This window comes from Symphalangus syndactylus, chromosome X (assembly GCF_028878055.3).
Source record: "Symphalangus syndactylus isolate Jambi chromosome X, NHGRI_mSymSyn1-v2.1_pri, whole genome shotgun sequence".
Taxonomy (NCBI): domain Eukaryota; kingdom Metazoa; phylum Chordata; class Mammalia; order Primates; family Hylobatidae; genus Symphalangus; species Symphalangus syndactylus.
Window position 1 is genome coordinate 155,591,395 of NC_072447.2, and position 72,089 is coordinate 155,663,483.

The window sequence follows — 72,089 nt, forward strand, 5'->3', positions numbered from 1 at the left end:
TCCAGGGTGATGGCCATTTCTCCCAAAGGGGAAGGGTGGCTGGAAGGAGTCCAGGTACAAGGTCCTAGGCCACAGCCACATGGCCTCCACCTCTCAAGGCAGGATCAGTAGCTGCTCCCCACTCTGCTCCCAGGTCCTTCTGTCCTTCCCCAGGATGAGGAGCTGGAGGACCGTAGGGGTGGAAGTCCAGTCCACAGCAGCCATGGGCCATCCCTCAGGGGAAGGCATGCCCAGTGGGGGCGTGGCTCCACATAGCCCCACCTCCCACATGCACTGAGCCAGCCAATCAGCAAAGGGCACCCACAGTCAGGCCAGCTGCTCTGGCGAGGACCAAGGACCCAGGCCCTCAGAGGAGCATCAAGGTGCCAGGTGCTGGAGGTCCTGTGAGGAGGAGAGGTCGAGGGTACCTCAGGAGAGGCCCTGGCTGGAGGGGAGACTGGGACCGTGTAGTCCGAGGTCTTCAGTGGACGAGAGTGTGGATCTTGGGGCAGCTCAGGCTGACCTGTGAGGAAATCACCCCAGCGTCACCTGGGGCCTGGGTCAGGGAGAGTCCCCTAGGGGCAGGCTGGCATGGGCCAGGGAAGGGAGATCGAGGGGTCCAGGTGGTGCCCAGTGCCCGGGAGCATCACTGGGCTCTGTGCATGTGCTGGAGGCTGGGGGAGAGTCCGCGTGTGTTCCTCCTGCTTGGCCACCCATCTGGATGGGACACTTGGTCACCGGGGGTCTGCTGGGCGGCCAGGCAGGTGAGAGGGCAGTGCCAACACCTGACTGTCGAGGATGGGTGCACAGAGATTCATTCCCATGCAGATGGCTGGGGAGGTCCTGTGTCACCCTACAGCTCTCCCGACCAACACGGGGTCACTTGGGGACCCGGGGCAGGGGCAATCTCTGTCCCAGGGGCAAGGCAAGAATTCAGCACAGGGCCTGGAGTTCAGGTGTGCGGAGCAGGTGTGAGCTCTGCAGGCAGCCCCAGGGAAGGGCTGGATGGGACACAACGGGACAGGTGGGGACACTGGCATCTTCTCCCTTGCCCTTTCCTGCTTCACCAGTAGACACGGAGCATGCCAGCCCCACTCTTCTTCAACCTGTGAACCTCCCCGGTGGCTCTCATTTAACACACCTGGGTTCCTTAGTGTGTCTTTGCACTCACGAGGTTCAGGAGTCGTCTCTAGCCTCCCAGGAGAGCTAGCCATAATGTGTATGGACGGGAAGTGCGTCAGGAAGGCTGACAAGGCCCTGGTGTAAACTCAGTTTATGGTAGCCCAGGAAACGGGGCATGGACGTAAAAATGGAATGAAGGGTCAAGGAAACAGGTGCCCGCCCAAGGGGACGGTCTGTCATCTCCTTGCACCGGGTCGTGGGGAGCACATGGGCAGCCCGTGGCACCCTCGTTACTTTGGTGCCCACCTTGCATATGCTAAGAAGCCGTAGGTTTCTAAAGCAGTTTCAAGGGCTTTAGGTTTCCCATGGGAAGCTCCTGCCCCACAGCAGAGTTACAGATGCCCTTAGAGCTGCTCTGCTGGATGTGTGCAGTCCGTGACGTCCAAGGGGTCTGATCCGCAGTGCATTGTTAATTATAACTTCAATCCTGGAAGGCTTGCAAAAATGTCTCTGTAAAATGGTCAGGGCTTAAGGGACTCCGTGTATAGGTCTGCTTTAAATCTTTAATTGGCGAACAGCCATACAAATCCACAAATAGTACATTTCCATGTGAAAAAATGTCCACAATAGAATCCTTCCTCTAAAAATGTTTGCCTTTCAAAATTTTCAATGCAGCGTGGAATTCAGGAATGCACAGCCATCCTGAAAGTAGTCATTTTGCAGAAACAGATGAGGAAGACATGTGGTAATTGTGCCTCCTAATAAAGTAAGTTCAGAAAAATCAACTTTGACTCGTGGCACATTTTGTGTTTAAAACACTGGGCATCAGGCATGCCCTACAATACAAGCGTGGTATCTTATTCACACCTAGTGAAAAAAACAATGTAATTTATTCACAGGAATGAATTTCAAAATATGTGAGAAAGCTTTGTAGGTGTTTGGGAGATACTTGTAATTCAAGAATATTGTTGTCAGCCATATATCTTTTATAGCAAGAAATGCTAATGAGGTGGCTGCATTAGTGTTATTTAATGCTTTGTTCTCCTATCCAAGATGCCACATAAGGATTGAGTGTGATTCAGCTCCACAGATTTCCTTCCTTACCCTTTTAAATTGTTGAGTGAAGTGGATGGTACACACAATGGTTAGGCAGAGTAATGCTTTTACTTTATTCACTGTGGAATATTAGAAAATAATTTACAAATAATATATATTCCACATTGTGTCAGATAGTAAGTGATATATCTGTTTTTCATATCCATTGTTATTTTCTTATTCTAGTTATTTTATAAGACTTTCCCATTTGTTTCTTGGGGTGGGCAGTGCAAATTGAGGCCTCTAAAATAGCCTCTTATTGTTATGTTTACATTAATAACCTCTGTAGTGGAGAACTCAGGCAACTTTGCTGGCATGTGAGAGATGTGTGATCACAACCAAAAACAACTAAGTTTTAAATGGATACCTCAGCTATCAGTTAAATTAACTATGTAAAAGGACAAACTCTTAACCGTGTCATACTCAAGTTTTGTCTCCTCTATTTGGATCATAAATGTGAGCAGATACATGTTGAAAGCTTTGTTGTATTTTGTGATGAAAATGTGCTTGATGTGTGAGCTGTCTTATTAATTGGTTGTTATAGACAGTAAACTGGATTTACAAAATATTTGTATAGTAATACAGCTCCCTCCTGAGCACTGGAAAATAACTACTGACGGTAGGTCCATAACATAGGATCAGTCATATGGTTAGCAAAGAATTGTTTGAAATACTTAAAAAATTTACGATGTTACAGATTGTAAATTTTACAATTTTGCAAACTTACAATCTGCAGCAATTTGGGGAGAAATGATATATGAAAATCTGCATGAAATTATCCAGGAAGTGTTCTTGAATAAATATTAATTTCCTTAGACTCTCTGTGGTCGTTTTTCTTAGTCAAATTGATTTAAAAGCCTCCCGGGCTAAATTTTAAAAATACCATTCTTAGTTTATCATTTATTTATTTTTATTCCTTTGAAAATGGAATAATTGTAGTTGGTTAATATAATGTATTCTAACCATGGTCCATCTAAACATATCCTTGAGTTAGAGTACATTTTATTAATTTATTAAAAATTATTTTTCAGAAAAGTTTTCCCATAAAAAAATTATAGGCTCTCCATGAGACCCTTTTTACAAGTTGTAGAAAACAGACACCTTTGCTCTTTAACTGCTTATTACATCTTCGAAACAATGTTTTCCATATTGAGCTATCTGTCACTGTAAGTTTTCACAGATGAAAATGAGGCAAATAATCTTTCGTTTTGAAATGATGCCCATTTGTTCATGCTAGGTGTCTTTTTAATACTGCTGAACCAACATTACCTTTATGGACGTAAATATGTGGGAGCAAAATAATTTTAAACAAAATTTTAATGAGTATTTTCCATTTAGTCTTGTAATAGTTATTTGTATTCAATTACACAGACAAAGACTAATGTTATAGTGTAAATAATTTGTAAGCTTCACTGAATTGGGTTCAGTATATATTTTTTTGTACAGAATTCTTATTGTGAGAAAATGAGGAAAATGAAGTATTCCTGTTTGAAAATCGTAGATGATAAAGGAGTGTAATATCCAACTTAAGTCTATTTGTGATATCTCAACCTATATACTACTCAAAAAGAGAAAATTAAAACTAAAACACTTGCAGAGAAAAATGCACTTTTTTCTGGAAAATTTATAATACAATAAATCTTCCTTAATTTATATTAGCTAAGGCATGTTAAGATAGCTTCCGTCTTACATTTACTAGCCTTCTTTTTTCATCCATGCCTTGATTGTACCAAGATCACACATTTCTTATCCAAAAGCAAAGGGATTGTTCATATAAGGAAATTATGAGTGTTGGTTGATCAGCTCAGTTTTGGAAATGTTAAAGTTGAGGTGCATATGAAGCACCTTAGGGCAGATGTCAAGTGGGGATAAGCAATATACCCTGGATATATGAGCCTCATGTTCAGGAGAGTGGTAGGAGCTGAGGACACCAGAGCGGGAATTAATATCACACAGATTGCGTTTAATCAAGGAGATTAGGAGAGATCACCTAGGGAATGACTGTAAACAAAAAAGGGAAGTCTAAAGACTGATTCCGGGTTCCTTCAATACTTTGAGCTCCTGCAGAATTGGGGCATCAGTAATGAAGCCCAAGAATGAGTGAACAAATAAGTAAAAGAAAACCAGTCGAAACACAGTAAAAAAGACCTTTTAGAAGGAGAGAGGACCAGCTCATCACGTGCTGCTGATAGGCCGAAGGAGGGGGACTTGGCATATGGATGCCCTTTGATATCCTTAGTAAGAGTGGTTTGGTGGAATGGTGGGTGCAAAGGACTGATTGGATAGGACAAGAAACAACTGGGAAAAAAGAACTGGGGTAGTAACCCGAAGCAAAAAGGAGTAGCTAGAGGTTTTTGTGGTTTTCTTAGTGATTACGGAAGAACCGGCATGTTGTATGCTGATAGGAACAATATAGAGGGAAACCTTGGAAATGTTGAAAAGAGGAGGAGAAAGTGCTGAACGATGTTCTTGAGAAGCAGTAGGCCCTAGTGGACAGGGGAGCAAGTTGACTTCAGGAAGGAATAGTAGTTCATGCATTTAAACAGGAGAGAAAGTCGAGTGCGTAAGCACTGATGGACAAAGGTGGGTGGAGATGTGATGCTCGGACATTGAATGTACCATGTGGGTTGCTTCTGTCTCTGTAGTGAGATAGAAAGATCATCAGTGACAAGTAGAGATGGGGCAGGAGGGCAGAGAAGAAGGACTAGAATTTTTTTTCCTGAGACTGGGCCAGTGAGTGGACTAGGGGAATATAATTGCCAAGCAGCATTGGGAGTGCCAATTAGATTAGTGTCATCGTAAACACGACTTTGAGATCTGTTGGCATGGTTGTGTTAGGGCAGCTGGAGAGTTGGATTTTTCTGGGTTGGCGTTTGGCTGAGCACCGTGACAGAGGGAGAAGCTGGCAGGGCACATACACAAGGATGGAGTTATGGTGAGTGGCCATGGAACTTAATCTGGGAACGAAGAAAGGGAATGTTGGGCACTCCAGTGTTGGACAGTGAAAGGTGCTCTGTTCCACGGGCGTCAGTTCCTGATAGACTCCTGAGCTGTAGTGCTTAGAGTGACCTACAATGTGAGGGCGTTAGTTGTCGCATGTTGGATACATGGGGAAATAGCATAGTGTAGTGGCCAAAAGCCCGGACTCAACCCCCACTGTTTAGAATCTAAGTGTGGTTCGACCATTGCTGCCTGGGAAACCATGATCAAATTCTTTCTGTGTCCCAGCTTGCTCCATTAATATTGTGGGCATAATATGAGTATCTACCTCACAGAGTTGTTTTGAGTGTTAAATGAATTTTTCTATAATAAGGTATTTAAAATGGTTCAGAACAGGATCTGACACGTGGTTCCTGTAGTACAACTTTGCTTTTATTAATGTTATGTAGATATTGTAGATTCGCAGGAATGTCAAAATCTAGGATGCGGCTATGTGAGTGGTTAATTTGCAGGAAATGTCAAGATCATTGGTGGTGGAACAGAAAGACCAGCTTTATTGGAAGGATTACGTGTGTGGGCTTTGAAAGCATCAAGGACTAAAACGTATTTGTAGAATATTATTTAAAAAGAACATTTCCATAAAAAATGCGTGATAGGATTATTATATAGTTTTTGTATATTATTGTTGGACACAAATTTTATAAACTTGGTCATAGTATTTGTTAATAAGAAAAAATATTTTTAAATGTTAAGTTCAAAATTATTAGCTTTAAGTTAACAGAGAATTGTTTTTTGATAAATTTTAAATTTTACTTGAATTGTTATTGAGTTTTCTTTGTATATTTGTAGAGCATATTTCTCAACAGCAACAAAAGACTTTTCAAGAACCTGAAATTGTTGAGGGCCAGAGAACAAAAGCATTTAATGCATTATGTGAGGAATTCTTACAGGTCAGGTCAGTGGTATTTGGTTACACAACATATTCTCATAAGACTTTACATGTATATTGAAAATTTAAAAAACTGTTTTCCTTTCCAAAATAGTGTTAAAAATACTTTGATTATAAAATTCTTAAGCATTTTCCATGTTAATATCATTGTTTTAATGTAAGAACTAAATGTATTTTTACTTTTAGAATTCATTAATTGTTTTTGGTGTAATCCAAAACAGGAAACGGTAACTTGGCAATTTCACCCAGAAATATACATATCATGTTGGCTATTCACACTTTATTTACATGACTAAACACCATGACTCTTTTGCTCGACAGTTTTTACTGGTGTAGCAATAGATGAAAGCAAGAAGTTTCTACATCATTTCTGGATGTGGTTTAATAGTCTTTCTAGTGCCAATGTTTCTCAAAGAGAAGGCACCCAATTGTAACAAATGGGTATTTTTTATTTCAAATTTATTTCCTGATTATTTCATGACATATTTGCTTTCACTACTATTGAAGTGACTACAAATTGATTTCTCTGCCAAGTTACTATCATAAGACAGGGCCCAGATGCGTTCAGAATGAAAAAGCCAGGAAAGAATTAACATTTTGTGACTGAGAATTGTCTCCTGTCACATTTGTACTTTTGCAAGTTGTCCTCAGTGATACTGACCTCTTAATCATGCAGGTATATATCTATTTAGGTTTCTATGGAATGGTGTACATTCCTATTCATTTTATAAATTTGGAGTGTTTTTAAAACAATCTTGTTCAAATTCTTGTTAAAAATTCACTCTTCTAAACTGAGGGGATTGTTTCAGGAAAAGAAGTTTCAGGATAGTCATTCTTTACATTGCTTACTATGATACATATACTACATGTTTGTATACATATATGTAATACGCACACTCAGTTGTTATTCAAGTGTTTCTAAGTAGAGGATGTGTTGTTTAATGGTCTCTGAGAACCATGTACCAATTGTTATGCATGTTTGGGAAATAAGATCTTCTCAATGTTAGTGCTAAATGTCACCACTTAGGGTGGAAACTTCATGATGATTTAGTCTTCTGCATTTCCTTTTCCTTCCCATCCAGCTATCTATCACTAGGCCCTGCCATTTTTACCTCTTCAAGGTTATTTTAAGTTTTTTGTTTAGATTCTCACTGCTGCTGCCCTAGTTCAGGACCTCATCCTTCCTCACTTATGCTATTAAAATTTCATCTGAGTTCTCTCTTCTTCTTTACATCCTTCATAGGTCTGCAATCTTATCTTCCTAAGACATCGCCCTTCCCTCTTCCCAACCTGTCATGAGCTTTACATTCTAAATTCATGGATATTCAGAGACACCTCTGCCTTGACATGACCTCCTTTTAAAACTTCATTTGCTTTTGTCCTTGGGATGGTTTGCTGAGAATGATGGTTTCCAGCTTCAAAAAACCAAACACCGCATGTTCTCACTCATAGGTGGGAATTGAACAATGAGAACACATGGACACAGGAAGGGGAACATCACACACCGGGGCCTGTTGTGGGGTGGGGGAGGGGGGAGGGATAGCATTAGGAGATACATCTAATGTTAAATGAAGAGTTAACGGGTGCAGCACACCAACATGGCACATGTATACATATGTAACAAACCTGCACGTTGTGCACATGTACCCTAAAAACTTAAGGTATAAAAAAAAAACCTTCATTTGCTACATTATTTCCTTCCTGTCGTCCCTCCAGGTTGATAGCCTTCTGTGAAATAATTCACCATTATTTCCAGGCTTTATTTATGCCCTTCCACCATAAAAATTTTATCTCCTTTTGCTAACCTATCGAAATCTAATTCTTTTGCCAACTAAGTAGGCATTGATCTCCATTGTCCACTGTACAGTGCCAGCAAGTTGCCCTCCCATGTCTATTGTAACATTTTTGTATGACTTCAGTTTACATGTTTCCTCAAGTCACTGAAATGTGGAAAAGATCATGTGTTCACATTTAATGCCACCATAGCACATGACATCCTAACTTTTCTGTAGTAGGCATGATTTCACTGTTTGTTGAATGAAGAATGAAGATTTAAAATTCAAATTGTATTTTTCGTAACTCAAGATCATACCACAGAGCATTTTATTCCCTCTATCTATGGAAACCATGTTACATGGAATATCAGGGATAATAAATGGCTGAATACCTGGTGTTTGGGAAGCTTATGAATGAAATTAGGGCATGGATTTATATGGAACTTCCATTCTTTTTGCTATATCTTCACTTGAACATTTCAATATCCCATTGTTTGGAGCAAATTGTGATATTTTTGTGCCTCCTACTGTAATCATAATTGACTAAATTCACACATTTCTATGTTTCTTAAGTGAGTATTTTGGTCTTCAGGTAGCACTTAGAGTACTTTTTAAATCTGGAATAGATAATGACCATCACTGGAATTTTAAAGTGTTTTGCTTTTGAAATGTAGTTGTACACAGTTATAAGGTGATGAAGAGTGGTTGGTTATAACTGAACTTGGTTTTTTGTTTTAGCATGTGGAGGACCTGGAGGAGAATCATACAGTTCGTCTTACTGGTGAACAAAGTGAACTTAGAAAAGAAATGGGGCCGGGCGTGGTGGCTCACGCCTGTAATCTCAGTGGGCGGATCACCTGAGGTCAGGAGTTTGAGACCAGCCTGGCCAACATGGCGAAACCCCGTCTCTACTAAAAATACAAAAAAAATTAGCTGGACGTGGTGGCAGGCACATGTAATCCCAGCTACTAGGGAGGCTGAGGCAGGAGAATTGCTTGAACCTGTGAGGCAGATGTTGCAGTGAGCCGAGATTGCGCCATTGCACTCCAGCCTGGGCGACAAGAGTGAAACCCATTTTTTGCTTGTATAAGTTCAAAATCATAATTCCTTTCCAAAGCTGAACATGCCTGAAATGGGTCTGCCAATCATCACAATAAAACAGGAAGCCCCAGTGCAAGAGCTAGTCAAGATGGGTTCCCAAGCAAATAGTAGTTGAAGCCCCAAAGGCCATAAAATGATGAAAGAAACACGGTTTAAGAGCCATGGATAATTTTTTTGAATGCCAAAAGAGTTACCATAGACTGATTTGACATAGAGATTTTAATGGAAATGTCATGGCATCAAAATAAGGTACCAGTAAGCAAATCAGTTCTTGAATGTAATTTTGAAACACACTGTGCAAAATTGCTCAGTGCAATGATGTACACTGATCCAAAAAGTGACCACTGACAAGACACGGTTTATTTCGGTTTTTAGTCTATTATGGAAAAAACTAATTTCTCTTTGGAAAGAGCTATACAACCATGTCCAACATGATTTCCTAAAAAGACAGCAAGATGTTTTCCTTCTGACCAGCTTCCCACCCATAAATGCAAATATTATTGTTCAGGGTTGATGGAGCATTTGCAAATCAAGAGGATTTGATTGACACCCAGCATGCTCATTCTTTTATGGTAGATCCATATAAGAACAACAAAGGATATAGAAGATACTAGAATACATTGTTGGAGTTCAGGATGTGGGACAATGCCTTGTGTCTGTTGTACAGTGTCCCAGATTTTTCAGGATTTCATAGGAGGCAGCTACAACGTATACATGCAAAGCCTCGAAATCCCTTCCTTAGCTAATGAAGTGGAGCCCTGACGTCACCTAGGAAAGGGATGCAACAGAACTCATTTATAGTTTCTCAAATGATGCTCCCATTTCTTCAAAGCCACCATTAATTTTAACACCTTTAAAGCTATAATAACAATCTATTTAACAAGTGGAAAATGCTTATAGAATCAGTGCTTTCCATCGCAAACCCTTATTATATGGAAATTCACATTTCCATAATCACATAAAGGTAAAAAATGTTATTCATTATGAAGCTAAAAGGTATGAATTTCTCTGTCATAATATTTACTGAAAACTGGAAACTGAATTGTGAAAATTTTGTACGTTATTCTTCTTAAAATGATAGTTTCCTTTCTCTGTTTGCCTGTGAAGCATGCTTCAATAATAACACCTTACCTTCCAAAACAAATGATGGTACATAAAACACACACACACAGACACACACACACACACACACACACACATATACATATATATGCATAGTAGAAAAGACCTATGTGTTTCTAATGTATGGAAATGGGAAATGTACATCCAGTCTTCTCAGTGCAAAAAGAAAGCAGTTTTTAAGTAGATAGTTTTGGCTTTACTTTGAATAGATTTGTATCAACTTTGAATTTTTTTCTTAATTATATTAGATTGTAGGGAGGGGACTCTGTAAGGAAGGATGATGCAAAGGATTCTTCCACCAGTTTATATAAACCAAAAGATTTTGTGACAGTGAAACGTAAGTAGTGTATTAGAGTTCTCTAGAGGAACAGAACTACTAAGATAAATGTGTGTGTGTGTGTGTGTCTATACATTTCATATATCTATACATTTCATAAACATATGTATACATATGAATGTATAGATATTTCATATATATATATATACGAAAGGGAGTTTATTAAGGATAATTGACTCACAGGATGACAACATAAAGTCCCACGATAAGCTGTCTGCAAGCTGAGGAGCAAGGAAGCCAGTAGTGGATCAGTCCAAGTCCCAAAACCTCAAAACCTCAAAAGTAGGGAGGCCAACAGTGCAGCCTTCAGTCTGTGGTGGAAGGCCCGAGAGCCCCTGGAAAACCACTAGCGTAAGTCCAAGAGTCCAAAAGCCAAAGCAGTTGGAGTCTGATGTTGGAGAGCAGGAGCATCCAGCATGGGGAAAGATGAAGGCCAGAAGACCCAGCAAGTCTGCTCATTCCACCTTCTTCTGCCTGCTTTTGTCTAGCTGTGTTGGCAGGCAAGGGGATGGTGGCCATCTAGATTAAGGGTTGGTCTGCCTCTCCCAGTCCACTGGCTGAAATGTTAATCTCCTCTAGCAACACCCTCGCAGACACATCTAGAAACCATACTTTGCATCCTTCAATCCAATCAAGTAGACACTTAATATTATCCATCACAAGTAGGTAGAATCCAGTTCTTGGTACTTGATTTAAGCACCATCAAGATCCCATAAAGGCGGAAACCTCACAAGAAGCCAAGTCATCCTGTTAAGGGGAAATTTGTCTCCAGTGCTCAATCCTGACCTAATCCTCATCCTCCATGTCTGGTTAACTGAGGACTTGTCCATCTGACCCCAACCCCGCAACACCCACCTCCCTCCCTCCCTCCCTCCCTCCCCACACACCATGTCTTCCCTCCTTCCTCCCTCCCCACCACCCGAGAAGGAGCAGACCCACACATCATTTTAAAACAAGTTCATTTTATTTTCATCACCATGGGGCGTACCCTGTGGGATCTAAAATGTACTCTAGACCCCATTGACTGTTTATCTGGGGCCAGATCTCTGGAGACTTCTCAAATAGATCTGAGGTCTCTGGCCTTGCTCTGAAATTAATGGCTGCCCAGGGAGACGCTTCAGGTGGTGGAGGTCTCCTCGCTCTTTTGGTCTTGCTGTGGCTCATTTTGATTGAGTTTCTCATTCAGTTGGTCACAGTGTCTGGATTACATTGGCCCTCTCTCGTGCTCAGCTTTTCTTGAAGTGGTGATCATTTTGGAGAAGCTTTTTCCCTGGAACTCCCTCGAAGGCTTCCTTTTCCCTTTCAGATTGTCTTGGGACCCAGAAGGACAGCAGAGAGATCACAGAAAGGCACTGGTTTTGGGGAAGGGGATAGAGGACGAGTGGGACCAGGGGTTTCATGTGAAGGTTACATGCTGGAGTGGGGGTTGTGCCAGGCAAGTACAGGGTAGGAGTCTTGGGAGGGAGGAGTCAAGGGGAAGACAAGGAGGAGCTTGGGTGTGTCGCTCACCTTGATAAGGCTTCTGGGCCTGGGTTAAGAGGGGGCCTTTCTCTTCCTTGACTCTTTGGTGTTGGTGTGTGGGGGTTCTACAACTGGTCTGATTGCTTAGTTTCCTGGTTATCTTCACCACCTCAGGGTCTGTCAGTGGTCTACTCCAGGCCTCCTGGCTTCCCTATATATACCCTTCCAGGACAGGGAGGGGCCACACCCCTGAGCTTTGATTGGTCAGCAAACCACTACCCAGCCAATAGTGGCTCTGCTGGGGTGTGAGGGCCTTAGATAGCAGAAACCATCATCAGAGAATTGTCATGGTGGGAGGAGAGAAGGAGAGTGGGGAAGGTGATCTGACGAGGAAGCCAGTATGCTCTGGTTGAAGAATGGGGGACATTTGTTTGGCATGCCTAAAGAGCCTTCCCAAACTGATTAGTGCTGCTCCTTTCCTCCAATGTTCAGCTTTGGTGGGGGGAGGGTCACATAGCAGAAGAGAGTGTATTTCCTCCAAGCCTTTCCCCAGAGTCACCCTATTTCAGTGCTTCCTTCTGTTTTCTCCCACCATCCACCATTATCCAGTTTTCCCACACCTTACCAGAGAGCTCTGCAAGGTAATCTGGCTGTAATTAAGTTTATATGGAGGTGTGAATCATCCTACTTCCCCCCTAAAAATTTCTCTTATGCATCTTGAAGCCCACTCAGTTGGCTACCACCCGGGAATTTTTCCACCCTACTTCCTGTTCCCAGTGTCCACAGAAGTCTCCTGGTGTTGCGGGAAGTCAGGGACTCTGAATGGAGGGACTGGCTGAAGCCATGGCAGAAGAACGTGGATTGTGAAGATTTCATGGACATTTATTAGTTCCCCAAATTAATACTTTCATAATTTCTTATGCCTGTCTTTACTGCAATCTCTGAACATAAATTGTGAAGATTTCATGGACACTTATCACTTCCCCAATCAATACCCTTGTGATTTCCTATGCCTGTCTTTACTTTAATCTCTTAATCCCGTCATCTTCGTAAGCTGAGGAAGATGTATGTCACCTCAGGACCCTGTGATGATTGCATTAACTGCACTACTTGTTTGTAGAGCATGTGTGTTTGAACAATATGAAACCTGGGCACCTTGAAGAAAGAACAGGATAACAGCAATGTTCAGGGAACAAGAGAGATAACCTTTAACTCTGACCGCTGGTGAGCTGGGTGGAACAGAGTCATATTTCTCTTCTTTCAAAAGCAAATGGGAGAAATATCGCTGAATTCTTTTTCTCAGCAAGGAACATCCCTGAGAAAGAGAGTGCATCCCTGAGGGTAGGCCTCTGAAATGGCCACTTCGGGGAGCGGCCGTCTTTTATGGTGGAAGCTGTAGGGATGAAATAAGCCCCGGTCTCCCGTAGCACTCCCAGGCTTATTAGGATGAGGAAATTCCCGCCTAATAAATTTTGGTCAGACCAGTTGTCTGCTCTCAAACCCTGTCTCCTGATAAGATGTTATCAATGACAATGCATGCCCAAAACTTCATTAGCAATTTTAATTTTGCCCCGGTCCTGTGGTCCTGTGGTCCTGTGATCTTGCCCTGCCTCCGTTTGCCTTGTGATATTCTATTACCTTGTGAAGCATGTGATCTCTGTGACCCACACCCTATTCGTACACTCCCTCCCCTTTTGAAAATCACTAATAAAAACTTGCTGGTTTTGCAGCTTGTGGGGCATCATGGAACCTGCTGACATGTGATGCCTTCCCCGGACACCCAACTTTAAAATTTCTCTCTTTGGACTCTGTCCCTTTATTTCTCAGACCAGCCGACACTTAGGGAAAATAGAAAATAGAAAATTTTCACCCAATATCTGGCTGAATTTCCCCTGATATCCTGGGGTTTCAGTTTTCCCCAGTCTGAAATCACTGCTTTCAGGCTGTCAAATTTCAGTGAATACATTTGCTTCACTGGATATCACATGAGTATTGCATCAACTGTGAGGTCATGACCCTCTCAGTGTAGTATCCATACTCAGTAGGTGTAGTACCGGGGCTTAGATTTTAGCAGTGTAGGGTGAATGAGGCAGATTTTCTCATGCCAGAAATCATGCAGGATGTTTGCATGTAGGAAACTACAACCTAACACTGATGAGGTTGTGGAGCAGGGTGGGATTGTGTAGGATAGTTCATCACTGTGCCTGAGATTCTCTCCAGTGTAACAAAGATTTTTCAAAAGACCTTACAATTGGAAAGGAACAAATACAAAAAAACTCTTCATTTACATAATATGAGATTATATGCAGACAATCCTACCAACGTAAAAATGCTTCTAGAATGAATACAACTTTAGCAATGTTGTTGGATTTAAGACCATTATACTTGTATTTTAATAATAGCAATAAACAATTGGCAATTGAGACGAACACAGTACAATTTAAATTAACATTAGAAAATATAAATTGAAAGGGATAAATATGACAGGAGATGTAGAAGATCTGTCCATTGAAAACTATAAAGCATTACAAAGACAAATTCAATGAGGATATATGTAAATAGAGATACAAACTTTATTCATGAGTCAGAAGACTGAATATTAAGATGACATTTATTTTTCCTCAACTTTTTTGATAGATTCAATGCAATCAAAATCCAAATTCCAGATTTTTTAAAATAGAAATTGGGAGGCTAGCACTAACATTGATATAGAAATATAAAGGTCCTAGAATAGCCAAAGAAAACATTAAAAAATAGAACAAATGTGGTGAGGTTACCCTACTTCATTTCAAGGCTTATAAACTAATGGTGATCAGTATAGTCGGAATTATCATTATTATAGGAATATATCAATGGAAGGGAATAAAGCCCAATAGTATATACACATGTATATGCATATATAGACAACTGTTAATAAAGATGCAAATGAAGGTGAGAGCAGAGAAATGACAGTGTATTCAACAATTGGGTCTGGAACAGTTGGATATCTCATATGGTTTGGCTCTGTGTCCCCACCCAAATCTCACCTGGAATTATAATTCCCATAATCTCCGTGTGTCAAGGGCAGGACAAGCTGAAGGTAATTGGATCATGAGGGCAGTTTCCCCAGGGCTGTTCTCATGATAGTGAGTGAGATTCACGAGATCTGATGGTTTTATAAGCATCTGGCCTTTCCTTTGCTTGCACTCACTCCATCCTGCCACCCTGTGAAGCTGCTGGCTTCTCCTTTGACTTCCTCCATGATTGTAAGTTTCCTGAGGCCTCCCCAGTAATGTGGGAACTATCAGTCAATTAAACCTCTTTCCTTTATAAATTACCCACTCTTGGGTATTTCTTCATACCCAAGTGTGAGAATGGACTAATACACTAAATTGGTACTGAGGTAGTGTGGGGCATTGTTATAAGGTAACTGAGAATGTGGAAACGCCTTTGGAACTGGGTAATGGGCAGATATTATAACACTTTGGAGGGCTCAGAGGAAGACAGGAAAATATGGAAAAGTTTGAATCTTCTTAGAGATTGTTGAATGGCTTTGACCAAAATGTTGATAGTGATATGGACAATGAAGTCCAGGCTGAGGTGGTCTCAGATGGAAATGAGGAACCTGTTGTGAATTGAAATAAAGGTGACTCTTGCTATGCTTTAGCAAAGAGACTGGCAACATTTTGCCCCTGCCCTAGAGATCTGTGGAACTTTGAACTTCAGAGAGATGATTTAGGGTTTTGGTGGAAGAAATTTCTAAGCAGCAGAGCATTCAAGAGGCCTGGATAACTATGAAAGCATTCAGTTTTATGCATTCACAGAGACGGTTTGAAATTGGAACTTTTGTTTAAAAGGAAAGTGGAGCTTAAACGTTTAGGAAATTTGCAGCCCATTGATGCAACAGAATAGAAAAATCTCGTTTTCTGAGAAGAAATTTAAGCTGGCTGCAGAAATTTGTATAAGTAACTAGGAGCCAAATGTTAATCACCAAGACAATGGGGAAAATGTCTCAAGGGTATGTCAAGTCCTCCTGTCACAGGCCCAGAGGCCTAGGAGCAAAAAGTGGTTTCTTGGGCCAGGCTGAGGGTCTTGCTGCTTTGTGCAATCTTGGTACTTGGTGCCCTGTGTCCCAGCCATGACTAAAAGGGGCCAATGTACAGCTGAGGCCATTGTTTCATAGGGTGCAAGCCTCAAGTCTTGGTGGCTTACATGTGGTGCTGGTCTTGCCAGTGCACAGAAGTTAAGAATTGAGTTTTGGGAACTTCTGCCTAGATTTCAGAGGATGTTTGGAAATGTCTGGATATCCAAGCAGATGTTTGCTGCAGGGGTGGAGCCCTTAGGGAGAACCTCTGCTAGGGCAGTACAGAAGGAAAACAGAGTCCCCACTGGAGCATTGCCCAATGGAGCTGTGAGAAGAGGGCCACTGTCCTCCAGATCCCAGAATGGTAGATCCACTGACAGCTTTTGCTGTGTGCCTGGAAAAGCTGCAGACACTCAATGCTAGCACGTGAAGGCAACTGGGAGGGGGACTGTACCCTGCAAAGCAAAAGCAGTGGAGCTGCTGAGGCCATGAGAGCCCACCTCTTGTATCAGCGTGACCTGGATGTGAGACATGGAGTCAAAGGAGATCATTTTGGAATTTTAATGTTTAATGACTGCCCTATTGTATTTCAGACTTGCATGGGGCCTGTAGCCCCTTCGTTTTGGCCCAATTCTCCCATTTGGGATGGGTGTATTTATGTAATGTCAGTACCCCCATTGTATCTAGGAAGTAACTAATTTGCTTTTGATTTTACTGGCTCATAGGCAGAAGGGACTTGCCTTGTCTTAGATGAGACTTTGGATTTGGACTTTTGGGTTAATTTGAGAATGAGTTAAGACTTTGTGGGGCTGTTGGAAAGGCAAGATTGTGTTTTGAAATGTGACAACATGAGATTTGGAAGTGAACAATGGCAGAATGATACAGTTTGGCTGTGTGTCCCCACCCAAATCTCACCTTGAATTGTAATCCCCATAATCCACACAGGTCAAGGGCAGGACCAGGTGGAGGTAATTGGATCACAGGGACAGTTTGCTCCATGTTGTTCTCACGATAATGGGTGAGTGTCACAAGATCTGATGGTTTTATATGCATGTGGCATTTCCCCTGCTTGCACTCTCTCCATCCTGCTGCCCTGTGAAGAAGGTGCCTGCTTCTCTTTTGCCTTCTGCCATGATTGTAAGTTTCCTGAGGCCTCCCCAGCAATGTGGAACTGTGAGTATATTACTCCTGTTTTCTTTTAAATTACCCAGTCTTGGATATTTCTTCATAGCAATGTGAGAACAGACTAATACAATATCTATATGCAAACCTGAATTTCAATGCATACCCTATCTATTTATCTATCTATCTAAAAAGGGAGAGACAGAAAACAGAAAGATATATACGGAATTATCTCATGGGATTATGAAGTCTGGTACATTAAAAATCTGTAAAGTGGACCAGCAGGCTAGAAATTCATACAGCATTTTTATATTACAGTCTTGTGTTAGAATACCTTCTCCAGGAATACTTGTTTTTTTCTCTTGAGACATTCAACTAGTTGGATGAGGCCCACCAACATTATGGAGGGTAAACTGCTTTACTTAAATTCAACCAACTGCAAATGTTGATCGTATCTACAAAATACCTTCACAGAAACATCTAGACTAGTGTTTGACCACACAACTGAGTACTATAGCCTAGACAAGTTGACACATAAAGCTAACCACCAAACATATCTTGCACCATATAAAAATGTAACTCAATGAGAACACATGGACACAGGGAGGGGAACATCACACACTGGAGCCTGTTGCGGGGTGGGGAGATAGAGGAGGGGGAACATTAGGAAAAATACCTAATGTATGCAGAGCTTAAAACCTAGATGACGGGTTGATAGGCGGAGCAAATCACCATGGCACATGTATATCTACGTAACAAATCTGCAAGTTCAACACATGTATCCCAGAACTTAAAGTAAAATTAAAAACAAAGATATACACAATAAAAAATGTAACTCAAAATGAACCATAGACTTAAACGTCAGCATCATTTTATTTCTAGGAGAAAACAGAAGAAATATTCTGTTATCTGGGGCTATGTCTTAGTCAGCTTTGGCTGCCATAACAAAATGCCATGGAGTCAGTAGATGAAACAACAGAAATTTATTTTTTTAACAGTTGTGGAGGCTAGAAATCCCAGGTCAAGGACTGGTATTGTCATTTACTGGTGATGGGCTTATTCCTGGCTTGTAGATGCCCTTTTTTCATTATGTCCTTTATTGGCTTTTCCTCTGTGCATGTGCATGGAGAGGGGGTGGGGAGTGCTCATGTAGGCACAAGAATGATTTCTTGTGTCCCTTCTTATAAGCTCACTAATTGTATGAGATCAAGGTGCCACCCTTATGATCTCCTTTAACATTAATTAAATCCTTAGAGGCCTCATCTCCAAATATGGACACCCTTGGAAACAGGGCTTCAAAATATGAATGTGGTGGAGGACATAAGCATTAACAAAGAATAGACACATAGATTAATAAATCAGAATAGAGCTAGGAAATAGACCTACAGATATATAGTCAGGTGATTTACAACAAAGGCAATAATGGTGAAGGTATATTTTTTCTAACAAATGGAGCTTGAATAATTGGACATCTATACAAAAACAATAATAATTGGACATCTACCTACATATATCCTTGGAAGATACGTAAAGTGTATTTCTTTTTCATTTTTTAAATTTTTTGAGACAGAGTGTCACTCTGTCGTGAGGCCCATGCTAGAGTTCAATGGCACGATCTCGCCTCACTGCAAACTCTGCCTCCAGGTGCAAGCGATTCTCATGCCTCAGCCTCCTGAGCACTACCACACCCAGCTAATTTTTGTATTGTGTGTAGAGACGGGGTTTCACCATGTTGGCCAGGCTGGTCTTGAACCCCTGACCTCAAGTGATCTGCCTGCCTCGGCCTCTCAAACTGTTGGGATTACAGGCGTGAACCACCGTGCCCGGGAGTAAAACATATTACTTTGAGGACAAAAGGTTTGCCAAGTGTAGCTCTGGATGGAGAGAAGCCCCCGTGGGAAGGTGTGCGTCTTCTCCCAGAGGTCACTACAATCGCGGGAGCTGCCACTCTGCAGGGAGCACCTGGCCTGGGACCCGCAGCCATTCTCTGCAATGGGTGCAGCTGGGCAAATGCTCAGAGGTGGCAGAAACAGCATCTCCCGCCCATAACTTCAACAAAGTGCCAGGAGCCAGGAGGAGGACCTTCCTGAGTGGGGACAGAGGGTCCACTCTCTCGACGTAGATGGGCCACAGAATCCAGCTCAGCCCCTCCTGTCAGCCCTGGAAGACCCTGGCAATGTTACCACGACCACACCCCTCCTCCCACTGCCACCTCATGGGACTGGGGGCCAGAGACTTGGTGGGAGAGAAGCAGACACAATCGGCAGAGAATGGGTGTCCAGATTCTGCCAAGCATGAGAGTCAGGACCCTGAGGGGTGACTGAGGGTCCCCCAACCCCACGCCCAACCCCACCACCACCAACACGACGACTTAAGCCCCGGGGCACCACTGGCATCCCTCCCCCTACCACCCCCAATCCCTCCCTTTACGCCACCCATCCAAACATCTTCACACTCACCCTCACCCCAATCCAGGCAGAATCCGGTTCCACCCGTGCTCTCAACCCAGGGAAGCCCAGGTGCCCAGATGTGACGCCACTGACTTGAGCATTAGTGGTTAGAGAGAAGCGAGGTTTTCGGTCTGAGGGGCGGCTTGAGATCGGTGGAGGGAAGCGGGCCCAGGCTCTGTAAGGAGGCAAGGTGACACGCTGAGGGAGGACTGAGGACCCACTTACCCCAGAGAGAGGGCCCCAAATAATCCAGAGCTGCCCCTCATGCCAGTCCTGGACCATCTGGTGGTGGACTTCTCAGGCTGGGCCACCCCCAGCCCCCTTGCTGCTTAAGCCACTGGGGACTCTGAAGTCAGAGCTCGTGTGATCAGGGAAGGGCTGCTTAGGAGAGGGCAGCGTCCAGGCTCTGCCAGACGTCATGCTCAGGATTCTCCAGGAGGGCTGAGGGTCCCCAAGCCCCCACTCCCGTGACCCAACCCCACTCCCGTGACCCAACCCCCACTTCATTGTCATTCCAACACCCATCCCACATCCCTCACCCCATCCCTCAACCCTGATGCCCATCCGCCCCGCCATTCCACCCTCACCCCCACCCCCACCCCCACGCCCACTTCCACCCCCACCCAGGCGGGATCCGGTTCCCGCCAGGGAACATCCGGGTGTCCGGATGTGACGCCACTGACTTGCGCATTGCGGGGCAGAGAGAAGCGAGGTTTCCATTTTGAGGGGCGGCGTGAGTTCGGCCGAAGGAACCGGGCCGAGGCTCTGTGAGGAGGCAAGGTGAGAGGCAGAGGGAGGACTGAGGATCCCGCCACCCCAGATAGAGAGCCCCAAATATTCCAGCGCCGCCCTTGTTGCCAGCCCTGGACCACCTGCGGGAAGACGTCTCAGCCTGGGCTGCCCCCAGACCCCTGCTCCATAAGCCTTGAGAGACACCAGGTTCTTTTCCCCAAGCTCTGGAGTCAGAGGTTGCCGTGACCAGGGTAGGACTGGTTAGGAGAGGGCAGGGCACAGGCTCTGCCAGGCATCAAGATCAGGACCCAGAGGGAGGGCTATGGGCCCCCAAGACTGCACTCCAATCCCCACTCCCCGCCATTCACATTCCCATTCCCCGCCCAACCCCCATCTCCTCAGCTACACCTCCACCCCCATCCCTACTCCCACTCCGTCACCTGACCACCACCCTCCAGCCCCAGCACCAGCCCCAACCCTTCTGCCACCCCACCCTCACTCCCCCCAACCCCACCCTCACTCCCCCCAACCCCACCCTCATCTCTCTCATGCGCCCCACTCCCGTCCCCTCCCCCATTCTGGCAGATTCCGGTTTGCCCCCGCTCTCAACCCAGGGAAGCCCTGGATGGCCTGATGTGAAACCACTGACTTGAACCTCACAGATCTGAGAGAAGCCAGGTTCATTTAATGGTTCTGAGGGGCGGCTTGAGATCCACTGAGGGGAGTGGTTTTAGGCTCTGGGAGGAGGCAAGGTGAGATGCTGAGGGAGGACTGAGGAGGCACCCACCCCAGGTAGATGGCCCCAAAATGATCCAGTACCACCCCTGCTGCCAGCCCTGGACCACCCGGCCAGGGCAGACATCTCAGCTGGGCCACCCCCCGCCCCACTGCCACTTAACCCACAGGGCAATCTGTAGTCACAGCTTATGTGACCGGGGCAGGGTTGGTCAGGAAAGGGCAGGGCCCAGGCATCAAGGTCCAGGCATCTGCCCGGCATTAAGGTCAGGACCCTGGGAGGGAACTGAGGGTTCCCCACCCACATCTGTCTCCTCATCTCCACCGCCAGCCCACTCACATTCCCATACCCACCCCCTACCCCCAACCTCATCTTGTCAGAATCCCTGCAGTCAACCCATGGAAGCCCCGGGAACGGCGGACAGGCACTCGGATCTTGATGTCCCCATCCGGGGCTGATGGAGGGAAGGGGCTTGAACAGGGCCTCAGGGGAGCAGAGGGAGCGGAGGGAGGGCCCTACTGCGAGATGAGGGAGGCCTCAGGGGACCCAGCACCCCAGGACACCGCACCCCTGTCTGAGACTGAGGCTGCCACTTTCGGCCTCAAGAATCGGAATGATGGGGTCTCAGATTAGCATAGGGGTGGGACCCAGGCCTGCAAGGATTACGAGGAGGAAGAGGAGGGAGGACTCAGGGGACCTTGGAATCCAGATCAGTGTGGACCTCGGCCCTGAGAGGCCCAGGGCACGGTGGCCACATATGGCCCATATTTCCTGCATCTTTGAGGTGACAGAACAGAACTGTGGTCTGAGAAGTGGGGCCTCAGGTCAACAGAGGGAGGAGTTCCAGGATCCATACAGCCCAAAATGTGTCCCCTTCATGAGGACTGGGGATATTCCCGGCTCAGAAAGAAGGGACTGCACAGAGTCTGGCTGTCCCCTTTTCGTAGCTCTAGGGGGGACCAGATCAGGGATGGCGGTATGTTCCAGTCTCACTTGTACCACAGGCAGGAAGTTGGGGAGCCCTCAGGGAGATGGGGTCTTGGGGTAAAGGGGGGGATGTCTACTCATGTCAGGGAATTGGGGGTTGAGGAAGCACAGGCTCTGGCAGGAATAAAGATGAGTGAGACAGACAAGGCTATTGGAATCCTCACCCCAGAACCAAAGGGATCAGCCCTGGACACTTCACCCAGGATGTGGCTTCTTCTCACTCCTGTTTCCAGATCTCAGGGAGGTGAGAACCTCATTCTCAGAGGGTGACTCAGGTCAACATAGGGACCCCCATCTGGTCTAAACCAGGATCTGCCATGCGTTCGGGTGAGGAACATGAGGGAGGATTGAGGGTACCCCAGGGCCAGAACACTGAGGGAGACCGCACAGAAATCAGCCCTGCCCCTGCTGTCACCCCAGAGAGCATGGGCTGGGCCGTCTGCCGAGGTCCTTCCCTTATCCTGGGATCATTGATGTCAGGGAGGGGGAGGCCTTGGTCTGAGAAGGCTGCACTCAGGTCAGTAGAGGGAGCGTCCCAGGCCCTGCCAGGAGTCAAGGTGAGGACCAAGCAGGCACCTCACCCAGGACACATTAATTCCAATGAATTTTGATATCTCTTGCTGCCCTTCCCCAAGGACCTAGGCACCTGTGGCCAGATGTTTGTCCCCTCCTGTCCTTCCATTCCTTATCATGGATGTGAGCTCTTGATTTGGATTTCTCAGACCAGCAAAAGGGTGGGATCCAGGCCCTGCCAGGAAAAATGTAAGGGCCCTGCATGAGAACAGAGGGGGTCATCCACCGCATGAGAGTGGGGATGTCACAGAGTCCAGCCCACCCTCCTGGTAACACTGAGAAGCCAGGGCTGTGCTCGCAGTCTGCACCCTGAGGGCCCGTGGATTCCTCTTCCAGGAGCTCCAGGAACCAGGCAGTGAGGCCTTGGTCTGAGACACTGTCCTCAGGTCACAGAGCAGAGGATGCACAGGGTATGCCAGCAGTGAATGTTTGCCCTGAATGCACACCAAGGGCCCCACCTGCCACAGGACACGTGGGAGTCCAGAGTCTGGCCTCACTTCCCTATTGTCAGTCCTGTAGAATCGACCTCTGCTGGCCGGCTGTACCCTGAGTGCCCTCTCACTTCCTCCTTCAGGTTTTCAGGGGACAGGCCAACCCGGAGGGCAGGATTCCCTGGAGGCCACAGAGGAGCACCAAGGAGAAGATCTGTAAGTAAGCCTTTGTTGGAGTCTCCAAGGTTCAGTTCTCAGCTGAGGCCTCTCACACACTCCCTCTCTCCCCAGGTCTGTGGGTCTTCATTGCCCAGCTCCTGCCCACACTCCTGCCTGCTGCCCTGACAAGACTCATCATGTCTCTTGAGCAGAGGAGTCTGCACTGCAAGCCTGAGGAAGCCCTTGAGGCCCAACAAGAGGCCCTGGGCCTGGTGTGTGTGCAGGCTGCCGCCTCCTCCTCTCCTCCGGTCCTGGGCACCGTGGAGGAGGTGCCTACTGCTGGGTCAACAGATCCTCCCCAGAGTCCTCAGGGAGCCTCCGCCTTTCCCACTACCATCAACTTCACTCGCCAGAGGCAACCCAATGAGGGTTCTAGCAGCCATGAAGAGGAGAGGCCAATCACCTCGCATATCCTGGAGTCCTTGTTCCGAGCAGTACTCACTAAGAAGGTGGCTGATTTGGTTCGTTTTCTGCTCCTCAAATATCGAGCCAGGGAGCCGGTCACAAAGGCAGAAATGCTGGAGAGAGTCATCAAAAATTACAAGAGCTGCTTTCCTGTGATCTTCGGCAAAGCCTCCGAGTCCTTGCAGCTGGTCTTTGGCATTGACGTGAAGGAAGCAGACCCCACCGGCCACTCCTATGTCCTTGTCACCTGCCTGGGGCTCTCCTACGATGGCTTGCTGGGTGATGATCAGATCATGCCCAAGACAGGCTTCCTCATAATTGTCCTGGTCATGATCGCAATGGAGGGCGGCCGTGCTCCTGAGGAGGAAATCTGGGAGGAGCTGAGTGTGATGGATGTGTATGATGGGAGGGAGCACAGTGCCTATGGGGAGCCCAGGAAGCTGCTCACCCAAGATTTGGTGCAGGAAAAGTACCTGGAGTACCGGCAGGTGCCGGACAGTGATCCCGCACGCTATGAGTTCCTGTGGGGTCCAAGGGCCCTCGCTGAAACCAGCTATGCGAAAGTCCTTAAGTATGTGATCAAGGTCAGTGCAAGAGTTCGCTTTTTCTTCCCATCCCTGGGTGAAGTAGCTTTGAGAAAGGAGGAAGAGGGAGTCTGAGCATGAGTTGCAGCCAAGGCCAGTGGGAGGGGGGCTGGGCCAGTGCACCTTCCAGGGCCGCGTCCAGCAGCTTCCCCTGCCTCGTGTGACATGAGGCCCATTCTTCACTCTGTTTGAAGAGAGCGGTCAGCGTTCTCAGTAGTAGGTTTCTGTTCTATTGGGTGACTTGGAGATTTATCTTTGTTCTCTTTTGGAATTGTTCAAATGTTTTTTTTAAAGGATGGTTGAATGAACTTCAGCATCCAAGTTTATGAATGACAGCAGTCACACATAGTTCTGTGTATATAGTTTAGGAGTAAGAATCTTGTGTTTTATTCAGATTGGGAAATCCATTCTATTTTGTGAATTGGGATAATAACAGCAGTGGAATAAGTATTTACTTAGAAACGTGAAAAATGAGCAGTAAAATAGGTGAGATAAAGAACTAAAGAAATTAAGAGATAGTCAATTCTTGCTTTATACCTCAGTCTATTCTGTAAAATTTTTAAAGATATATGCATACCTGGATTTCCTTGGCTTCTTTGAGAATGTAAGAGAAATTAAATCTGAATAAAGAATTCTTCCTGTTCACTGGCTCATTTCTTCTCCATGCACTGAGCATCTGCTTTTTGGAAGGCCCTGGGTTAGTAGTGGGATGCTAAGGTAAGCCAGACTCATGCCCACCCATAGGGTCGTAGAGTCTAGGAGCTGCAGTCACGTAATTGAGGTGGCGAGATGTTCTCTAAAGATGTAGAGGAAAAGTGAGAGAGGGGTGAGGGTGTGGGGCTCCAGGTGAGAGTGGTGGAGTGTCAATGCCCTGAGCTGGGGCGTTTTGGGCTTTGAGAAACTGCAGTTCCTTCTGAGGGAGCTGATTGTAATGATCCTGGGTGGATCCAGGGCCCGATTCTCAGACGGTGAGAGAAAAGCCTGGAATGGAAAGCTGCTCTGAGGAGTTTCTTTCGGACGGTGGATGAACAGAGAGGAGTCTCCACCTGAGCAGGATTGGAAAGTGTCCTGCGCTTTTGTCCCAGTGCTTCTGAACACAGCGCAAGAGCTGGGTGATGGATACCCATCATCCGAAAACGTTTCCTGAGAGGGAAGCGTGAATCTCCCCGGAAGGGAGACCCAGAAGCCACTGGCCAGGCACTTTTCTGCCTGGCTGGGAGGACCAGGGCTGACTCTATTAAAAAGGCATCCTAATGAGGTTATCTCACGTGCAATTTGGCCAGTTGTAAGCAAGATTTCGTGTGGTGACAAAATGAATGAAAATAGTGGTTTGGATGGAAAGGTCTATGTGGGAGAGAGGAAAGGAGTTGGTTTTTGACTCAAATTCTACGATCTTTGAGCTGCATCCGGCTAGGGAAACTCGCACACCCAAATTTTGAAGTACATTCTCTAAGAGGAAATACTTACTGAATTTTATGGATGAAACTTCCCTTTTTGGTTAATTATTCCACGTCCTATTAAGTTGTATATTCTCTGATAAGTCCTGGAAAACAACAACAACAAAATCCCAGAGTGGTAGGGTCTGGGCTCAAATAATATTAGCAATAACAGCCACCTGCTAGCCATTAAACTTGTAATTGACTCCAGGCCCTGAGCCAGGTGCTTCACTTGCATGGCACACACTCCACCAGTCCTAGCGGAAGGGTCTAATCACACCTACTACACAGATGTAGAACCAGAGGCACGCAAGGCTTGGGTATTTCCCAGGATCACGTGCCTAGTAAGGGACAGGGCTGGAACCGGATCCCGGGTCTGAATTCCTATAGAGCCCATGTTGTTCCCACTCCTCCCAGCCCGTGGCCCACCTCCTGAGTAATACTTCCTTTCTCTTCTCAACACTGTGCCGTATGTCTCTGGTGACAAAAAAGAAGGACCCCGAGGCCAACGTACTAAAAACAGGCCTGGGGAAGGTGACAGAATCAAACACCATTTGAGGCTGGTGTGCGCTGGGTTCCTTGATAGCTGACTCTGCCAAGGTGTGGGCATTTCTGTCCAGTCCCAGCACTTTCCCGAATTGCAGTGAGTTTCCCCTGGCCACCTCCATGTGTCCTGTCTCACTCTGGAACCTGGCTTGCTGACCAGCTTGTCACTGGTTCCCACAGAACAACCCAGAATCACCTGCTCACCTCATGACAGGGCACATTCCTTTTCCTTGTAGAAGTCCTCTGGATGTCCCACCTCTCACCCAGGAAGCCATGTGATATCAACACCCCTTTTGAATTCCCATGGGATGGTGATATTTACACACCTGCTTACCACTCTGCTTATCTTCAGTACACTCTCCAAGTGCCTTATGAATGTGCTGAGTAGAGTCTGATTCGCCATATTATCTAAGCGTTCTTGGGATGTCACCCTGAAATTAGAAGGTTTTGGAACCACCTTGATACTTGAAATTGGACTTTAACAGGGTGTCTTATTTGGAGTTTACCTCTGAGCACGTACACAGATGAATGCTTTAAAACCAAAGCCTCCCTTATGAGTATTAGATGAGGGGAAGCTTTGGAAATCAGTGGAACAAACATCTACTTACTGAATTCCTAAATCCCTGGAGGCCCTGATTTCCTTGAAGACATTTCTGCTCTGATGGAAAACGAATAATTAAGCAGCTTTCTACTGCTGCTTGTCTGTTTAACTGCCTCGCAGGAAAATCCTGGCTTTCAGTGTGCCTAGAGACACCTGACACGGGTTCAGGCATGTGGAGGGTAGCAGAAACTCACAGGTTAAGATTTTGACCTGGAATCAAATGGAGAAAATAATTGCAGTCTACTCAGGATTCAAAGGGTCATGCAAAGGGAAGGCTTCCTGCTGAGACTTTCGAAATTCTTGGGCAGTTAGTTGGGATCGTATATTTGAAAGCATTGCTCACACAGTAGGCACTGGAAAAAGCTGGAGAACTTCAAGCCCAATGTGGCCTTTTCAGAAACTCCTTTGAAGAATGAGAAGGGTAGTGCGATGCCAAATACTACCAAATAATCATAATTGCTTTATTTATTTATTTATGAGGGATTCTCTCTCTGTTGCCTCGGTTGGAGTGCAGTGGTGTGATCTCAGCTCACTGCAACCTCCGCCTCCTGGGTTCTAGCAATTCTTCTGCCTCAGCCTCCTGAGTAGCTGGGATTATAGGCACCCGCCACCATGCCCAGCTAATTTTTGTATTTTAGTAGAGATGGGGTTTCTCCATGTTGACCAGGCTGGTCTCGAACTCCTGACCTCAAGTGATCCACCTGTCTTAGCTTTTCGTTGTGCAGCTACTAAGTAACAGTTTATGGGGGAGACTACAATGCTCACCCACATCTTGTCTCCTTCCCCTTTCTGGACACATGGGAACAGTATGGCCCACTTGCAGTTAGGAAGGGTCACGTGACTTTTCTTTGACACTGAAACATGAACAGAGGTATTTGTCACATCCCGGCATGTGAGAGCCAGTGTGCCATTTCCACACTTTCTCCCTCCTTTCAATGGTAAACAGGGCAGCTTCATTTTGACATGATGGAATCATAAGGTGGAAGCAGCCTGAATCCCTGGGTCATGTGAGAGAGAGGAGTCCCTGCCAAGCCTCATCAGAACTTAGGTGCGCATATAATACACTTGAGTTGTGTCAAGCTATTCACATTTCAGGGCTTGTCTGTTGCATTAACTAGTAGTTACTTAAACTGACACAGCTACTCTTTCTGTTGTTAGGTATAAATCTTTTTACTTAAAAGGTAGTACTGTGTATATTCTTAGGGCAAAAATTATAGAAATATAGATAATACACAAATTTCCCCTTTACAAAGTTCCTCCACAGTTTAACCCCCTCCTCAGAGGTCACCACAGTGATCAGTCTTGTGTATTATTTTACAGCTGACTACAGGCTTTTCATGGACAGATAAAGTATAGCAATATGTCGTTTTTATTTAACATGCAAGAACAGTGATGTACATATTGAACTGCAACTAACCTTTGTCAGTTTATAAAATGGCACATGTACCCTAAAACTTAAAGTATAATAATAATAAAACAAAAAATAAATAAATAAATAAATAAATAAATGAATAAAATGGATACGGGATCTTTCTGAACAATACATATATAGATCTATCTCACTTTTCAAATTACATTCTATAATTCTAAAGTAAGCATACACCACAATTAATTAAACTATTTCTTCCTGAAAGACACATAAGTTGTTTCTCATTTGCTATATGATGACTAGAATAAGATCAACATCTTTGAGTATAAATTTTTGGGCAAGCATGAGTGTTTTCTTTTAAGAAAGATGTATAACATGGACATCGGGTTACAGTGAAAAGGGTGGCAGACTGAACAGGTGCCAGGGAAGGACAGCAGACAGGAGATCCTCAGCCCGTGAGGGGCACTGGGAGGATCCAGGGGAGAGCAATTGCCAGCATCCATGAGAGAAATCACATGTGAAACCAAGTCCACAGAGCCCCAGGCAGGCTGGCATTCACAGCTGTGAATCCAGAGTTCAGCCCAATGGGGGCAGGGACCTGAGGAAGGCAAGGGGGAAGGGAGGAGGGAGGACAGGACAATGAACGGAAATAGGCTTGGGAAATCCAGGCACCATCATCACCAGCTGGAGGGGATCGTGTGATCCGAATGGGCAGGCCTGTTGGCTGAATGCACCAGCGGCATGCTGGACACCCCACCCTGCCTCAGACTCCCCTTCCCTCTCTCAGCAAGAGCTTGGCTGGCTCCCTGCATCATCCTGGGCGAGCTCCCTCTCCTGACCTCTCCAGTGGTCCTGTGCATCTTTGCCAGCGTTCCAGGGCTGGAAGCTATCTTCATGCCTGCTGGGGGCTGGAGTTTTATCCCCTGGGGACCCTCCATAGAGGCTGGGCTGTGTGAGTGGGTTGCTGACTGATGACCAACTGCCGAGATGGGCCAGTAATGCCAATGAGCCGTTGAAGGGGGCATGTGGCCACATGGAGGGGAAATTGGAGGAAGAGTGCCCTGAGACTAATCAGTCGAGACTCTGCAGATGAAGGACTGGGTGTGGACGTGCACTGAAAATGATCCAGGTAGTGACCCTGCCTCAGATAGACTCCTGTGGCTTCTGAGCTCTTGGCGCACAAGGGAGCAGGTGTCCCGGTGCTGTGATTGCTGGCCTATGTTGCCCTCACACACTGGCTGGGATAGAGGGCTGGCCCAAGGTGTGGACATAGGCAGGTTGGATGGAAACCCAGTGGAGTTGGCACCTTCCCTTATTAAACTGGTGGGGATGTGCAGGGTTCAATGCAGGGAGCATCATGCACCAGCCTGCTGGGAGCATCCTCACCTCCATGACAGTGTTTGGGCCTGGTGAGGAGGCGTCTGCAGTAGCCCTCTCAATAGAAGTTTCCACGGGAAGTGTGAACTCAAGTGAGCACAGGTGAGGGAACTGTGGGTTTCTTTATGGAGGCAGGAGGCCCAGATGGGGCAGACTCCAAGATTTGAATCAGTGAATTCCCATCCCTGGTAATTTCATTCATTAATTCATTCACTCACTCACTTACTCATTCATCCATTTATTCATTCATTTATTGAACATATGCTGAGGAAACACCAAGTCATGAAAACAAAAGAAAGTGGCAATGTTCTTAGTTCAGTCTGTCAGGGTGGGGGCAGATGGTGAGATGGAAAGCCATGTGAGTGTTTTAGGAAGTGAGGGACTGTGAACTGATGGAGACAACCTCTATTGATCTGACTTCTGAGGCTGCTGACTAGGTGAAGTTGTTCCCTTAGTTGAGGGTGAAGGAGGAAGAGTTGGTGGTGATTTGATGAGGAAGAGTGTGGAGGACGGGGTCCATGTGCAGTATGTAGATGGGGAGGTGCTGTGCCTGTCCAGGTGGAGCCTTCGCGTGAGCAGTAGGAAAATGGGTCTGTCAATTTGGATGGGGGCCAGGCAGGACATTAGGTTTGGCTGCATCAGTAAGGGTGGTCTGAGGCCGTAGGTTTAGATTAAACAGACTGTTGTGTAGATTGTGGCCCACATGCTTGTATTAGTCAGGGTTCTCCAGAGAAATAGAACCGATACGTTATGTTTTTATATAATACATAACCTATATAATAGGGAGGCAGAAAGGAGCCACTGGTGTAAGTCCTGGAGCCTGAAGGCACAAGAACCAGGAGTTCCAATGTCTGAGGGCAGGTGAAGATGGATATTGCAGCTCAGAAATAGAGCCAATCCACCCTTCCTCCACCTTTTCCTACTCTCTGGGTCCTTAATGGATTGGATGAGGCCTGCCTACATTGGTGAGGGCAATTTTCTTTACTCAAGTGTACTGATTGGAATGCTAATCTCATCCAGAAATACCCTCTCAGCCACATGAGAAATAATGTTTTGTCAGCTATCTGGGCATCCCTTAGCCCAGGGCTTCCCAACCCATGGGCCGTGGACCAGTACTGGTCAGTGGCCTGTTAGGAACCAGCACACAAGAGGAAGTGAGCAGCAGGCAAGGGAGCATTGCTGCCTGAGCTTCACCTCCTGTCAGATCAGCAGTGGCATTAGATTCTCACAGGATTATGAACTCTATTGTGAACTGTCCATGCCAGGGAACTAAGTTTCTCACTCCTTATGCGAATGTAACTAATGCCTGATGGTCTGAGGTGGAGCAGTTTCATTCTGATATCATCTCCCCACACCCACCCAGCCCCCTACTCACCCCACCCCCAGTCCTTGGAAAAATTGTCTTCCAGGAAACCGGTTCCTGGTCCAAACATGTGGGGGACCCCTGCTGCCCCAGCCTACCCAAGTTCACACATACAATTCATCATCACAACTCTACCCCCTGTCACCTTGGCACCCATATGCAGCTTCTTAAACCATAGTTACTCATCAAACAAAGACCATACCAACATCATAATTCTGTCTAACATGATACAACTATCCTGCCTACAACCAACACCAATCCTTTTCTCAGGAGAGGAAGTAAAATCCTTAAATGATGTTTTTTTATTCAGCTGATATCCCATAACATGAACATAGTATCATGTAAAATTAATATTACTTAAATACCAATATAAAGTCACTGCGTCTTATGTTACCTGATAAGGAAATATGAGAGGAAAGAAAACAAAGATCTTTGCTTAACGTCACACACACACACACACACACACACTCATAATAAAATAACAGTGAAATGACATTTTGAAGTCACAGTGACTGCCCCAGCTAGTTGATAATACTTTGCAGAGCTGGAGCAAGGTCCTCTTGAAGGCTGTATGTGCTCTGAATCAGCGTTCAGTATATGATGTCGTCTCTATCATAGCCAGGATTCACTGGTCCAGGAATCCAGGGGTGGAAATTGGAGTGGCAACATTCAGCATCACCCCTAGAGGCTCACTAGTAAATGTTTTGCTTCCTGTTTCCACAAAAACTTTATGCTCTGCTGGCTAAAGGTCTTAGTTCTAGAGGAAGGAATGTTGCCACCAGGAGACACAACAGTGATTTCATGGAACTAGAAATTAAGACTGACACCCAGCCACTTTGGGCTTCTGGTGCCTCTGAGTCAAGAGGGTAAGAAGGGAGTAAGTGTGTTGGATGCAGTCATTGATGTCGACTAAACGGGGGACATTGGAGGATGACTCCACAATGGAGGTGAGGAAGAATATGTCTGGAAAACAGGGGATGCCTTAGGGTGTCTCTTAGTATTACTGTATCCTATGATTAAACTAAATGAGAAATTACCACAACCCAATCCAGGCAGAACTGTGAATGGCCTAGACCCTTCAGGAATGAAGGTTTGTGTTACCCTACCAAGTATAGAACCACAACCAGCTGAGGTGCTTGCTGAGGGCTAAAGGTATACAGAATGTGTAGCAGAAGATGATGCTTATAAAACCCAGCTACCATATTGTGACCAGCGATAGAAATGAGAACTATAATAATCATGAGTATTTCCTCGCTATTTTATTATGAATATGCTTGTCAGCAAAACCCAGAGTTTGATCCAAGTTGTGTGTATTAGTATGTTCTTCTTCTTCTTTTTGTTGCCGAGCAGTATACCATTGTACGATGCAGCACAGTTTAGCCAACACCCATGGAAGGGTATTTGGGTGTGTAGAAAATGGAACCTTTTTAGGGCATGCAGGAAAGGGAACCCTTCCACACCACTGACAGGTATGTAATTGGTACAGCGTTATGAAAAACAGTATAACAGTTCCTTGGAAAATAAAAATAGATCCACCATATGACCCAGAAATCCATCGGTTGAGTATGCATTCTCCCCAGAAATGAAATCCACAACATATAGAGATATCTGCAGTACCACCTAATTCTAACTTATTAATCCTACAAGAAATAAGTGTTTCTAATTGAAAATAATGTTTTTTAACCACCCTGCCATCAAATATTTATTCTAATTATCTCTCCTTATTTCTTGTTATGTAATAACCTAGGTACTACTCTCCATTGACAAAACTAACTCATTATTCCAACAAGAACTCAGAAGTGTTGAAAAGAATGCAATTTTATTCTTTCTACCCTCAACCAGCTATTCTAGTTTTATGGGGGATTCTGTATTTAACTCTTACCCATGTAACTCTACTTACCATATTCATGGCACCTAGCCAACAATCCTAAAGATGATAAGAACACAGAGATGACAAAGATGGTTACTCAACTTTGTACGTTCAACCAGATTTCCAGGTAATTGGGAATTGTTTATTCAATTATTTGCCTAGGTACGACTGAGGGTCTGGAATTATTTCACCAAGACATAAGAAGTAGTACTGAGCAGAATATGTTTATTCTAGGTACTGGCTTCATCTAGGTATCTCTACTTAATTTTTCACCTGGGTAAAATAGATACCTATTGTATGAAGTAATATTTCTAACACTAGGTTGGGATTTGGCAATGAGAAAAATGGTTATTCAACTCCCTGGCATAAGCCCATTATCTTTAGCTTCCTGGGATCAATTACTTGGTCTGGCTGTTTTTATTAGGTTGGTGTAAAAGTTATTGCGGTTTTCGCCATAACTAATTGATATCTTTAGGTTACTAAATACATGTTTACCGTCAGATGTCTGTGGTAATTTATTATCGCAACAAAAAATAATAGAATGATAAAGAAGGATTTTCCTTATCCTGGCATCACACAGAGATTCAAGTTATCTAGTTATCCTCCATAACTTTTTCCTATATAACACTCAGCACCTGTCCTTTGAAGTTCTAAGTTCTTGTCCCCACTAAAACTAATAAATGTGAGTTGCAGAGAACATGATTTTCAGGATCAGGCTTCACTTGGAAATGTAATGATTGGCAGCTGTTTCTATGTAACAAGTTTCATGGGAAAACCCAGTTAAGTAGAACTTACTAATACAACGACAAAATTATATTTGACAAGAACACGTTCCCTATTTTTTGCATTCCACTTAGTATCCTTGTTGTCTCTATTTTACTGCTTACTTAGGTACACGACTTACCTATAGTACTAATTCACTGTTAAATGTATATAATGTGTAGTGATTAAGTCAGGGTATTAGAGTATCCATCACCTGAGTACAATACTTTTTTGTGAAGGACAGTTAGCCTACTCTGCTATCAAACACTGAATTCATTGCTTCTATCTTACTGCAGGTTTGCTCCCTTCGACCCATTTCTCTTTGTCCTTCCCCCTCCCGACTCACTCTTCTTAATCTCTGTTCTCTACCTCTCAACTCTGTGCCGCCATGCAACTAGAATTTTTAGCTCCCACATATAAGTGAGGGCATGTGATACTAGTCTTTTTGTGCCTGGATTATTTCCCTGAAGGTAATGACCTCTAGTTACATCCATGTTGCTGCAAATGACGTGATTTCATTCTTTTTTTGTGGAAGAATAACATTTATTCATTGATGGGCACTTATGTTGATTCCACATCTTTGCTGTTGTGAATAGTGCTGTAGTAAACATGCAAGTGCAGGTATTTTTTGAAATATCGATTTATTTTCCTTTGGGTCGATACCCAGTAGTGAGATAGCCTCATCGAATGGTAGTACAATTGTTAATTTTTTTTTTTTTTTTTTTTTTTTTTTTTTTTAGGAATCTCCATACTGTTTTCCATGGTGGCTGTAGTAGTTTACATTCCCACCAACATGGTATAAGAGTTCCCTTTTCTGCACAAACTTGTCAACATTTGTTATTTTTTTCTTTTGAAATAACAGCCATTCTGACTGGGGTAAGATGATATTTCATTGAGGTTTTGATTTACATTGCTCTGATGATTAGTGAAAGCAGACACCTATCACTCCCTGTATATGAAAATCAACTGAAAATACAATAAAGACTTACATTTAAGACCTGAAAATATAGATACTAGAGGAAAATCTCTTGGACGTTGGTCTAGGCAAAGAATTCCTGAGCAAGACTTCAAAAGCACAGGCAACAAAAGCAACCAAAAATAGACAAATGCAGTGCATTCAACTGAAAAGATTCTGCACAGCAAAAGACATAATCAACAGAGTAAAGAAACAACCTGTTGAATGGGAGAAGATATTTGCAAACTATTTATCCGACCAGGGACTCATATCCAGAATACATTAGGAACACAAACAACTTAACAGGGGAAAAATAACTCGTTTAAAAAGTGAGCAAAGATTCTGAATAGACATTTCCCCAAAGAAGACATAGAAATGATGGACAGGTATATTTAAAAAATGCTTCACATCACTCATCATCAGAGAAATGAGAATCAAAACCCATACTATTGTATTAGTGGAAAGTACAGGGCTTTTTATTAGCTAACCTCTGGAAGACTAACTTTATACAAATTCATTAATGCCCTTGGCACCATTGTTAGAAGCCAGAAACTTGGTGTAATGATCTGTAGAGGGGGAATCATCCAATTCCTGTGTTTTCCTGCCCTTAGATGAGAATGGAAAGGTGTCCATTGGATTTACTCTCAAAACATTAAGATAGACAAGTTCTACTTTGCTGCTAGATATGTCGTAAAATGATCTAATGCCATCTGGATTATTCATGGAGCAGATACTGTATATTTTCTGTTCTTTATTGCTTTCTCACTTTTCACATTTTACTTTACTAACCTCCATGGACTGTATTTGCAAAAAGAAGATGATGGTGTCAGAAAGTCACCAGATGGAGGAGTTGAGCTGCCACTGTTAATGTCAACCGGGCAGTCTCTGACGAATAGTGTGCGGGCATGTGAGAACAACCTGGATAACATTTCCAATGCAGATTTAAGGTTCCCTCCCACAGAGTTCATTTGGTAGGCCTGAATAGGGCCATGAAATCTGAACTTTGCCATTTCCCTTTCACTCTGATCCTGATACAGGCTGGTCCACGAGCCACACTTTGAGAAACTTTGATGTCAATGATAATTGTAGCCATGGCCATATATTATATAAAAATGTTTAGAGGGAGAGTATAAACCTGGAAGAGAATTGAGTAAAACCAAATCCCTTGGAATTCCATTTTGAAAGGGCCCCGTGGAGGAGGTGCTGCTAGTAAAGATATTGAGAAGTGGCCAAAATGAAGAGAATAACAGGAGAATGTGTTGTTATGGAAGACAAAGGAAGACAAAAGGAGAGGAAAGAGAAAAAGAGGAGAGTGTGCAACAGTGTTGACTGAAGCTGAGAATCAACTGAGATGAGGGCCAGAGAATGTCCATTATCTATAGTCACCTGGAGGTCACCAGTGACCCAGTGACTTTTGAGGGAGAGTTTTTTTTTTTTTGAAGAGATGTGTGGGCCCACGTTGGTTTCTAGTGGGTTACAGAAAATGTGAGAGGTGAGGCAATAGAGGCACCAAGTAGAGATAATCCTTTGGAAACCCTGCCACAAAGAGTAAGAGAGTGGTGGGAATTACATTGGTTGTGAATAACGCCCGGGTGCTTTCAAGTTGAAGGAGATTCAAGTATGTGCCAATGGAAACAAGAAAGATGTAAAAAGAAAGACATACTGAAGATACAGGAAGGAGAAAGATAATGGATAAACCAATGGATGCCATGAGGTTCCTGGAAGACAGGAGGCCATGGAACATTTAGAACACAGGGGCAGGGACATCTCTGCCCCTCTAATAGATCGGGCACAGATGCAGGTAGCTTGTAGTTTTGATGGCAGAAGTTTTGGGGGTTTCCATTTGAATTGTCAGAAAAACAGGAATAGGGTCAAAGGGTGAGTGTAACAGGGCGTTAGGAATGTAGGTAGCAGACTTGAAGGGTGAGCACAGCAGAAAAGGCAGCAGAAAAAAAATCACAGTTGGGAGAATGAGTTGACCAGGTGGAAACGGGACACTTGGGGACCATTTTGAGGGCCTAATTGAGGCTGGAAAACAAATACAGTCAAGATGATAAAAACTGGCCATGTTAATTTTTTCCACAGGCACAGGGACAGGGGCCAGCAGTGCAAAAGTTTTTTTTTTTCTAGAAATAAGATTTTTCCTGACAAATGCAGTGAATGCACAAGAAATTATTGGGAGGTGACTGACAGAAACGTTGGACTTTGAATCTGAGAAGACAGGAAATTCTCAAAGATAGAGGAACAGGGAAAAGGTCAATGGAGTAGCAGTCCAGATGGAGTAGAAGTCCAGTGGGATCACAGGGCTAAGTGAGCTGGAAGGTGGGATTGCATAGCATTTTTATGACCTAGTCTCTCCAGACACAAATCATCACTTGTGTGGTCCTCTCTCAGTCTGAGCAGTTTCAGATGCTGCCTCAGTTCAAGAGGAGGACATATGGGCTCCACTCCTTGATAAAAGCAGTGTCAAGGTCAAATGGAAAGAAGAGCATGTGGGAGAGAAGATGGTGCTGTGGCCAACTCCTGAAAATGCAATTTGCCACAGCCAGTTAAACGGCCAAAAATAAATAACAGTGAAATTTGTAAATTGTTTTTTAATTTCAATTTTTAATCTTTGTGGGTACATAGCCGGCATATATATTTAGAGGGTACATGAGATTTGTTTGTTTGTTTGTTTTTCTTTTTGAGATTGAGTCTCCCTCTGTTGCCCCAGCTGCAGTGGAGTGGTACCTTATAGCTCATTACAGCTTGACCGCCCAGGCTCATGTGATCCTCCTGTCTCAGCCTCCCAAGTAGCTGGGTCTACCCACACAAACCATGCCTGGCTGTTTTTTCTTTTTTTTTTTTTCTTTTTTTTTTTAGAAACAAGGTTTCACTTTGTTATCCAGTCTGGTCTTGTGCTCCTGTGTGCAAGCAATCCTCCCACCTCGGCTTCCCAAAGTGCTGGGACTACAGGTGTGAGCCACCACAACCAGCCCAGTGTAACACTGTAAACATTTTTGAAAATGTAGAACTAATGTATATGTATAAAAACTACAACATGAGACCGGGATGCGGTGGCTCACGCCTGTAATCCCAGCACTTTGGGAGGCCGAGACGGGCAGATCACAAGGTCAGGAGATCGAGACCATCTTGGCTAATGCAGTGAAACCCCGTCTCTAGTAAAAAAATACAAAAAATTAGCCAGGCGTGGTGGCGGGTGCCTGTAGTCCCAGCTACTCAGGAGGCTGAGGCAGGAGAATGGCTTGAACCCGGGAGGCAGAGCTTGCAGTGAGCCGAGATTGGGCCACTGCACTCCAGCCTGGGCGACAGAGCGAGACTCTGTCTGAAAACAAACAAACAAACAAACTACAACATGATACCAGAAAATACTCCTTCTCAAACATACAAGGAACATTTACAAAAGTTGATCACATATGAGGTCACTAAGAAAACATCAGTAAGTACCACCACGAAGTAAAGAAATCACAAATTACATCCCGTCGTCATAGTATACTACAACTAAAAGCTATAAAAACCTCTTCCCACTAGACTAGAACTCATAAATGTCATCTGTTAAAATAATATTGGATGCCAGTGGAGATATGAGATGAAATTATATAATTTCTGATAAATTACAATAAACTCTACAGATCAAAATCTATGAGACATATTTAAAGAAGTGATCAGAGAAATATGGGCAGCTATGAATACTCATACCCATGACAATGAATGAGGGAAATTTCTAACTCAAGGACAAGATATAAAATTTAGAAAGAAAATTATTTCTTTTGGCTTAATAAGACAAAAGAAAGCACAAAGAAAGAAATAACATTAATATAAACAGCAGACATTATTGAGGGAGAAAACAGAAAGATGAGATCAAGAAATGAAGTCAAGATGTTCTTTTTAAATCACTGAAGCAGATGAAGCAGCAGCTAAATGAATCAAAGTCATAGAGATAGTGTTTCTATATATGATAGATAGATAGGTAGGTAGGTAGATGGGTAGATGATAGATAGATAGATGATACATGTATTGCACAGCAGAAATAGAACTACCAGAACACCTCATTTGATTGTGCTTTACTTTATTGCACTTGACAGATACAGCTTATTTTTGACGCTGCATTGAGTGATCTGTGAGCACCATTTTTCACAGCATGTGCTCACTTTGTGTCTCTGGGTCACATTTTGGTAATTCTCACAACATCTCAAATGTTCGGTAGGATTATATCTGTTATGATGATCTGTGATCAGTGATCTTTGATATTGCTATTGTAATCACATTGGGAAGCGACAAAATGCACCCTATAAGATTGAAACTTAATCAGTCAACTTGTGTGTTTTGACTGCTCCCCTGACTGGCCTTTTCCCATGTCTCTCCCTCTCCTCTGGCCTCTCTACTCCCTGAGACACAAGAGTATTGAAACTAGGCCAATTCCTAACCCTACAATGGCCTCTGAATGTTCAAGGGAAAGGAAGAGTTGCACATCGCTCACTTTAAATCAAAAGCTAGAAATTATTAAGACTAGTAAGGAAGGCATGTCAACAGCTGAGATAGGCTTCCTGCATGAAACCGTTAGTAACAATGTGAAGGAAATGAAAAGTGCTACTCCAGCAAACACATGAATGATAAGGAAGCAAAACAGCTTTAGTGCTCATATGGAGAGAATTTTAGTAGATAGACCATCAAACCAGCCGCCACATGTCCTTAAGCCAAGGCCTCATCCAGAGCACAGTCCTAACTCTCCTCAGTTCTCTGAGGCTGAGAGAGATGAGGAAGCTGCAGAAAAAAAGGAAAAAACGTGAGAAGCTGGCAGATGTTGGCTCATAAGGTGTAAGGAAAGAAGGCGTCTCCATAACATAAAATCGCAAGGTGGAGCATCAAGTGCTGATGGAGGTGCTGCAGCAAGTTCTCCAGAAGATCTTTCTGAGATCATGGGTGAAGGTGGCTACATTCACAACAGACTTTCCTTCTAGATGAAAGAGCCTTCTACTGGAAGAAGATACCATTTGGACTTTCCATAGTTAGAGAGGAGAAGTCAATGCCTGGCTCCAAGGTTCAAAGGACAGGCTGACTCTCTTGTTAGGGGCTAATGCAGCTGGTGACTGTAAGTTGAAGCCAATGCTCATTTTCCACTCTGTATATACTACAGTCTGTAAGAATGATGCTAAAGCTACTCTGCCTGTGCTCTAGAAATGAAACAACGAAGCCTGGAAGACAGCACATCTGTTTACATCGTGGCTTACTGAAGATTTTAAGCCCACTCTTGAGACCTACTGCTCAGAAAAAAAGATTCCTTTCAAAATATTACCACTCATTGACACTGTGTCTGGTCACTCAAGGGCTGTGATGAAGATGTACAAGGAGATTTTTTTATTTGTATGCCTGCTAATGTGCATGAAACCTTCACTCTGTAGCCCATGGATCAAGGAGTAGTTTTAACTTTAAGTCTTCTTATTTAACAAACACACTTCATAAGGCTATAGTTGCTACAGATGGTGACTCCTCTGATGGATTTGAGAAGAAGAAATTGAAAACTTTCTGGAAATGATTCACCTTTCTGGATGCCACTAAGAACACTGGTGATTCATGGGAGGAGGTCAAAATATCAAAAACATTAAAGGGAAGAAGTTGATTCCAACCCTCATGAATGACTTTGAGGGGTTCAAGACGTCAGTGAGGGAAATAATTGCAGATGTGATGGACACAGTAAGAGAACCAGAAAGAGTAATGGATCCTGAGGAAGGAACTGATTTGCTGCAATTTCATGATCAAACTTGAATGGATGAGGAGTTGCGTCTTATGAACAAACAAAGAATGTGTGTCTTAAAATGGAATCTACTCCTAGAGATGATGCAGCAATGTAGTTGAAATGACAACACAGGATTTAGAATATTACATGAACTTAGTTGAAAAAGCCGTGGCAGGGTTTAAAAGAATTGGCTCCAACTTTGAAAGAAGTTCTACTGTGGGTGGGTAAAATGCTATGAAACAGCATCATATGCTATGGAGACATCTTTCATGAAAACAAGAGTCTCTCTATGTGTCAAACTTCATTGTTGTCTTATTTTCAGAAATTGCCCCAGCTACCCCAATCCTCAGCAACCACCATCCTGATCAGTCAGCAGCCATGAACACTGGGGCAAGACACAGGTGACATTAGGCATTTTTAATACTTCAATATTTTTAAATTAAGGTATATAAATTTAGACATAGTGCTTTTGCACACTTATTAAGCTATAGTATAGTGTAAACTTAAACTTTTATATCCAAGAAACACCAAAAAATCCGTATTGCTTGCTTTATTATGATGGTCTGGAACTGAACACCACAATATCTTTGAGGTATGCCTGTAAATTATAATAAATTATAATAAAGAGGAAATTTGTAAAAACCAAAGGGACGTCTTTACGCATCTCTATGCGGATACATTTGTAACGCTCTATGAACAATGTAATTTCTTGTCAAAGTACACTTTATTGACCCCAATAGCGCCCAAAAGGTTAAAAGACAATTTCTACAAAGGAAATAGCACTGTGAAGGAAATAACCCATAGGAGACCATCAGGCACTGATTCCTTCACAGGGACTTTCTCCAAACCTTTAGGGCCAAATAGTTGCAGCACTTGTAAATTGCTTTGAAGACTAGAAAATGAAGGTAAACATTGGATTTCTTTTTTAGGAGGAAGTAGAACAATATTCTCTAAAGCTGATAATGGCAGCATCACAGATGGGCCAATGTCACTTCTGAACATTAATGTGGCAATCCTAAATAAAATATTACCAAACAGATTCAAAAATCACAATGAGAAAATGGTACACCATGGCCAAGTAGGATTTATTCTAGGAATACAAGGTGGAATATTAGCAATTTTAAAACTTTGCCATTTAATAGGCATAAGGAAAATATTGTACAACTATCTTCAGATACTAAAAAATGGCAAAATTTGAAAAAAAAAATTATAATCAAAATGGAATGCTAAATAATGGAGAAATCCTGAGGCATTCTAGTAAAGAAGCAGGCAAAAACGTTTAATGTGTCCATTATTACCTATCACTGTCCTGAAGGTTGTCACATATGCAATGAGAAGACAAAGAAATTAGAAGCAAAAGAATTGGAAAAGAACTAAAATTATCTCTAGTTGCAGATGATGTCATAATATACTTAGAGTACCCTAGAGAATCAGGGGTAAAAGTAACTAAAACATTAAAAAAAATCAGAACGTTTTCAGTATATAAAATTGACACACAAAAATCAACAGCCTCCACAGACACAAAAATATAACCAGTTAGAAGACAAAAGTTAAAAACAAAACAAACTTCATTTACAAGAGCAACAAAAACGGTTCTAAAACATAGGCATAAAATTAAGACATATTCAAAACAGTATAAAAAGCCTTTTACAAAGACACAAAAGTAGAGTTGGACTAGTGGGTAGAAATCCCTTGTTCCGTGTGAGGACATTATAACATCATCAAGATGTTACTTCTCCTTAAGTGAGTTTTAAGTTTATCACAATTCCTCTTTTGCCCTGGAGAGAACAAGATGATATTATAATGCCTATTTAAAAAAGCAAATATAGCTACAAAATCACCGAAAAGAAGAGCTATGAGGAATAAGTGGCCTAAAACATATTACAGTATACACCTGAGCTTCTGTCATTAAAACACTGTGGATTCACTGGCATGAGAATGGACAGACAGGCCAAGGCAACATACTAGAAAGTGATAAGTAGACCCAATAATATGTGTAAATTGAGAGTATGAAAAAGGTAGCATTTCAAATCAGCAGGGACAAAGAAGGACTTTTTAGTAAATAAGCTGATAATGGGAAAACTATACAGTATTCAACTAATGAGGACGAGACAACTTAATTTCCACGTGAAAAAGGAAAGCAGAATTGGATCTCTACCTGACATGGGGAACAAAAAATCAAGTGTAGATAAACACAGAGTTAAAAATGCAAAATAATACCTCAAAATCTTTATTAGAAAATAGAGGAGAAATTTGATGACTTCAGAGTAAAGATGGATGAGGAACAGCTCTATTCATTCCTCTCAGTGTACTCAGATTAAGTCACATATCAGTGGTCTTTTTTTTAGGTTTTATTTTAGGTTTGGGGATACATATGCAGGTTTGTGATACAGGCAAATTGCGTGTCACAGGGGTTTGGCATACAGATTATTTTTTCACCCAGGTTACAAGCATAGTAGCTGATGGGCGGTTTTTTTGATCCTCACCCTCCTCTTACCCTCCACCTCAAGTAGGCCCAAGTGTCTGTTGTTCCCCTCTCCGTGTCCATCTGTACTCAGTTTTAAATATGAGTTTTTCATATTCCTAATTTAGCTATTCTATTGTCATAGCCTTCGGATTTTGTTTGCTTTAAAGTACCAGAGAAAATTGAATTCTCTGAAGTGAGTATTTTCTATTATTTTTGCGCTAATAAACTGTGTAGTAGAAAAGTAAATATAAGTTTTCTACCAGTGAGAAACATATAACTGGATCCAAACACTCATAAAGTGTATATTGCCACGTGAAAGGCTGGTTGCACTGACTGTTACAGGACCATATTTCCAAAAGCATTTGAGAAAATTTCTGTAGAGACTATGGAGACAATACTCTTATTTTTAAAATGTTTTGTTCCTTTTTTTTTTTTTTTGCTTTTCTATAGAGATAATTCATACAAGCAGAGTATTTGGAAAGCTTTGCTCTGCTAGGTGGTGACAAAGTGCTGGCTTTGTGAGCTGCCTAATAAGCTGAGTATTATAGGTGACAAATAGTTTATTTGTGACAATATTTGTCTTTTATGATTGCTGAAAACTATTAATAGCAATTGATGGTAGATCTCTGATGTGAAACCAGGTTTAGGAAAGCATTCCTTGCAGTATTACAGTTTTCTGAGACACGGCACTATGTATAAAAATGTCACATAAGAAGCTCCAAGAAAATATTTCAAAAGTGTTCAAAAATGTATTTGTCTACTTAAACTTAAATTTTTATACCCATGGACATTGCTTCTTCTATTACAATACAGTTAATAGCATTAATCTCTAGGGTGCTGAAAAATAGTTTTCTTATTGTGTATTATTTCTACCCTTTTGATGGTCTTATTAAATAAGATACTTTTGTGTGCTTTACATAATGAGTCGTGACAGTACTTCACGGAAAAGTATCCTTTGAATTGTAGGACATTTTCTAAATGTAGAAATTAAATTCTGTATTTGTAACCCTTTCTGTACATTTTAAAAATCGAAGCTTTTAATTATTTGCTTTTCATCATCTGTCAATTAAAAGTGATTTGCAGTTTTACCATTTAGAATTGGAATACTAATATTAATACCTGAAAGATTTTACAGAAAATAGGTGGGAAAATCTTGCTTTTTGAAATGATTCTTGCATTTTACGTTTCAAATGTCCTTCTAATATTACTGAACCATCATGTCCCATATTGATTTGAATATATTCCAAGGAACTACTTTTCAACATTAACTTTTAATGCATTTTCACTTACTATCTAGCTGACATGAAACAGGGTCTTTCTGCCAAGAGAAAAAGGCTTGAAACTTATACAAAAGCTTGCAGCAACACCAAGAACAGAATGGAACATATTTTGAAAACACAACAACTGAAAAGGTATGATTGCTGGCTTTTTTGCATAATGATATTTATATCATTTCTTTGTATTCATTGGTGCAAATCATTTCAGTGTCCTGTACTTATTGGCGTCTCCAGTGAACAACGTATTTTACTTGATTGTTCCCTAAGCAGGTAAGTTTCTTTAGTTTTATAACCTCAGTTTAACAGAATTATGAGATATTACGTAGAAGCCAATGAAGATGACCTCTTTTCGCCTTCCAGATAGCAATAGTCTTCCTGTATAATTAATTTTTATCCATTTCTAGAAATATGCTAGCTAAATGTAAGGTAAATGTCTTCAACGTTTAGTTTTAGATCCTTAATGATATTCCATTATGTAGAAAGGGATAACCCTATGTTTTAAATAAGTTATCTATTTTAGTTAAATTGTTTTCGCTATTTCTTTTACAAAATCACTGTTGTGTCAGAGTGGAGAAATAGTTCAGTGAAATATTTCTTTTGGAAAATCTTACAGGATGAGTGGCCATGGTAGTCTTGAATTTACTTATGGGAACCCCCACGTTAGTCAGTAAGAGGAAAGGAAAAGCAAACTGCTCTTAGAGAAAATGAATGTTTCTGGGAAATTTCTAGTGCAGTAAACCCTCCTTTGTTTTTAGTACGTAAAGAACATAAGATAGCTGATCTAGTAGTCAGTTAGGAAGAAATCCTTTCGGAATGAGAGTAATTCATTTCCCCTTTTCCCAATGAGAGGATTTCAGTTGCTATTACTCCCTTGTTACTTTGTCACCCAGGTTGTTCTATTTGTAGTATAAATTATGTCAAATCAGTTTTGGCTTGAATAGGATTGATTTTTCATCTCTCTATGAAGTATGACCATGTTACTTATTATGTTTTACAGGCAGAAATGTAATTGTAGATGTTCTCTGCAGTTGCTGAATTTTCTTCAAGAATATAACACACACACGCAGAAGACTGAGGAAGAATAAGAAAAACAAATTGTTGGTATCAGGCTTAGCTTTATGATTAACCTATCGTATCAATGTCTCAGGTAGTAATAGTTCATGCAGAAATCCAGCAAAGAAGGAAGAGAGCATGAGCCCAGAGAGGGTTCCCGTTAGTGGACTAATGGACGAGGGGAATATAATTGCCATGCAGCATTAGGGGCCCAACTGGGGTCAGCATCATAGCGATTAAGAAGTTAAAGTGAGCCCAGTTGGTGTATTTGTGCAAGAGCAGCTGTAGGGTTGGAATTTTCTGGGTTGGGGTGTAGCTGAGCACGTTGATAGAGGGAGAGTTGGGCAGGGCATAGATGCAGGGATGGGGTTATGATGACTGGTTGTGGAATTTCAGACTGAGTTACCCAAGCACATGGGGGTGGGGCGTTGGGCAGTGAAAAGGGCTCCATTCAATGGGTGTCAGGTCGGGATAGACTCCTGAGCTGTAGTACTGAAGTAAGTGACCTACAACGGCAGGGAGGTAGTGGCTGTATGTTGGGAAGATAGAGGAACAGCTGAGAGCAGTGGTCAAGGACCAGGACTCTGGAACCACCCCACTTGGGATCCAACTCCAGTCTGACCATTGCTAGCTCAGAAACTATGGGCAAATTATTTATCTGTTTCTCAGTTTCCTTATCTATAAAAGGAGATATGGTAAGTGTACCTACCTCAGAGTTGTTTGGAGGATTAAAGGGTTCCTATGCAATGGGTTTATTTAACATCTTCGGGATGCAATCTGACCGGTGGTTGCTCTTTATCATTGCTATTATTAATGTTACGTAGATGTTGTAGTCATTGGGAATGACAAAATCTAGGGGACGACTGTGTGAGTGAGTGCCACATAGAGGAGAGAAGAACACTGTTATTGGCGATTAGGTCAAAGTGTAGAAAAGCCAGCGTTATTGGGAGGTTCATCTATGTGCATATTGAAATGACCAAGATTTTACACATGTTTAAAATCTTAGTAAGAAAGAATGTTTCTTAGTTAATTTCTGTATAGATCTTACCTATCTGTGGTAAACAAATTATAGGCAGGGTCATCAATTACTCTTCATCTGAAATCAAGAATTAGGACGTACGTGTTGAATATGTATAAGAAAGGAAATGCTTTACTCAATGACTGATGAAAAAAGTTATTATATTGTTTTAGCATATGAGTGGTGAACATAATTGTTTAAAACTGGTCATAAACGTTGCCGAAAAGAAAATGTTCAGAAGTATTGATTTTAAAGAGTATTCTTTTAGAGCTAATGCAGAATTATGCTTTGTAAGTATTGACATTTACCCCATTTCTTTTCACTTTTTTGTTTTGTGCTTCTAGAAAACATTTAGAGAGCAATAAAAGAGATGGCAACAAGAGAGAGTCGTTAGCAGACAGCAACTGAAAGAGATTAAGCTGCTACATGAGCAATTCATGAAGGTCTGCTCCATTTGGCTATACAATACATTCTTATGAAATACAAAGCGTGCATAAAAATAGAAGACAATCTGCTTGTTTCTGAATGCATGGAAAGATATTTTGGTTATACATTTTAAATTACTTACCATTTTCACTTTGGATGTATTGTTCCGGATTTAACATAATTGGTAAATGTATTTTTAGGATTCATGAATAGTTTTGTGGGAGCTATTGAGAACAGGAAAAGGTAAATTGGAAATTTTACCTAGAAATATGCATCTTGTGTATAAAGTCGACACTTTATTAATACATTAATTAAGATTTTATTTTCAGTTTTTAGGAGATCAGTGACAAATCTATAGTGGAAAGCAGGAAGTCCGTAAATCCTTTCTGGGTGTCATTTTTGCTTGTCTTGTTTCAACAGTTTTAGTTAAACAGGAAGTAGGCCACTTTAACTACTGAGTATCTCTTTTATTTCCTGCTGTGATATAGGAGTGTTTTATGGCATATTTACTCTCAAAATTATTACTGACTAGGAATGGTTTTACATGACAATTTGTAATCAAAAGAGATGGTTCAGATGTATAACAGAATGGGAAAGCCCGCAGATTATTAACACTTTGTGCATTGAGAATTAGCTGCTGTCGTACAGCACATTAGCGAATTGTCATCGGACAATGACCTCTTCTTCCTCTAGATGTATATTATTTAGGAAACCATGGAATTCTTTTTTGGGAGGTATTCTTTTTAATAACCTTGTGAAAATATACGTTCGTAAGTCACTCTTTACTAACTTAGATGTGTTAAATAAACTGGGAAAAGAGTTTGATAATAAAATTTTCAAACAACTTGAGGATTATCTATACACGAAACTGTTATTTAAATAGAAGTCACAAGCAGAGAGCATGTTGCTATGATGTTTCCCAGAAACCATTTATTAATTGATATGAACATGAGACTAGAAAAGTTTTCCTGTCACTGCTTATGCTACATGTTACCACTTAGGGTAGGAACTTTGGTATCATCTTGGGCTCTTACTGGTCCGTTATCTTTCCCATGCAGTTGTCACTAGGCCCTGCAAGTTTTACCTCTGCAATAGTCCTTTAATTTCTTTCTTTAAATTCCCACTGCAGCTGCCCTAGTTCAAGACCTCATTCTTCCTTGCTTGTGCTACTAAACTGTTATCTGAGTTCTCTCTTCCCTGCTGAGCCATCCTTCATTGATCGGCGATATTATCTTCCTAAAACCCCTCCCTTTCTAAAATGCTTCCTAGCCCTTCCCTCTTGCCAGTCTGACAGTGGTGTCTACTTCTCATACTTCTCAGTTCTTACGTATTCAGAGACACTCCCCTTTACGTGACTGCTTCTTAGGCTTGCCTTCTGTCTTTCCTCCCATCTCTCCAGGTTGACAGCCTTCTCGGAATGAATTCACCATTACTCCCATGCTTTGCTCTTGCTCTTCCCTCACCATGCTTCCAAAATCTTTTTGTTCTTTTTTTGACCGATTGAAATCTTTTGCAAACTAACTCGACATCAGCCCCTATTTTTAGCTACATGTCCTAGTGAGTTGTCCTTCCATGGCAGTTACACAATTTTTGTATTGCTTTTTTTATTCGTGCATTTGCTCATGCCACAGGAATATGGAAGAGATTGTGTATTTGCTTTTTACTTCTTCCTCAGCATTAACATACAACATTTTAGGGAGTAGCAACTGTTGAACTATTCGTTGAGTGAATAGGGTGTATTTCAAATATAGTTACGTTTTGCCTACCTTGATGAAGTCATATCACAGACCATTTTATCTCTTCAATGGAAACCATGTTATACGGACTATTAGTGATAATAAATGGATCACTACCTGGTGAAAAAATGTGGTATTTCATGACGTAAGACTGCCAGTCTTTTTCTGTCTTTGCTCCACTTCAACCTTAAGATGGTCATCAACCCATTTTTTTCAGGCAAAGTACATGACTGTTGTACCTGCTGTAATAATATTTCACTGAAATCTGGCATTACAGAGCTTAAGTGGGCATTTGGAGCTCCATGTATTGATTACAGTTTTTAAATTTGAAGTAAATAAACAGCATCCTTTATTAAAAGCCGTTTCCTTTTGACATTTAATTTACCCTGTTTACAACGTGAGATGTAAAGTGGTGGCCTGTCAGTGAACTAGGCTTTTTGTTTTAGAGCATCGAGGATTCGGAAGAGTATTATGAAAGAACTCTTTTTGGTGAAGAAAGTCAACTTAAAAAATAAATCGCCGTGTTCCAAAATAAAATTGTGTCGGAGACTGTAAGTAGTACATGTTTAATCTGAAAAACTCAGGATTGATGTAAGCACCGGAATATTTTATTTGTAGGAATATGTATCAGAATTCCTTAAATTTCTTTCTTTTGAAACAACTGCAGCAAGAGTTGGCACTTATTCAGTTGTCTCTTCAACCTCTGTTGTTCTGATGACTGAAGAAATAACTTGAACCCATGTTATATGATACAAGCATAACTCCGCAAACAGGGACAATTGGACTTCCTCTTTTCCTAATTGAATGCCCTTTATTTCCTTCTCCTGCCTAATTGCCCTGGCCAGAACTTCCAACACTATGTTGAATAGGAGTGGTGAGAGAGGGCATCCCTGTCTTGTGCCTGTTTTCAAAGGGAATGCTTCCAGTTTTTGCCCATTCAGTATGATATTGGCTGTGGGTTTGTCATAGATAGCTCTCATTATTTTGAGATGCGTCCCATCAATACCTAATCTATTGAGAGTTTTTAGCATGAAGCGTTGTTGAATTTTATCAAAGGCCTTTTCTGCATCTATTGAGATAATCATGTGGTTTTTGTCATTGGTTCTGTTTATATGCTGGATTACATTTATTGATTTGCGTATGTTGAACCAGCCTTGCATCCCAGGGATGAAGCCCACTTGATCATGGTGGATAAGCTTTCAGATGTGCTGCTGGATTCGGTTTGCCAGTATTTTATTGAGGATTTTTGCATCAATGTTCATCAAGGACATTGGTCTAAAATTCTCTTTTTTGGTTGTGTCTTTGCTCGGCTTTGGTATCAGGATGATGCTGACCTCATAAAATGAGTTAGGGAGGATTCCCTCTATTTCTATTGATTGGAATAGTTTCAGAAGGAATGGTACCAGTTCCTTCTTGTACCTCTGGTAGAATTCGGCTGTGAATCCATCTGGTCCTGGACTCTTTTCGGTTGGTAAGCTATTGATTATTGCCACAATTTCAGAGCCTGTTATTGGTCTATTCAGAGATTCAACTTCTTCCTGGTTTAGTCTTGGGGGGTGTATGTGTCGAGGAATTTATCCATTTCTTCTAGATTTTCTGGTTTATTTGCATAGAGGTGTTTGTAGTATTCTCTGATGGTAGTTTGTATTTCTGTGGGATCAGCGGTGATATCCCCTTTATCATTTTTTATTGCGTCTATTGGATTCTTCTCTATTTTCTTCTTTATTAGTCTTGCTAGCAGTCTATCAATTTTGTTGATCTTTTCAAAAAACCAGCTCCTGGATTCATTAGTTTTTTGAAGGGTTTTTTGTGTCTCTATTTCCTTCAGTTCTGCTCTGATTTTAGCTATTTCTTGCCTTCTGCTAGCTTTGAATGTGTTTGCTCTTGCTTTTCTAGTTCTTTTAATTGTGATGTTAGGGTGCCAATTTTGGATCTTTCCTGCTTTCTCTTGTGGGCATTTAGTGCTATAAATTTCCCTCTACACACTACTTTGAATGTGTCCCAGAGATTCTGGTATGTTGTGTCTTTGTTCTCTTTGGTTTCAAAGAACATCTTTATTTCTGCCTTCATTTCGTTACGTACCCAGTAGTCCTTCAGGAGCAGGTTGTTCAGTTTCCACGTAGTTGAGCGGTTTTGAGTGAGTTTGTTAATCTTGAGTTCTAGTTTGATTGCACTGTGGTCTGAAAGACAGTTTGTTATAATTTCTATTCTTTCACATTTGCTGAGGAGAGCTTTACTTCCAACTATGTGGTCAGTTTTGGAACAGGTGTGGTGTGGTGCTGAAAAAAATGCATATTCTGTTGATTTGGGGTGGAGAGTTCTGCAGATGTCTATTAGGTCCGCTTGGTGTAGAGCTGAGTTCAATTCCTGGGTATCCTTGTTAACTTTCTGTCTCGTTGATCTGTGTAATGTTGACAGTGGGGTATTAAAGTCTCCCGTTATTATTGTGTGGGAGTCTAAGTCTCTTTGTAAGACCCTCTGATTTTTAAAAATTTCCTCTTCCTTATTATTTACAGGCATACCTCAAAGACATTGTGGGTTTAGTTCCAGACCATCACAATAAAGCAAGTGACATGAATTTTTTGGTGTTTCTCGCATGTAAAAGTTAAGTTTACAGTATATTATAGTCTATTAGATGTGCAATAGCACTATGTCAAAAATATATACATACCTTAACTTAAAAAGAGTTTATTATAACAAATGCTCAATATCACCTGAGCCATCAGTCAGTCATACACTCTTAGCTGATGGGAAGTGTTGCCTGAATGTTCATGGCTGCTGAGTGGTCGGTGGAGTGGTTGGTGAAAGCTGGGGTGGCTGTGGCAATTTCTTCAAATTAGACATCAGTGAAGTTTGACACATAGATTGACTCTTCTTTTCATGAAACCTGTCTCCATAGCATACGATGCTGTTTATAGCATTTTACTCACCCATAGTTGAATATCCTTCGAAGTTGTAACGAGTCCTCTTAAACCCTGACACTGCTGTATCAACTAAGTTTATGCAATACTCTAAATCCCGTACTGACATTTCAACTACTACTACGTTCACAGTATCTTCTCCAGGAATGGATTCCATTCCATTTCAAGAAATCACTTTCTTTGTTCTTCCGTAAGAAGCAACTCCTTGTCCCTTCCAGTTTGATCATGAGATTGCAGTGATTCAATTTCTTCTTCAGGCTCCACTACTGTTTCTGGTTCTCTTGCTATCTCCATCACATCTGCAGGTACTTCCCCCACTGACATTGTGAACCCCTCAAAGTGATTTGTGAGGGTTGGAATCAACTTCATCCTTTAATGTTGATATTTTGACTTCCTCCCATTAATCACGAATGTTCTTAGTGGCATGCAGAAAGGTGAATCATTTCCAGAAGGTTTTCAATTTCCTTTTTTCAGATCCTTCAGCGGAATCATTATCTATAGCAGCTACAGCGTTATGGAATCTGTTTGCTAAACAGGAAGACTTGAAAGTTAAAATTATTTCTTGATCCATGGACTGCAGAGTGAATGTTTCATGCATGTAAGCAGGCATAAAAATAAAAAACAAACCTCCTTGTATATCTTCATGACAGCTCTTGAGTGACCAGACACACTGTGAATGAGTGGTAATATTTGGAAGGGAATCTTTTTATTTCTAAACAGCAGATCCCAAGAGGGGGCTTAAAATCTTCAGTAAGTCACCATGTAAACAGATGTGCTGTCATCCAGGCTTTGTTGTTTCATTTCTAGAGCACAGGCAGAGTAGCTTTAGCATCATTCTTACAGGCCCCAGGATTTTCAAAGTGATAAATTAGCATCGGCTTCAGCTTACAGTCACCAGCTGCATTAGCCCCCTAACAAGGGAGTCAGCCTGTCCTTTGAAAGTTTGAAGCCAGGCATTGACTTCTCCTGTCTACCTACGAAAGTCCTAGATGGTATCTTCTTCCAATAGAAGGCTGTTTCACCTAGAAGGAAAATCTGTTGTGAGCATAGCCACCTTCACCCATGATCTCAGCTAGATCTTCTGGAGAACTTCCTGCAGCGCCTCCATCAGCACTTGATGATCCATCTTGCACTTTTATGTGATGGAGATGGCCTCTTTCCTTACACTCCATGAACCAGCATCTGCTAGCTTCTCACGTTTTTTTGTTTTTGTTTTTGTTTTGTCTTGTTTTTTGTTTTTTTTTTGGTTTTGTTCTGCCGCTTCCTCATCTCTCTCAGCCTCAGAGAAGTGAGGAAAGATAGGGCTGTGCTCTGGATTAGGCCTTGGCTTAAGGGCATCTGGTGGCTGATTTGATGATATGTCCACTAAAACTTTCTGCATGTCAGCACGAAATCTGTTTCGCTTCCTTATCATTCATGTGTTCGCTGGAGTGGCACTTTTCATTTCTTTCACCACCTGGCTAAGCCTTTCGCACAGGAGGTCTAGTTTGGGGCCTGTCTCAGCTTGTAACATGCCCTCCTCACTGAGCTTAATAATTTCTCCCTTTTGATTTAAAGTGAGAGATCTGCAATTCCTCCTTTCACTCGAACCTTTAGAGGCCATCGTAGGGTTATTATTTGGCCTAATTTCAATTCTGTCGTGTCACTGGGAGTAGAGAGACCAGAGCAGAGTGAGAGAGATGGGGAGAGGCCAGTCAGTGGAGCAGTCAAAACATACACAACGTTGGTTGATTAAGCTTGCTTCTTCTAGGGTGCATTTTGTGGCTTCCCAATGTGATTACAATAGCAAAATCAAAGAGCACTGATCACGGATCACCATAACAGATATAATCCTACTGAAAATTTGAGATATTGTAAGAATTACCAAAATGTGACACAGAGACACGAGGTGAGCACATGCTGTGAAAAATGGTGCCCACGGATTATTCAAATCAGGGTCATTAGGAACCTTCCAAAACAAGCTGCATCTGCAAAGTGCAATAAAGCACAGTCAAACAAGGTATGCTGGCAGTTCTGTGTCTCCTGTGCAAACATCTATCTATCTATCATCTATCTATCTATCTATCTATCTATCTATCTATCTATCTATCTCTATCTATCTTCTATCATCTATCATCTATCATCTATCTATCTATCTATCTATCTATCTATCTATCTATCATCTATCTATCATCTATCTATCTATATCTATCTATCTATCTATCTATCTATCTATCTATCTATCTATCTATCTATCTATCATCTAATCTATCATCTATCTATATCTATGTATTTCTATGCCTGTCTATCTATCTGGCTATCTATCTACCTGCCTACCCATCTACCTGTCTGTCTGCCTATTATATATATACAGAAACACTATCTCTGCATCTTTGATTCAATTAGCTACTGCTTCACCTGCCTCATTGATTTAAAAACACACTCTTCAATATTTGTGTCTTCTATTTCTGTTTCTCCCTCATTAATGTCTGCTTTATATATTAACATTATTACTTGTTTGTGCTTTCTTTTAACTTTGTTTTATGCCTAGCCCTTGAGTTAGAAATGTCACTGATTCATTTTTATACTCCCATTGTCATGGTTATGAGTATTCAAAGCGGTCTACTTTTCTCTGATCACCTCTTTAAATATATGTCATAGATTCAAATCTATAGGGTTTATTGTAATTTATCAGAAAGTAGATACTTCCTCCTCATATCTAGGCTGGCACCCAATAATTCTTTAACACTTGATTTTTATGAGTTCTGGGGCACGTGGACTTATTTACAGCTTTTAGTTGTATTGTACTACGACCACAGCAGTAGTTTGTGATATCTCTATATGTGGAGCTTACTAATGTTTTCTTCGTGACCTCACATATGATCAATTTCTGTAAATGTTCTTTGTAAACTTGAGAAGGTATATTCTCTAGTATCATGTTGTAGTTTCAGTACATGTACATTAGTTCTACCTTTTCAAATATGTTTAAAGTGCTACAGTGGGCTGTGTGCAGTGGCTCACCCTTGTAGTCCCAGCACTTTGCGGGGCTGAGTTGAGAGGATCACTTAAGCCCAGGAGCTCAAGACCAGACTGAGTACCACAGAGAGATCCTGTTTCTACCAAAAATAAGAAGACTAGCTAGGCATGACGGCATGTCCCGGTAGTCCCAGTGACTCAGGAGGCTGAGACAGGAGGATCATGTGAGTCTGGGAAATCAAGGCTTCAGGGAGGTATGAACCCACAGTGGCAGTGAGACTGGGAAATCAGAGCCAGACTCTGTCTCAAACAGAAACAAACAAATCTCATGTACCCCATAAATATATACACCTACTATGTACACATAAAAATTTTAAAGTTAAAATTAAAAAATTTTTTAAGTTACACTGTTATTCCTTTTTAACCATTTAACTGGTTGTGTGGCAAGTTGCATTTTCTGAAGATGGCCACAGTACCACCTTCTTTCCCACAAGCTCTTCTTTCCGTGTGACCTGGGGCCCTGCTCCTATCAAGGAGTGCAGCCTATATGTCCTTCTCTTGAACTCAGGCAGTGGATGAAGCCGCTGAGTGTGAGAGAGGACCACACAAGTGAGGATTTCTGCCTGTGGAGACTAGGACACAAAAATGCCGTGAAATCCCACCTTCCTCCTTTGGGACACTTGATCTGGGAACCCACCCATTATGCTTTGAGGAAGCTCAAGCAGCCCATGGAGAGACCCATGGGGAGCATCAGAGGCTCCCAGCCTCAGCTAAGTTTCCAGCTAATAACCAGCTGCAGCTTGCCAGCCATGAGAGCAAGCCATCTTGAACGTGGATCCTCCAGTCTCAACTTGAGCAACACTAAGTCGCATCCTTGGGTCACAGACGACTCACCTCCATTAAACCCCCAAAAAACTACATGATGATTTTTATGTTCAGCCACAGAGGAAATCCTCCCCTTCAACCAGAGCTCTGTTTCCCCCAAGTCCCCTTAGGAGAGCTTCATGACAGCTGCCAGCTTTCTCCCAGTATCTCTCTTACTTGCTCACTCCCCATTCCATCTCTCTACATTTCCTCCTTCCGTTACCTGACTCTTCTGTTTTGGGATCTCTATCTCTGTCTTATAGGAGCATCACTTTCTCTCTCTTTTCTGCTCTACTCACCCTTCAGTTTTGCTACTTCCACTCACAACTTCCTGTCACACGCACCATTTGACTCCCTTGCTGTTTTTGTGACAGAAGAATTCAGACGAAATCCCCCAAAACTTCTGCCATCAAACCTACAAGCTACCTGCCTCTGTGCCCTGTCTCTCCCTCTGTTAGAGGAGGACAGACGTCCCTGCCCCTGTGTTCTGGGTTCCATGGCCTCCTGCCTTCCAGAAACCTCGTGTTATCCATTAGTTTATCCATTATCTTTCTCCTCCCTCTATCTTCTGCATGTCTTTCTCTTTCCATCCTTCTTATTCCCATTTGTGTGTACTCGAATCTCCTTCAACTTGAAAATCCCTGGGCCTTATTCACCACCAATGTAATTCCCACCACTCTCTTACTCTTTGTGTCAAAGTTTCCAAAGGATTATCTCTGCTTGGTGCCTCTATTGCCTCATCTCTCACATTTTCTGAAATCCACTAGAAACCAACGCACATCGCTTCTAAAAGGATTCTCCCTCAAAAGTCACTGGTGACCTCCATGTGACTAGATCTAATGCACATTCTCTGGCCCTCATCTCAGTTGATTCTCAGCTGCAGTCGACACTGTTGAGCACTCTCCTCTTTTTCTCGGTCCCCTCCTTTTGTCTTCCTTTGTCTTCCATAACAACACATTCTCCCGTTATTCTCTTCATTTTGGCCACGTCTCAGTATCTTTACTAGCAGCACCTTCTCCACGGGGCCCTTTCAAGATGGAATTTCCAGGGATTTGGGTCTTGCTCAATTCTCTTCCAGTTGTATACTCTTTCTCTATTTATTTTCATATATGGCCATAACTACCATTACCATTGAAATCAAAGTTTCTCAAAGTGTGACTTGTGGACCAGCCTGTATCGGGATCACAGTGAAAGGGATTTGGGAAAGTTTGGATTTCATGGCCCTATTCAGGCCTACCAAATGAACTCTGTGGGAGGGAATGTGAAATCTGCACTGGAAATAAGTTATCCAGGTTGTTCTCATACCCACACGCTATGTGTCAGGGACTGCCTGGCTGACATTAACAATGGCAGCTCAACACCTCCATCTGGTGGCTTTCGGACACCATCGTCTTCTTTTTGCAAATACAGTCCATGGAGTTTAGGAAACTACTGAAAATGTGAAAAATGAGAAAGAAGTAAAAAAAACAGGATATGAATGGAATCTCTACTCCACGAATAGTCAAGACTGAATTACATCATTTTATGACATGTCTAGCACAAAGTAGAACTTGTCTATATTACAGTTTTGAGAGTAAATCCAATGGACACATTTCCATTTTCACCTAAGGGCAGGAAAACACAGGTATTGGATGACTCCCCTCTACAGATCGTTACACCAAGTTTCTAACTTCTAACAATGCTGCATTTAATGAATTTGTAAAGTTAGTCTTCCAGAAGTTACCTAATAAAGAGCCCTCTGCTTTCCACTAATAAAATAATATGGGTTTTGATTTCCATTTCTCCAATGATTAGTGATGTGAATCACTTTTTCATACACCTGTGGGACACTTGTATGTCTTCTTTTGGGAAATGTCAATTCAGTTCCTTGGCCCACTTTTTAAGGGGATCATTTTTCTCCTGTCGAGTCGTTTGAGTTCCTTGAATGTTCTGGATATTAATCACCTGTGGGGTGATTAGTTTGCAAATATCTTCTCCCATTCAATAGGTTATTTCTTTACTCTGCTGATTGCGCCTTTTGTTGTGCAGAAGCTTTTCAGTTGTATGCACTGTATTGGTCTATTTTTGGTTGTTTTTGCTGCCTGTGCTTTCAAAGTCTTGGGAATTCTTTGCCTAGACCGGTGTCAAAGAGAGTTTTCCCTAGGTTTTCTCCTAGCATTTATATAGCTTCAGGTTGTTTTCGGTGTTTTGTTCTGTTTTGTTTTGCTTTGTTTTGTTTTGTTTTGTTTTGTTTCTGAGACGGAGTCTCACTCTGTCTCCCAGGCTGGGGTGCAGCGGCGCCATCTCGGCTCACTGCAACCTCCGCCTCCTGGGTTCAAGCGATTCTCCTGCCTCAGCCTCCCGAGTAGCTGGGACTACAGGCACGTGCCACCACGCCCGGTTAATTTTTTGTAATTTTAGTAGAGACGGGGTTTCACCGTGTTAGCCAGGATGGCCTCGATCTCCTGACCTCATGATCCGCCCGCCACGGCCTCCCATAGTGCTGAGATTACAGGCGTGAGCCACCACACCCGGCCTCAGTTCTTTTATGTAACTCCTTAATCTATTTGCGTTCATTTTTGTATACGGTGAGAGACACAGGTCTAATGTCACTAACCACCACAGAAATGCAAACCAAAACCACAATGACACCTCATCTTTCCCCAGTCAGAATGGCCGCTATTTAAAAAGACACAAAATAACAGAGGTTGGCAAGAATATGAAGCAAAGGCAAATCTTACAGCCTGTTGGTGAGAGTGTAAACTACTACAGCCACCGTGGAAAAGAGTATGGCGACTTCTCAACAAAACTGAAAACAGAACTACCATTCAATGCAGCAATCCCATGACTGGGTATCTACCAAAAGGAAAAGAAATCAATATATAAAAAAATACCTGCTCTTGCATGTTTACTATATAGCACCATTCACAATAGCAAAGATGTGGAATCAACTTTAGTGTGCATCAACAGATGAATGGTTTTTTAACAAGATGGTGTATATATGTATACATATACCTATGTGTCTTTGTGTGTGTGTGTGTGTGTGTGTGGAACACACTTATTCCTTTAAAAAAAGAATGAAATCATGTTATTCGCAGCCGCATGGATGGAACTAGAGGTCATTATCGTCGGTGAAATAAAGTAGGCATAAAAAGACAAATATCATATGTCCTCTATTATATGCGGGAGCTAAAACATCTGATCGCATGGAGGTAGAGAATGGAGACTGGGAAGAGTGAGTCAGCAGGAGAAGGATGCAGAGAAGTGCGTTGAAGGGAACAAACCTACAGTAAGATAGAAGCAATTTGTGAATGGTGATGGTCCTTCACAAAAATCTACTGTAGTCAGGCGATGGACACCCTAAATATCCTGACTTAATCACTACACATTGTATACATGTAACAAAATTTCACATGTACCCATAAATTTATATACAAAATACACAAATTAGAATTAATAACAAATAAAGAAATATTATAATATGAGGCTCTCTACGGTAACTTAAATTCTACTTTCAAGTCTTTGATCTAGTTAAAAATGTAATACATCTTCACTGTAAAATGTTCTGAAAATATAATTTATAAAGGAAATGAAATTCACACATAATTCCACCAAGCAGATATAATATTCCATTTAAAATCCCGGGTATTATTTCCTTTCATCCTTTTCTCTCTCTAGATAGACAGCGGCGTGGGCATACATAAAGACATAGCTATAGACTCAAATAGATATAGCTGTAGATTGTCTTTACATCTTCTAAAATTATCTTTAACTTTTGTACCTGTCTTTGTTTGCTACCAGCTCTGCAAGTTTCTTTCTGTTTTTAATCATGCATTTTCCTTCTTTCATCTACATTTAGCAAAGTCTTCAAGACTGTATTCACTCTGATCGTGCTTTCCCACTGCCTGTGCAAGTAACAGGTTAAAGGCAAGGCCACTGTATGCTATTCCCTTTGAATTCACTTGCTTGTGGCCGTCAGCATTTCACTGGCTCATAGAAAGCCACCAATGTGTTGGGTGAGGAACAATGGGCAAAGGCTACCAGAGCCCTTGCTCTACTACAGACTCTTTGTGAGATCGTAGAATTGAATGTGGTTTCCTACGGCAACATTACTGAAAATTATCTCTGGTTTCACTTACTCATGTTAAACATTGCCTCAGATTGATCTCCGTCACAATGGCATGTTACTACTGGAAAAGGCATATAGTAGTCTGAAAATATCTGGGGACTTCACCATGTGCTCCAAGAGGTAATCCATAGATGTCTATGTACCATAGATACATCAAGATTTCATAACTCGTCTCAGTGCTAATTCTAAGAACAGCACATTGCTAATACTTCACCACCCTGATCACTGCCAGTTGACTCCTTCTGATTACCTAGACTCGTGACAAAACATTTTCTCACTGTTTTAGGAGCCCGTGGTGTAGAATTTTCTCAAGGCCATTTGACAGCCTAAACATCACGCTTTGTTATTTCGTTCATAGTGTCAAAGAAATCGAGGTGAGAGTCTGGCTTTTAGAGAAGCGCTCAGCAGATTAAATATTGCTGATCGATACTGAGATATGGGTAGGAGTTTAACAGATGAATGAGGACGGAAAAGATGGCCCATGCAATAAGCAAAATAGGATCCAGGCATGGCATGTGCAAGGGTGTAGGGACGGAGAACATAGGCTCAACACCATTACTCTTAGGGAAATGCAAATCATACCACAATCCTACCAGCTAACCACCCCCCGGGATGTTTACTTTTAAGAGGAAGACAAAAATTGCTGCTGTTAAAGATGTGGAGAAACTGCAAGCCTTATACACTGCTGATGGGAATGTAAAATGGTGTGGCTACTGTGAAAAACAGTTTGGTGTTTCCTCCAAATGTTAAAAGTAATTAACATATGACACCATCATTCCACTCCTAGATACGTGCAGAAAAATTTAAAACAGACATTCAAGCAAATACATGTGTATGAATGTTCATAACAGCACCGTTGACCACAGCCGAATAGGAGCATCCCACATTACCACCAACAGATAAATGGATGAACACAACATGACGGATCCACCTAATGGGACACTCCGTAGCTGTAAGAAAGAATGATGCTCTGATACACGGTACGACATGGATGAACTTGGAAACCATGTTACGTGAAATAGGCCAGACACAAAAGGTCACATGCCGTATGATTCCATTTATATGGAATGTCCAGAAGAGGAAAATGTTAAGGATTAGCAATACTTAGAAATCAGGTTGTTATCATGTCATCTGATTACAAAACGGATGAGTGGCTGCCAGGGAAGGAGGGAGACGGGAATCAGTAGTGACTGCCTAATGGGTACAGGGTTTTCTTTGGGATTGATGCAAATGTTGTGTAAATAGACAGAGGTGATGATTTTACAATACTGTGAATTTACTTTATGCCACCAAATGGTATGCTTAGATATCTAATTTTACGTTATCTGAGTTTCACTTCAATAAATATTTCTTTCAAAAATAACAATTCTTAGACCCATGCAATATATGTTCAAGTACTTTGAAAAAACCTAAGAGATCAATTAAATGAAAATTTCAATTTAAAAATAATCTTCAGCCCATTCATGTTTACACACAAATATGGTCCATGAAAAACAAGTCCATTTTTGACAACAACACAAGTATCGAAAGAAATATGCCAAAGAAATTATCAGCAGAGTAGCAAGGTAACCCGAAGAATGGAAGAAAATATTTGCAAACTGTGCTTGCTACAAAGAGCTAATATGCAGAATCTACAAGGAACTCTACAAAAGCAGCAAGGAAAAAGAACAAATAATCCCATTAAAACGTGGGCATATGACGTGAACAGACATTTCTCAAAAGAAGATATACAAATGGCCGAGTCACATTTGCAAAAATGTTCAACATTGCTCATCATCAAGGAAACACCAATGAACACCAGGGTGAGATAGCACCTTACCCCGGCCAGAATGACCACGATTAAAAAGTCAACAAACAATAGATGTTGGTGCAAATGTGGTGAAAAAGAATGCTTTTACGCTGCTGGTGGGAATGCAAATTAGTCCAACCCCTATGGACAATAGTATGGAGACTCCTTAAAGAACTGATAGTCGATACACCATACGATCCAGCAATCCCACGACTGGGTATCTACCCAACTGAAACGAAGTCGTTATGTGAAAAAGACAGCTGCACATGTATGTTTATCGCAGCACAATTCACAATTGCCAACGTGTGGCATCGACCTAAGTGCCCATCGACTGATGAGTGGAAGAAGAAAATGTGTATATACACCATGAAATACTAGTCAGGCGTAAAAAAAAAAAAAAAAAGAACAAAATCGTGTCTTTTGTGGCAACTTGGATGCAACTGCAGGCCATTATCCTAAGTGAGCTAACTCAGGAATGGAAAACTGAATACCGCGTGTTTTCGGTGTGAGCCAAGCTACAGGTACACAAAAGTACCTGGCCTCGTGTGTTCTGGCGGTGGGAAAGGTGGCCCCTCACGGGACCTGGATCCTGCGTCCCTGTGCCTCAAGGGAGAACAGAACCTGTGACGCCTTCACTTGCCTCCCTCCGTGACCCGTTCTGTGAAACTTCCCCTGCCCCCAGCGCCTAGGCCAAGGAGAATTCCCGGCCATGTTGAGAATCCTTTCTTGGTTCCCGCGTGAGATTGGGCGGGGTGTCACTGAGTGAGCTCCAGATCGACGCTGAGCCTCGGGGGATGTATTGGCGCTTCCTGCTCTCCGTAGCAAGTCCTCATCCAGGAGAATGTCCGGACGACACTCCGGTTTCTATGACAACCAAGGTAACGTTTCTTTCCTGGCGGCAGACACACATCACAAGGATATTTACAGAGCGGACAGCTGGAATAGCTGTAGGAACGTCAAGACTAGTAGGTGTCTGCTATCCACGTGACTGTGTCGGGAACGGGGGGGAGGTGAGGGTGTATGTGTGAGGATGTGTGTCTGTCTGTGTGTGTGTGACGGTGCGTGCATGTGTGTGGATGTGTGTGTGTGAGGATGTGTGTGGACATGTGTGTATGTGTGTGCATGTGTGTGTGTGAGGATGTGTGTGTGTTTGGGGGGTGTGTGTATGGATGTGTGTGTGCTTGTGAGGATGTGTGTGGATATGCGTGTATGTGTGTGCGTGTGTTTGTATGTGAGGATGTGTGTGTGTGAGGATGTGTGTGTGTGTTTGGGGGTGTGTGTATGGATGTGTGTGTGTGTGTGAAGAAGTATGTGTCTGTATGTGTGTGAATGTGTGTGGCATTCAGTTGACTGCCCTGACTCACTGTCCTGAGGTGACACCTGTTGAGCCAGAGCATTGTCACCCGAGTCAGTCCTTTAAAGCAGAGATCCGCAAGGATTTCTGAACTTAAAGGAATGTCGCAGATCCCCTTCAGGATGGAAATTTGCTTGCCGCCTCATGGTAAGAAGGTATGACGCATACATTAGGAGAGGGAAATTTGATGCCGGCAAATGAGGAGCTACCATGGGTAGGACTGGAAGGCCTCCCGTCGCTTTGAGCAAGCCGGGACTCATGCTGGGCTCATCCTGAGTGGCTGACCCTTGAGACCCATGTTCTGTAAAAGGCGAATTTCCTGGTCTCGCTCCGCTAACCACAATGAGGTGAATTGAGTGAAAATCAGTGAGGGCCCCTTCTCGATGACAGAAGCGAAAAACACAGGCTCCTTCACCAGGGCGGGCCATTGTGTTCCTATTGTCTACCAAACAGCTCTGTTCTCCAGGTCGGAGAGTAGTGCAATTGTTCACTAATTGCATCCTCTATTGATGCATGCAATTAGTGAACAGAATAAGGGGAAAACTGGACCGATACCAATTCTCACCCAATGGTGCTACAAGTGCACTGCAAACCCTAGGAAAGCGTGAGACCTATCTCTAAAGCTATGTTGAAAGTTTATGTGCAATTCACCTGCGCAAAGGGAAGGTGTAGGTATACACAAGAATGTACTTCCTTTAGAGAAACCATTCAATACACGGTGCCTTTACTGTACTAAAGGATGCCGCCAGCTCATCCTTTGAAGGAAACACCTGTTTGGGGGAAGGTCTAAAATCACACACCCAGCCGTCAACAGGAGCTCCACAAAGCTCTGGTAATGCTAGGGAGGGGTGCTGGAGGGAGGATACCTGCCTCTCGGTGGGAGGGGGACCGTGTCAGGAAAGGGACCCCACTTTGAGAAGAGCTGCTGAGGACTGTGTTCTTTCACTTGTTCCTAAAAAGTAAATGAACCCTCACTTGACAAAGGAATTAACACAGGGCTTCCAAAATAATTATCCCCCAAACCATGGCTGTCGTTGGGAGAAATAAAAGCTCGCCGTCTTCTAGTTCCTTCATCCCTCAACTAAAGAGCAAATGGAATAGAACAAAAGTTATACACCAAAAATAGAAAATAGTCTACTGATAATTTCTTTAGGGACCTGAAATTGACTATGATGTTACGTAGACTCACTATGTATCCTGTCTTCCTTTTATTTTCATCTGCTTAGTCTCATTGTGCAGGCAGTGTTTGATTTCATTTTGAAGTAAAATATTCAACGCATCGTCCTACTCATTCAATTATCTGAGAACTTGGGTTCACTCACAAAACTGAGTTGGGCTTAGTGAATGTTCCCTTTTTATCTCATGGATCCTGGTATGCGGAAGTAGATCAATATTTGCATATCATGATCTAGCTGGATCTGCAATACAGACAGGTAAAGGTAAACCCAGGCAGAGATAGATGTAGACTTGTCTAGCTATCTTGCTCTATCTCTAGCCACTCTGCTGTCCATCCATCATCTGTCTTCATCCATCTCTATCCATCCATCACCTATCTATTCTTATCATTCTTCATATCTATCAAGCCTCTATCTTCTATAAAATTATATTTATCTATCTCTATATCCAACTGTCTTTCTCTCTATATATCTCTTCATCATCTGTCTCCAGCATCTATGTCTCTATCTCTGGCTCTCTATTATTCTGAATATCTATAGACCTTCTAGCTAATATGTATCTTTATCTATCTCTATCTTTTATCCATCTATTTTTATCTATCCCTATGAGTCATTCAACCTCATCAATCGATATCCATCTCTACTTGTATGCATCCATCTCTCTATCCGTCTACCCCCCATCTATCTGCCTATCTACCTACCTCTCTCTCTCTCTAGAGGGAGAGAAAACAATTGTGTTTCCCTTAGTACAAAATGTGGGGAGAAAGTCACCAGCAAGACTATATGCAAACCCTTGATAGAAGGTATTTGGGCGATGGGCCAATGATGTGGTGAGAGAACATTTAATATTTGGATTTCACACACTTCCCTTCTGATGATCTCTCTTAAGGAGGCATGGCTTTGGCCATCCGAACGTAGCTGTAATGGCTATTTTGGTAGTCTGTAGAAGGCAGTCCCTTAAACTGTTTCACACCTGTAAAGATGTTGCCAGATGCCAATACTGAAGAATATTCAAATGGCTGTGCAAACTTTAAGCTTTTAAATATCTTGTAGAAATATACGTGTACAAACAGGACAAAAATTCTGGAGTGTGTGGATTCATATACTTGCAATAAGCATTTCTGGGTAATTGGATTGCTGATGCTTACTATATTTCCTATTTAGAAATTTTAGACATCCCTTTAGATGTTTCCCTGTCTATGTTTAAAATAAGAAACTAAATGGAGAAGAAAACAGCATTTGTACTGGAAGCAGAAACATTTGCAGGAATGTGTAGAGGCAGTGAGCATGGATTCTATGCATCAATGCCAGGCTCCTTGAGTTTCCAACGTGTGTGTGTGTGTGTGTGTGTGTATGCAGAGAGAGAGAGAGAGAGAGGAGAGAGGAAGAGAGGAGAAACTCCGCATTTGGGGATGTGGGTAGGCATTGACTTGGGCTTGAGGGTGCCCAATCACACCTGTTTTGTGACATGGGCTGGCAGGTCCAGTTAAGGGGAGATTGAAGTGCCAGGGTCATTGGTGATTCCTTCTCACTTTTGTTCTGGGTCCTCAGTTGACACTTGTGCTTGACAGCCCAGTGCTCTGAGTTCTCTAAAGAAGAGGGCATTAAACCTGTACGTTCATATACCCTCATCTAAGAAAGGTTTTGTACAACTTTTCCCTAAAGTATGTATATCTCGTCATCATTATACATTTCATATTACGTCTACCAGTGCCCGTGAACAAAGACACACACACATGCATTTATTAAGGAAATGATTATTGGCCTATGAAACATGTAATTTGAAGTCCACAATGCATGAGCTAAAATATGTAAGTGAGCTATGATGCCCAATATTGCACAGTACCAAATATTGTACAATGGCTATAGAAAACAACAACAGGCTAGCAGAGTATTTCGGTGTGGAAGGTGGGAAGTGAAGGATTGACAAAAGAGTGGCATCTTCAGTGCACGTTTCTATAATATGGGACATTTCATTAAATGAAGTTTGGAACTATCAGGGAAACCTCACTGTACAGACGTTCACACAAATGAGGTAGGAACATGGACATTCACAAGACAATGTGCCCAGTTATGCTCTTAGTTTGGGAGCTCCAGTTGAAGACGATATGTGCATGTGTGTGTGCACACTGGCGCACTGGCAATGCCTTGGGAGCAGGCACGTTATCATGTAGACTGAGCTTCTGTGACGTGATGTCCTTTCATATGTCTGTCTACATACCTCATATTCTATGCCAACCCATTTCATGTTATTTGAGAATCAGAAAAACACAGTAACATGACAAGACTCACCTGTCATGTTTCCTCATTTTATCAATCTCGTTGAGCACATTTCATTTCACACACACACACAGAGAGAGAGAGAGAGAGAGAGACTGCTAACATGGAATCCATCTGTCTTAGGGGAATGCTATCGGGAAAGCACTAGTTCCCAAGGTTCTGAAATGGAAAAAGACTAGCATACGCTAAGGGGCATAACAGGGAAATTTTTTGAGATGCAAAAGAAGGAAGAAAACAAAGATGACAACTACGTGATGCCTGAGATGAAGATGTCAGTTCTGTTTCAAAAGGGCATGCATTCAAGAGTTGGGGAGGGGAACAGGATGAATCACTTGATTGGCTTAATTTCCTATCCGTGTTTGTGTTTCCAGGTCGACATTAGGAGTGCATAGGTCCTGAGCATCTACACGTGGTGCCACTGGGTCGCCAGAAGAACAGCGCACTTCAGGGGCACAAGTGGGGTTGAAGGGTCTGCACACCAGCGCTTGCAGTGTGAGCAGCACGAGATCCAGCTCACAGAACCAAACCTGCTGCGATCCATGTGACACTGGCTAAGATTTCCCCATTTACTAAACATTCACTTGCATTCACTTCACGCTGACATTTCACAGTGGAATTTTCCTTGCCCGTCGTCGTACAGACACTTGTTTTCAGGATAAGAGTCACTGATTTGGTGTCGGCAGGCAAAAGTTTAAAGCCACGGTAGAGAGGTGCAGATGGCAGCCAGTGACCGCTGCCTGCAGCGATCCTCACGACCGATGGTAGCCAGTAACCACCAGGATGATCGCCACGCAGCTCTGGGTTCTACGTGCTCTTGCACATGACATGGTGCCGACATGGTGCACATGACATGGTGCACATGACATGGTGCCGACACCCAGCATCTGCATGTGGGAGACCTCCTCGGGCTTCCTGGGAAGCGCAGGTCCATACTAGCACCCTAGAAATAAAAACAGGAAGCATTTCCCCAGGTTTCGGCCCAAGGAGCCCAAAGGCACAGAACACTCAGTAAGAAACGTGGGGTCCCTGCCGGGACACCCACCTCCCCATGCAGGGGCTCCTCAAGATGGAATTGTTAAAAGTAGCAGAAGGCCTTGGGTTTGCTGTGTAATAAAGCTTCTGTGGACCTTCTGTATGATCCCGAATACTTGCCATCTCTCTATCCCTCTGTCTAAGACTCACTTGTCATGTTTCCTTATTTTATCAACCTCACTGAGCAGGGTGCTTCGTGTTTCACGAAAGGATGCTTTCCTGATACATTTCTGCTCTCCCTTTACCATGTTGCAGCATACTCCAGAATTGTCCATTGGAAACACGAGTTCAAGTGCCTCAGGGAGATTCAGGAGGAGGAACACAGCCCACCCACACTGCACACCCTCTGCAGTCCGAAGGCAAAGGATGCTCTGCAGAGCAGCTTGGTTTAGGAGAGACCTGCGGTAGCAGAGGGTGTGGCAGGCAGACCCTTCGGCCTCCCTTAGCTACCTTTTCCCAGCTCATCATGGACTCCGAGTACGTCCTATGCTCTTGGAAAGGCCGACTATGGCCAGCAAAGGTTTTGTGCACACGTGGGACTTCACCAAAAACGAAGCCCGAAAAGGCGATTTCTCTAGAAGTTCAAATCCTCCCAGTAGATGAAAAAGTCAAGGTGAAAAGCACAGACGTGAAGACCCCAACTAAGTTTGAAATGGAAGACATTGCCGCCTCTGCAGCGGCACAGACGAAGCTCGGTGCCCCACTCAGAGAGAAGATGGGGTACAGAGGAACCCTTCAGGTGGCCCTGGAGATTCTGAAAGAGAGAACAAATCTGGCTGGAGGAAGGAAACCACATGAACTAGAGAGCACCACGCCCTCTCAGCTTTCTCCAAAGGTGCCTGAAAAGCCAGCCAGTTCTGTCCCTCGTGAAGATGATTGGAGATGCAAAGGCGACTTAAGGAGGAGTCTTGGGAAGAGGGAAAACCCAAGATCACCGACGGTCCCTTCAGAGAGTAAGCGTGCCCTGCGGGATGACAGGTCACAGGAGCCCACAGCCATTGCCCCTACTCCAGGCACCCTGCCCGGGGACAGGTCAGGGGCGCCCAGGGCCATTGCCCCTACTCCAGGAGCCACGCTCAGTGGCAGGTCACAGGCACGCAGGGCCATTGCCCATACTCCAAGTGCCCTGCGAGGTTACAGGTCTTGGGTGCACAGGGCCATTGCCCCTACCCCAGGCTGCCTGGACAGTGACAGGTCACAGGCGCACAGGGCCATTGCCCCTGCTCGAGGCACCAAGCGTGGTGGTAGGTCACGGGCATGCAGGTCCATTGCCCCTAAACCAGGCTCCCTGTGCAAGGACAGGTCACAGGCGAGCAGGGCCATTGACCCTACTTTAGGCGCCAGGCGCGGTGGCAGGTCACGGGCTTGCAGAGCCATTGCCCTTACTCCAGGTGTCCTGCGTGGTGTCAGGTCACGGGTGCCAAGGGACATTGCCCCTACTCCAGGCGCCCTGCGAGGTTACAAGTCATGGGTGTGCAGGGCCATTGCCCCTACTCCGGGTGCCCTGCGTGAAGACAGGTCAGCAGCACGCACGGCCATTGCCCCTACTCCAGGTGCCCTTCACAGGGACAGGTCACGGGCCCGCAGCGCCATTACTTCTATTCCAGGGACCCTGCGGGGAAACACGTCATCTGCGTGCAAGGCCATTGCCCCTACTCCAGGCGCCCTGCGAGGTTACAAGTCATGAGTGCGCAGGGCCATTGCACCTAACCCAGGCGCCCGGCGCGGTTACAGGCCAACGGCAGGCACCGCCATTGCACCTAATCCGGGCGCCCTGGGCGGGAACATGTCAGCGGCTCGCACGGCCATTGCCCCTACTCCAGGCGCCCTGCGAGGTTACAGGTCATGGGCGCGCAGGGCCATCGCCCCTACTCCAGGCACTCTGTGCAGTTACAGGTCACGGGCACGCACGACCATTGCCCCTACTGCAGGCGCCCTGTGAGGTTACAAACCACGGTCCCGCAGGGCCATCGCCTCCACTCCAGGCACCCTGCGTGGTGAAAAGTCACGTGGGCACACCAGCCTTGCCCCCACCCCAGGTGCTTTGCGAGGTGACAGTTCACGAGCACGCAGGGCCGTTGTCCCTACTACATGCGCATTGTGCGAGTTAGGGTCACGGGTGGGCATAGGCATTGCCCCTACTGCAGACACCCTGCGTGGTGACAGGTCACTGGTGCGCAGGGCCATTGCTCCTACTCCAGGTGCCTTGCACTGTGACAGGTCACGAAAACGCACGGCCATTGGTTCTACTCCAGGAGCCCTGCCCGGTGACAGATCAGGGGCCAGCAGGGCTACTGCCCCTGCTCCAGGCGCCTTGTGCAGTGAAAGGTCCCACGCACGCAGGAGCATTGCCCCTACTCCATGTTTACTGTGCGGGGACAGGTCACGGGTGGGTATGGGCATTGCACCTACTCCAGGCGCCCTGCTTGGTGGCAAATCAAGGAAATGCAGGGCCATTGCTATTACTCCCGGCGCCCTGCATGGTGGCAGGTCACAGAAACGCAGGGCCATTGCTCCTACTCCAGAGGCCCTGCACGGTGACGGGTCACGGACTTATATGGCCATTGCTCCTACTCCAGGTGCCCTGCACGGTGACAGCTCACCAGCGCACACGTCCATTATTCATTCTCCAGGCGCCCTGCATGGTGACAGGTCACCAGCGCACACGGCCTTTCCTTCTACTCCAGGCACCCTGCATGGTGACGGCTCTCAGGCACACATGGCCATTGCTCCTACTCCAGGCACGATGCACGGTGACAGCTCAACAGCGTGCACGGCCATTGCCCCATCTCCAGGGGCCCTGCGAGGTGGCAGGTCATGGAAATGCAAGGCCACTGCTTCTACTCCAGGTGCCCTGCACGTTGAGAGGTCACCAGCACTCAGGGCCATTATTCCAACTCCAGGCACCCTGGGCCGTGACAGCTCACCAGGGCGCACGTCCATTATTCCTTCTCCAGGTGCCCTGCATGGTGACAGGTCACCAGCGCACACGGCCATTGCTTCTACTCCGGGCGCCCTGCACGGTGACAGCTCTCAGGCGCACACGGCCATTGCCCCTACTCCAGGCATCATGCGCGGTGACAGCTCAACAGCTCGCATGGCCATTGCCCCATCTGCAGGGGCCCTGAGAGGTGACAGGTCATGGAAACGCAAGGCCATTGCTTCTACTCCAGGTGCCCTGCGTGGTAACAGGTCTGACAGGTCACGGAAACGCAAGGCCATTGCTCCTACTCCAGGCGCCCTGGGTGATGACAGCTCAACGGCCATTGCCCCTACTCCAGGGACCCTGCGAGGTGACAGTTCGCCAGCAAACACGGCCATTGCTTCTACTCCAGGCACCCTGCGCAGTGACACCTCTCAGACACACAAGGCCATTGCTCCTACTCCAGGTGACCTGGGCGGTGACAGCTCATCAGCGCACAGGGCCATCGCTCCTTCTCCAGGTGCCCTGCATGGTGACAGGTCACCAGCACACACGGCCATTGCTTCTACTCCAGGAGCCCTGCATGGTGACGGCTCCCAGGTGCACACGACCATTGCTCCTACTGCAGGCGCCCTGCGCAATGACAAGTCATGGAAACGCAAGGCCATTGCTCCCACTCCAGGCACCCTGCACTGTGACAGCTCACGAACGTGCACCGCCTTTGCTCCTACTCCAGGCGCCCTGCATGCTGACAGGTCACCAGCGCACCAGGCCGTTACTCCTACTTCAGGCGTCCTGCACTGTGACAGCTCAAGAGAAAGCAGGGCCGTTGCTCCTATTCTAGGCGCCCTGCACCGTGTCGGCTCTCAGGCACACAAGGCTATTGCTTCTAATCCAGGCTCTCTGCGCAGTGACAGCTCACCATTTCACACAGCCATTGCACCTATGCCAGGGGCCCTGCGGGGTACCAGGTCACGGAAACGCAAAGCCATTTCTCAGACTCCAGGCACCCTGCGTGGTGACAGCTCAGGAGAACGCACGGCCATTGCTCCTAGTCCAGGCGCCCTGCACGGTGACAGGTCACAGACACATATGGCCATCGATCCTACTCCAAGCGTCCTGCGCTGTGACGGCTCACCAGCGTGCATGGCCATTGCTCCTACTCCAGGTGCCCTGGGCAGGGACAGGTCACGGGCGCTCATGGCCATTGCTCCTACTCCAGTTGGAATGCAAGCACATGTGTTGCAAAGCCCCCGAGCCTGCCAGGATTCCCTGACACTTTCGCGGCATGTTTGTGAGAAAAAGGGGAAGAAAAGGGCAAACGCCTCAACTCTTATGTCCCTGCCTCCCGCAGTAACGGAGGAGGGTGCATCTCGGCCCCCAGGTCTCACCAGGCCTGCGCCCCCCGCTCTGAAGGAAGAGACACTGGACGACCGCCCGAAGAAAACCCTGACTGCTTCCCCGGAATGTTCTCCCTTCTCGGGGAGCATTCAGGACCCTGGAGAGGGTGCCTGGAAGCCAGGCTGGGCAGGTATGGCCGCATCCTCTGTGTCCCGTCAGCACAGGCTGCCTTCTTCACTCCGGCTTGCCAATAGAAAAAGGAAGCGTCCAGGTCCAGATTTTCAGAGGAGACCTCAAGGACCTCAGACGCCTGGTGACGCTAAGCTTGCTAATCCTGTCACCACCGTTCAAAGGGCTGACGGTAAACAGGATGGGCAGCCCGCCAGCCTTGCTTTTCCACAGGAGCCACGTCCCATTGAAAGGGGAACCATGGTCTGGTTCAAATTTCAAGATCATCCGTTTTGGCCAGCAGTGGTCAAGAGTGTCAGCAACACAGACAAGACCGCGAGGGTGCTCCTGCTTGAGGCCAACCTGCAGCACGGAAAGCAGGGCATTCGAGTTCCTCTTCGAAGGCTGAAGCACCTGGATTGTAAGGAGAAAGAGAAACTGCTGAAGAGAGCCCAGAAGGCCTACAAGCAAAGCGTCAACTGGTGCTTCTCACTGATTTCCCACTACAGAGAAGGACTGGTCCGGGGTTCTTTCCAGGGCTCTTTCCTGGACTATTATGCCGCAGACATCAGCTACCCAATCAGGAGAGCCATCCAAGAGGGAGACCTGCAGATTGACTTTCCAAAGGTGAATTATGGCGACCTGGAAGACTGGGAGGAGGAGACCTCCCTGGGCGGGAAGAGGCCTTGCAGGAAAATCCTCCCGGACCGGATGAGGGCCGCTCGGGACCGAGGCAACCAGAAGCTGGTGGACTTCATCGTGAAGAGAAAGGGGGCCGACCCCCACCTTCTGGACATCTTGCAAGGCAGGAAGCAGTCCAGGTGGCTGACCGAGTTTCTGAAGCCACGCAAGGACTTGCGCTGCATTGAAACATACCTGGAGGATGACGATCAATTGGAAGTCGTGGCCAAGCATTTACAAGAAATCTACAAGCAAATTGACAAGACCATGCTGACTCTGATAAGGGATGACAAAGTCAATTTTGTGCTGGAAGTTCTTCTGC

The 72,089-nt window shown here is 43.7% G+C and overlaps 2 protein-coding genes across 4 annotated transcripts in view; both read left to right on the forward strand.

The window, feature by feature from the left end:
• The first annotated feature begins 20,180 nt into the window (after nt 1-20,180).
• MAGEA1 (MAGE family member A1) lies at nt 20,181-24,825 on the forward strand. Of its 3 annotated transcripts, none has more exons than XM_055268241.2 (3): nt 20,181-20,296; nt 23,119-23,191; nt 23,267-24,825. In XM_055268241.2, the coding sequence occupies exon 3, from the start codon at nt 23,332-23,334 to the stop codon at nt 24,256-24,258; it is 927 nt and encodes a 308-aa protein (XP_055124216.1). In that variant the 5' UTR covers nt 20,181-20,296; nt 23,119-23,191; nt 23,267-23,331; the 3' UTR covers nt 24,259-24,825. The 3 variants fall into 3 exon arrangements, with proteins under 3 accessions (XP_055124216.1, XP_063491411.1, XP_055124217.1); XM_055268242.2 differs by lacking the exon at nt 20,181-20,296 and adding an exon at nt 22,106-22,215 and having other exon boundaries at nt 23,267-24,802; XM_063635341.1 differs by lacking the exon at nt 23,119-23,191 and having other exon boundaries at nt 20,284-20,296; nt 23,267-24,802.
• Nucleotides 24,826-67,110: 42,285 nt separating this feature from the next.
• The window catches only part of PWWP4 (PWWP domain containing 4), a 5,602-nt gene continuing 623 nt past the window's right edge, over nt 67,111-72,089 (forward strand). Inside the window, 1 exon segment of the mRNA XM_055268422.2 lies at nt 67,111-72,089. This exon segment is cut by the window's right edge and continues 623 nt beyond it. Coding sequence (XP_055124397.1) covers nt 67,121-72,089 — 4,969 coding nt within the window. The 5' untranslated portion in view covers nt 67,111-67,120.

Bases quoted from the DNA above. Each gene is read 5' to 3' on its own strand.
- MAGEA1 (XM_055268241.2), top strand. From the start codon at position 23,332: ATGTCTCTTGAGCAGAGGAGTCTGCACTGCAAGCCTGAGGAAGCCCTT.